The sequence below is a fragment of the Lathyrus oleraceus genome, chromosome 7, assembly GCF_024323335.1.
Source record: "Lathyrus oleraceus cultivar Zhongwan6 chromosome 7, CAAS_Psat_ZW6_1.0, whole genome shotgun sequence".
NCBI lineage: Eukaryota > Viridiplantae > Streptophyta > Magnoliopsida > Fabales > Fabaceae > Lathyrus > Lathyrus oleraceus.
The window spans coordinates 502,223,369-502,295,457 of record NC_066585.1 but is presented as its reverse complement, the minus strand read 5'-3'; the positions used below and the strand labels follow the sequence as shown (position 1 = coordinate 502,295,457).

General features: G+C 39.3%; 1 protein-coding gene across 1 annotated transcript; it reads right to left on the bottom strand.

Moving 5' to 3' along the window:
* Nucleotides 1–23,465: 23,465 nt before the first annotated feature.
* On the bottom strand, nucleotides 23,466–29,084 carry LOC127101365 (homeobox-leucine zipper protein REVOLUTA). Its single transcript, XM_051038749.1, has 18 exons — nucleotides 28,293–29,084; nucleotides 28,038–28,197; nucleotides 27,669–27,754; nucleotides 27,479–27,569; nucleotides 27,011–27,106; nucleotides 26,790–26,903; nucleotides 26,627–26,710; nucleotides 26,387–26,542; nucleotides 26,228–26,302; nucleotides 26,027–26,133; nucleotides 25,700–25,883; nucleotides 25,427–25,615; nucleotides 25,189–25,269; nucleotides 24,949–25,083; nucleotides 24,502–24,833; nucleotides 24,292–24,397; nucleotides 24,047–24,196; nucleotides 23,466–23,952 (listed from the first exon to the last, which is right to left on the bottom strand). Exons 1-18 carry the CDS (start codon nucleotides 28,526–28,528, stop codon nucleotides 23,803–23,805), a joined length of 2,532 nt encoding a protein of 843 aa, XP_050894706.1. The 5' UTR covers nucleotides 28,529–29,084; the 3' UTR covers nucleotides 23,466–23,802.
* Between the last annotated feature and the right edge of the window lie 43,005 nt (nucleotides 29,085–72,089).

The following is a 72,089-nucleotide window of genomic DNA, read 5'->3' as shown; positions in this document are numbered from 1 at the left end:
CAAAGTCAAAATGGCATTAACATAAACAATTAGAATGGTATGAATAATGGCAAATGAATAGAACTTAAAAATTAAATTGCATTAAAATAAAGGACTAGAAATTAAATGTTAGTTATTAATAAGTTAGAAGTTAGTATTGTTTTGTTTTTGCTTTTGTTTTAAGTAATTCTTTGGAGAACACTCAACCCACTTATCATAAGCATGGATCCTTGAGCCAAGATATCTTCCAAAGGAAGGAAAAAAGGCCAAGTTTCCACACAATACCATGAAAGAGGGGAGACTTACAATCTCACTAACTAGAATGCTATGCCCTTTTGTGTCAAAAATTTAGCGTTATGTTAAACAATTGTAATTGGACTTATGTATAAGTCATAACTATTTGAGGTCGGGCAATATAATTTTGGTGTTAATGCATGTTAGAGACATAGTATAATGGACTATGCTCATGAAACATACCACAAACAAAAAGAATATGCAAAAGAGGTGGCCTAATCTCATCCATACTTATGTCAATTTCACAATCAACTAGCCTTAGGATTTGGAGACATCATATACCAAATGAAATGGATGCATAAAGAAGGGGAATTAGATGAAAAGGGAGGGGAATGGATGAACATTCAAATTGATCAAAGGAGGACTTTTACCAAGTTAATATCATTCATTCATTTTTGGAGATGGAACGTACATTCCATCAATCCCCTAAATCCAATGATATTAAACCTAGAAAAGTCAAATCAACATTGACCAAAGCCCAACAACACAAGTCAAACATACACAAACCATCACAAGAGGTCAACACAATTATTTGGCATTTATTCAATTTAAAAATACTAAAATAATGCATTTAAATTAAATATGGTTTGTTAAATTCCTAAAACCTCATAAAAACACCAAAGAAATGGCCATGAGATTTATCATAGGTCAAACAAGGCCAAAGGACCTTGGAGAAAAAAATTCAGAATTTTTAAAGACTTAAAAGTATTTTTAAATAATTAAAAATAAACACAAAATCAATTAAATCATGAAAAATATTAATAATGATCCAAAAAAATAATTTTAATTCAAAATATGTAAGAGGAAATTATTTGAAAATTTTTGGTGAAACTCTCATATTTTTTGGATCAATATTAAAATTAATATGAATTAATGAAAATCAAATGAATTAAAAAAAATAAAAAAAAATGTGAGCCACTTGATCTCCCTCATTAATTGAGGTGGCAGATCAAGTGGATGGAAATATGCGTTCCATGGTGGAACTTAGTCAGCGCGCCACACGCGTGGTAATCAAAACCAACGCCTAAGATTAAAACAATTTGAATGGATCATGTGGCTGGGAGACGTGCCAACGCACCGTCGGAGCCAGAGCTTCGGTCTTCTTCTCCGGTGGACCTCACCAGACTGGTCCATCCTCAACCATCACCAAAATAAAAAAAGGAGGACATGATCTGAAAGAAAAAAATGGCGTAGAACACGAATCTGACCTCAATTTCAACTAACTCCAAATATATAAAAAGATATGAGGAGTTGAATTTTGAGGTGTGACAACTGAGTTGCTTCGATTTGACCTCAAAGTAACTCAATCTTCTTGCCTACATTGATAGGACTTCAGACAACCAAAGATTCAAGAGAATTGAGTGAGAATCGAAGAAAAGAAGTTTTCTGAAATTTACCTTCAATGCTGTGCAGAAATGGATCTTGCTTGCTTCAACCTTGATCTGGTCACACTTGAGAAGCTTGCAGGAGAGGTTTAGCAATGGTACAAAGCTTTGGATCCTAGAGTTTCTGAATCTCCAAACAGTGAGATTCAAACTCAATTTTCAAGTTGAAAATTCTCAGATTTTCCTTTGAACTGTTAGGGTTTCAATTGGGGGGTAAAGCTGACGTGCAAGGTGTGTTTGAATTGAGCTCCAAGGGCCTGTATTTATAGCAATTGGGACTGATATTTGCACACTTGAAAAATTGCTAAATTTGGACATTTCATGCACAAGCTTGCATGGGCGTGTACAGGCCCATGAAGTAATCCAATTTGGTCCATGTACAATCATTATGAAGTTCAAATGAGGCTTAGATGTCAAGGCAATGTGAAATATGAATTTTGGCATTTGATTTCTTCTAATTATGCAGCTTTGTTAAATCCATGCGCATACCTAGCAAACTTTGTCCAAAATGCATGAAATTGGGTTCTTTAGAAAGCTTAGATCAAGGGGAACAAGTTTGATGTTAAACACTTTTTCATTTGGAACTTGGATCATGGTGAATTTTTAGGTGGAAGTTTGGAAATTTCAACATGTTGAAATTTTTTCTAAGTGTCAAGCCATATATCTCAATATTTCACCTTGCTTAACTTTTATGTGAGCTTAAAATGAGAAAAGTGTCTTCATCAAAGTTGTAGCTCTTTAAAAGACCTTAAAATGGTCTCCAATTTCATGTCATTTGGATTTATAATGATAGAGTTATGAATTTTTGAAGTTGAGGAAAATCACTTGTTCAATGGTATAGGTCAAAAACGACCTATAATGTATCCTCATATCACATGCTCATAAAAGTTGAATTATCTCTTACTCCAAACATAAAAGTTGAAGTATACATCTTGAATTTGATTGTTCAACTTGGAAATATTTCATCTTATAAAAATTGAGCAAGTTATGACCTTGGGAAGTTAACTTTCAAATTAGGGTTTAGACAAAATGACATATAACGTTTCAACATAGAAAATTATTTTCCAAGAAAAACTAGCTCTAGGTATCAACATGAAATTTGTTTGGAATGTTATTTAGAGTAACGTTTCTCTTGGGATCATTTTCATATGGTGAAAAGTGTAGGAGATAGGGTCTAGGGAGACCCAGTTTTGATTAGATGAATTCATCTGGCCAACCACCATCAACCAACTTGCTAACCTTCAATTATCTTGACTTTTTTGGCTCATGGTAGATCATATATTCATAATATGATTAATTTTGAAGTGTCCCTTGAGAAATTTGATCAATTGGTGAGATAGCTTGTTGGAGAAGTTACTCAAGATACCCAGTCAAACTAGGGTTTCCAAGACAAATCACCTCCAAACTCTTGAAGAATACTTGATCAATATGACATGTAGAGATTATTGGGACTCATATATGATGCTTTGATACATTGTGAATCAAGCCTTGGTTGTGCTTTTAGCCATGAGGGTCTCAAACCCTAGGTGTGAACTTGATGAACTTTGATGATCATGCCCTACCTACAAAAGAGTTAGGCAAATACAAAGACATATTTTTGGTATTTTGGTTAGTGAAATGATAAAATACAAATATGACATAATCACATAGTGCTTGGTGATCTCTCCTAAAACAAACCCAATGAAAGAGGGGTAAGGAGGATGCCAAGGTATGATCCCAATGCTAATGCATATGATGGAATTGCATGAGGGATCTTAGGGTCAAAATTGGGGTCTTACAACCATCTTTTGCTCCAACTGTTCCTCTTGTTAAGTCACGTGAACTTGAACTTCCAGTAGCATTACAAAAAGGTATTTGATCTCATCATCCTAATCCTAAGTATGCTTCTGCTTTAAATTATGGTTGACTTTCCACTTCCTATGTTTCTTTTATGTCTGCTTTGGATTCTGTGTCTATTCTTAAGTTTACATGTGAAACTATGACTAATACCAATTGGCGTCAGGCGATGGAGGAAGAAATGATTGCATTGCATTCAAATAACACTTGGGACATTGTTATCACTAGAGACGATACAGAAGGTATCCAGCAACTCAAAACTCATCTTTTCAAAAACTTCCAGACAAAAGATTTGGGTCCATTCATATACTTCTTAGGTATTTAAGTTGCTCAGTCCTCATCGGGTATTGCAATTAACCAACGTAAGTATGCGTTAGACATTTTAAGTGAAACTGGTATGGTTGAATGTCGTCTCATTGATACTCTTATGTGTAAGGGCAAACTGTCATACAACATACAATCATAGGTTTCGATGATGACAAATGACCACCATGGATGAATCGGAATTGTCGATTCCACCTCTACAAAACAAATGCAACATATCACTTATCATATCCTTTTCTATGCCCATCTATACTGTTATATTTTATACAGCATGTGTGGATAAAATATGGTCATGACAAAATGCATGAAAACCATAAAAATCTATTTTTTTTGTAGATCTGCAGGGTATGAGTCGACCGTAAGGTCGGCGCATAACATAGTGCATTCCCCACGGGTCAGCGCACAAGATGCTTGCATCGACCGCGGGGGTCAGCGCATGAACCACGGGTCAGCGCACGCCGACCTATGGTCGACGCATACTGATGTACTTTTTAGTCTGACCAAAACTGCAGGCCATGCATCGACGCATAGTCCTGCTATGGTCGACCGTTCGTGCGCAAATTCAGTTTTTTTGATGTTTCCCACTCTGTTTGAAAAGCTGTTAAGTGGGTTGGTTGGTTGGTTACTATAAATAGAAGTTTAGTTACTTGTATCAACTAACATTTGTGAAATTGATTCAAGTGTTCAAAGAAACAAGAAAAAGTGAAATAGGTGTCCAAGATTCATCATCTTCATCTTCAACATCTCACAACACATCAACTACACACAATCATTTTTGAAGTGCTTTGTGATTGGTTAAAGGTGATAAGGTTCGAAGCCGAGATTGGGGAATCTGGTTCGGGTTGAAGCTTGTGACAGGTTTTTTCTTGAATAAAACCGTTAGGGTTTTGTCCTCCAAGACTGGTTTGTGTTTGGGGCTTTTTGGACGAATTTCTTCACCAATTTTCAGCTGAGCGAAGCTGATTGAGAAGAGGAAGTCTTCGTCAATCTAGTAGCGGATTCAGTGATATTGAAGGGAAGATTTTGGGTTCGATTTGTTGTAGTTGAGATCAGTCGGGCCGAGGGTTTGAAGAACTGAGGGTTATTCAACAAAGGGGCTGGAATCGGAGGTCTATCAACAACAATCGAAGGACTTGATTCACCTTGAATCAAGGAACAAGGAGTGGAAGCAACATTCAACGTCTTGAGAGTTCTGTTGTATATTTGCTTTGCAATCCTTGTATAAACGGTTAAATTCAACAGGTGATATCTATTAAATCATCTCAATTCTAGTTTTAGAATTGAGGGCAGACGTACCCCGAAGCGAGGACGACGGGGGAACTGCCTCATCAAATCCTTGCCTTCTCTAATTTTCTGCATAATTGTTTTTAGCTTAAAAATTAAGTGATTTTAGTATAAGCACTTTTGTCAAACCTTGATATTAATTGAGTAAGAGGTTAAAACTCTGTTTTTGAATCCAAAGTACAATAGGATATTGTACTTGATTAATTGGAATCACTTACTCAACATAAATATCACTTGGAGTGTTTTTACACACCAAGTGTTTGATAATTTGCCTAAACCAAAATTATCTTAGTTGTGTATCTAGTTTGGTTTGCTCTTTGAATCATTGGAACTAGGAATCCTAGTAAGTGAAACATATCATTGATAGTGTGACTAGTGTAGTGATTCTTATTCCACATTATCACTAATCCATAGGCTTGACGCATATCCGGTTTTCCAATAACAGTTCGTTTTAGACTATATTTTCCTCGGTCGCTTCCGCACTTAAAACAATTTTTCAAAACCAAATTTTGATTGGTAGCACCGACTTATTTTTAATTGGGATCTATTCAACCCCTCCCCCCCCCCCTTCTAGATCCGTGCCATAGTCTAACAAGTGGTATCAGGAGCTCCGGTTCACTCCTTGCTTCAAAATATAACTTTGATAGAAAATGGCTAACGAACCTAAAGGGGCTTATAATAGATCTCCCGTTTTCAATGGTGAAAATTATAGTTATTGGAAAGACTGTATGCGGGTGCACATAAATTCCATAGATAGAAAAATATGGAACGTTATTCTCAATGGTCCAATTGAAATAACCATGACCAATGAGAATAATGAATTAGTGCCAAAGCCCGAAGCACAATGGACCGATGATGATGAAAAGAAATACAATTATGATTGGAAAGCCAAAAATATCCTAATCTCCTCATTAGGTGTAGATGAATACTATCGTGTATCCCATTGTCCTACTGCTAAGGCCATATGGGATTCACTACAAATCGCCCATGAGGGGACGAACGATGTTAAGTTGGCAAGAATCAACACACTAACACAAGAGTTTGATCTCTTTTTCATGGAGCAAGGGGAAACCATTGCTGACATGCAAAAGAGATTTACTCATCTTATCAATCAATTACATTCATTAGGTAGGCCTATTTCCAATGATGTTGCTACTAATAAGATCTTGAGATGTCTTAACAGGGAATGGCAGCCGAAAGTGACCGCCATCAAAGAAGCGAATGATCTTACCATATTATACTTGACAACATTATTTGGCAAACTATAAGAGCACGAACAAGTACCCTTGAGCCTAGAACAACACGAAAAGAAAGAAAAGAAGGACAAAGCAAAGGTGAGTGAAAAGAAATCCATAGCTCTTAAGACTTCCTCCTCGAAGTCTCAAGCAAAAGATCTAAGTGATTATTCCTCGAGCGACGAAGAAGAAGAGGACAAGAGCAAAGATATGGGGTTGTTCGTTAAACGTTACAATCGTTACGTGAGAAAGAACGGCATCCAACATTCCGAGAAAAACCTGGTAAACTTCCGGAAACAATCTAGGTACTCTAAAGATGATGACTCAAAAGGTAAAATGACTAGAGGGTCGTGCTATACTTGTGGAAAGCCCGGTCATTACAAACCGGATTGTCCGTTGAATAAGAAGACAAAGGAAAAGGAATCATCCAAATTACACAAGACATCATCAAAGCCAAGGAGATCATACATAGCTTGGGAAAGCGAGAACGACTCCTCCGATGATGAAAGTTCTAGTGATGAAGATTAAAATGCAAACCTATGTCTCTCTGCTCATCAAAAGAACAAAAAGAAACAGGTACGACATACTAAATATGAAAAATCCTCTAGTATGACTCATCATGAATTACAAGCTACATTTGATACTTTACACTGTGAAGCTAAAGAGGCCTTTAAAAGGCTTGCCTCAAATAACCAAATTTTTACCCATTTGGAACAAAAAATTCGAGAATCCGAAAGGAAACTGGAGGCACTCAAAGCTTCTATAGTAGAAAGCACAAAAGCAGGTTGTGAGGACCTTAGAAGTAGGATGTTAAACTTTGGGTGTGATACTTGTTATATTTGGCAAGGTGAAGTAAGAAACCTAAAGGCCAAACTTGACAAGGCTCTTGAGCCCAAGATTACCTTTGCTATCGATAAATCAAACTTTCGAAAAAGTATGGTTAATCCATATCAAAAATATAAATATGTTATAAAGGATGAAGATAGCAAAGGCAATCAAAATGTAAATTTCTCTTGTCTTTATTGTTGCAAGAAAGGCCACTCCATTGCTAAATGCAGGTTTAGGAGATTCTTAGTTCCTAAAGGCATTTATTAATGGCTGCCCAAATGCAACCATTTCGTTACTCACCATTCAGGACCCAATAAGCCATTGGGTACCTTCTCGTGTTAATTGCATTTCCATAGGTACAATGCCTCGAGACTACCGAGAGAAGATGGGTTCTCGACAGTGGATGCTCAAGGCACATGTCAGGAGACATATCACTCTTCATTGACTTCGTGGCTAAGAAGAAAGGATATGTAACCTATGGTGACAACAACCGTGGAGAAATACTAGGTAAAGGTAGTGTAGGTAACCCTTCTTCTTCTACTATTTCTGATGTATTGCTTGTCGAAGGTCTTAAACACAATCTACTTAGCATCAGTCAATTATGTGACAAAGGATACAATGTATCGTTTTCAAAAGATTGTTGCAAAATTATATATAATGATGATAAGAAGAGTATGTTTAATGGCCTGCGAGTGAATAATGTCTATATGTTAGACTTGAATGAAGTATCGTTAACAAGTGACAAATGCCTTGTAACAATGAGTGAAGATTCATGGTTATGGCATAGGCGTTTAGCACATGTTAACTTTGACTTACTAAATAAAGTAGTCTCAAAAGATCTAGTCCTAGGTCTCCCCAAAATAAAGTTCACCAAGGATCACCTTTGTGATGCTTGTCAAAAAGGGAAGCAAACGAGGATCTCATTTAAATCCAAAAATATCGTTTCAACAACGAGACCTCTCGAACTTCTTCATATGGACTTATTTGGGCCGTCTATGAGGAAATTATTACGGTTTCGTAATAGTGGACGATTTTTCTAGATTTTGTTGGACTATCTTTTTAGTAAGCAAGAGCGATACGTTCGCCGCCTTTGAAAGGTTTGCTAAGCTTTCCCAAAATAAATTAAATACAAACATTGTTTCAATTAGAACCGACCATGGGGGTGAGTTCGAAAACCATTTATTTGAAGAATATTGCGGTAACCATGGTATCGATCATAACTTCTCCGCTCCACGTACTCCTCAACAAAATGGGGTTGTGGAGTGTAAAAATCGAATTTTGGAAGAATTGGGAAGAACAATGATTAACGAAAGTGGTTTACCGAAATATTTTTGGGCCGACGCCATTAGTACGGCGTGTTATGTTTTGAATAGGGTGCTCATTCGCCCCATTCTAAATAAAATACCGTATGAGCTTTTAAAAGGGCGAAAGCCAAATGTTTCTCACTTACATGTTTTCGGTTGCAAATGTTTTGTATTAAATAATGGAAAGGAAAACTTGGGCAAATTCGATTCCAAGGCCGATGAAGGTATCTTCCTCGGATACTCTCAATCGAGTAAAGCATATAGAATTTATAACAAACGATTACTTGCTGTGGAAGAGTCTGTACATGTCACTTTTGATGAATCCTATCTGAGAAACGTCGGAAAGGGTAGTGTTGTTCATGGTGCAGGTACATCTACGGAAGACATACTCAAGGGTGGCGAGCCGGGGATTGATCAACCCGACAAAGTCAAAGTTGAGGAGGATAAAGATGTACACCATGAGGAAACCGAGGTAGCTCATCCGCCTTCAAACGATGATCTCCCTCAAACTTGGAAGCCTTCCAAAGACCATCCAATTGACAACATTCTCGGAGATATCTCAAAGGGTGTTACAACTCGATCGAAGCTAAGTAATTTCTGTTATCACTTCGCTTTCGTTTCACAAATAGAACCTAAAAACCCTAAAGAAGCCCTACTCGATGAACATTGGTTTTTGTCAATGCAGGAGGAACTAAATCAGTTTACTAGAAATGAGGTTTGGGATCTTGTCCCTCCTCCGCGAGATCATCGAGTAATCGGCACCCGATGGGTGTTTAGGAACAAGTTGGACGAAAACGGGGTAATAACCCGTAACAAGGCGCGTTTAGTCGCGCAAGGGTATAACCAAGAGGAAGGCATCGACTATGAGGAAACTTATGCGCCGGTTTCCCGACTCGAGGCTATACGCCTTCTCCTTGCCTTCGCTTGTGCGAAAGACTTTAAACTATTCCAAATGGATGTTAAGAGTGCGTTCCTTAACGGTCACATAAATGAAGAGGTCTACGTCGCACAACCTCCGGGTTTTGAATCTCATGAGTATCCCGATCATGTTTACAAACTAAAAAGGGCTTTATATGGTCTCAAACAAGCTCCTAGACCTTGGTATGAGCGACTGAGTAAATTTTTGCTTGATCAAGGTTACTCAAGAGGAAAGGTTGACACAACACTCTTCATTAAACGTCAAGGAAAGCACTTGATATTAGTACAAATTTATGTTGACGATATTATATTTGGGTCTACTAACATGAATCTCGTGAGAGAGTTTTCGGATCTTGTGCAGGGTGAATTCGAGATGAGTATGATGGGGGAGCTCACATACTTTCTCGGTTTGCAAATTAAACAACTCAAAGAAGGAACATTCGTGAGTCAAACAAAGTATTGTTTGGACCTTATCAAGAGATTTGACATGGAAAAAGCTAAGGCCATTGACACCCCCATGCCAACATGTGCAAACTTGAACAAAGATGAAAACGGTAAGGACGTAGAGGTAAAAAGGTATAGAGGTATGATTGGATCTCTTCTCTATCTTACTGCTTCTCGTCCCGACATTATGTTTAGCATGTGTATGTGCGCAAGATACCAATCATGTCCCAAGGAATCCCACCTAAAAGCTGTCAAACGGATACTTCGATACCTATCCGGTACTCCGACGAATGGACTATGGTATTCCAAAGGAAATGATTGCTCATTGGTAGGCTTCTCCGATTCCGATTTTGCCGGTTGCAAATCGGATAGGAAAAGCACTAGTGGCACTTATCACTTATTTTCAAATTCCTTGGTCAGTTGGCATAGCAAGAAATAAGTTTCAGTTGCTTTGTCAACCGCCGAAGCGGAATACGTTGCCGCCGGTAGTTGTTGTGCACAAATCCTATGGGTTAAGCCACAACTATTGGATTTTAATCTCAAACTTGAACGTATTCCCATTTTCTGTGACAATACAAGTGCCATTAATCTTACCAAAAATCCTGTGCTGCATTCTCGCACCAAACATATCGAAATTCGACACCATTTTCTTCGGGACCATGTAGAGAAAGGTGATGTTGTATTTCAACATGTTGACACTAAAAACCAACTAGCAGACATTTTCACAAAGCCACTAGCTACTGAGCCTTTCTTTCATATTCGCCGAGAACTTGGTATTCTCGACATTTCGGAACGGGCATTATAAATTGTTGGTTTTATCTTATTTCATTTAAGACTATAATCTTGTACTTCTAACAAGTTGATGTTGTTGCAAGCACAAGTTTATTGTTCATCAAGTTACTCCGGCATCGAGGTGATACTGTTCATTTACCCTTCTCTCTCTCTCTCTCCCAATTTTCATGGTTAAATAGTTGTACTACATGATAATATTGTATATATATATATATATATATATATATATATATATATATATATATATATATATATATATTATATATATATATATATATATCTGTTTGGATGTTTATGGCATTCTATTTATGCATCAAACATGTGAGCGTATGTGCAGAACAGTAAAAAACTGGAATTTTTGCCTGTATGAGTCGACCATAACAGAGCAATGGTCGACGCACACTTAAAAAAAATTCTGTTTTTCAAAATTCAAACAGTATGCGTCGACGCATGCATAGTGTATGGTCGACGCATCGCACGAAAACTCAGTTTTTCTCTGCAGAAAACCTTCAAACTTCCCATGCATTTACAGCTTCAAATTTAAATTCATTGTGCATTCAACCCACTACATTGTAAGTTGCATCTACCTAGTGCCTATTGTCTCTTGGCCTCTCCTCTTCCCAAAACCCTAAATCCTCATCTACAAAAAGGGCAAACTTCCTTCTTGACAATCATTCTCAAAACCTTACACCAACCTTCTCTCTCTCTTTTGCAAAAAGCCTCAGAACCATTACCCATGGCTTCCTCATCCCGCAGACCTACCGGTAAGAGATCAAGGGAATCATCCTCTGCCTCCTTACCCATCACCGTTGTGTCATTAGTTCCACCAGCTCTTGTCGACACCTTCAACAAGGACATTGGTAAAAGAGGAGTTGTGAGGCAACATGCATTCTACAAACTCACAGCAGAACACATGCATCTCGTAGAAATCATGTCTCTGCTACAGTATCACGGCATTTTCAACTTCCTGGAATGCAATGCCAAATATAGCGAGGACCTGGTCCGTGTGTTCTACACCTGCCTTCATGACAAGTTTCGTGGTCAAAAGTTTCACTCCAGGATCGGCACAACAAAGGTATCTTTTAAGTCTGCCGTTTGGACTAAATGTTTTGAGATGACTGTGGCTGCTGATGAAAATCCTCTCGCTGAGGTAACTGATTCTCACACAATCGAAGGGTATGAGTTTAAGAGCGCTCTGAACGCTATGCTGAAACGACCCTACCCGGACCACATTGTAAACAGTGACACGTTCCCACGAACTGTCACTGTCGGGAAGCTGAAAACAGATGAGCGCATTCTCTAGTGGATTGTGTCACGCATCCTGCGACCTAAGAAGGGTGGACTCTCCCGAGTTGAACAGGCTGAAGTTCATCTCATATACATCTTAAAGAATCAGCGGAAAATAAACTGGCCCTACTACATTGCTAGTAGGATATTCAGTTTACGTGACTCCGGACGAGGAACGGCTCTAGCCTATGGATCTTTTATTCAAGAGGTTCTTACGGCAACTGACGTTGATTATCCGTCCTTTCCGTATACCTCCATTTCCTCAGACAAAGAATTCAGCCCAAAAACTTTGTCTATGATGGGATATTTTTGGTGTGATGAACGGAGAATATACAAGTTTGTTCGCAGAGGGTTTGTTCCTGCGAATGTTGAAGAAGATGATGAAAGTGATGAAAGTGAAGAAGAAGATCAAGAGGAAAATGAAGAAGAAGGAGTTGGACAAGCATTTGACCAGCATGATAGTCCTCTACAAGCTGACACACACGACTACAATCACTCCGCTTGGGTTCAGAATTCACACTCAACTGCAGAAAATACACTCAACCATGGCGGATGGGGTGAATGGCAACACATGGGCTGGTCAACCCAACGACAATTCTATCAGCCGCATCAATATGGTGCTGAAGAATCTCCACCGTCTCCTCCGCAACAAGAAAACTCTTTTAAACTCTTAGATATGATGAGAAATATGCAACTAGCTCAACAATAATTTATACAAACTCAGGATGAGCGCTACGCTCATATATGCAGCCAGCTTCAAGCACAGAATGAGAGGATCGATAACCTCTCTACCAACATGAATGATCGGTATGCTGCATTCACCGAGACATTTGAACGATGGGAGCGATCAGTCGATGTGGGCCTCAATTATCTAAGCAGTGTTGTTGACCAAATGACTTCCTTGGCAGACCCTGACAGAAATCCAGATATCCTTCACCGTCGAGGACGAGGCCATTAGGACATAGAACTACATATGCATTTGTATTTTTTTGTTGTTTGACTGTACTCATTTTCCTGTTATGCTTGTTTGTGCAAATCCAGTTTAATGTTATATACTTTTTCATTTTAGTCTGTAATAATATTTGGTGTGGTATTATTATATGATTCGCTATCTCCTGTTGACTATCATGTTATGTTTAATAATAGTTCTTTTTCTCTTTTTGATGTTGTCAAAGGGGGAGAAGACCATGTACCAAAGCCAAGCCAAGATGATATTCACAACAGTAACAGTTTGTTAGACAGCCTTAGATTACAAAAGAAAGGGGGAGTCTGTATAATGTGTGTGAATATTTCATGTTGTTTTTCTTTGGTTTCACACAGGTTGTCATCATCAAAAAGGGGGAGTATGTAAGGGAAAACTGTCATACAACATACGATCATAGGTTTCGATGATGACAAATGACCACCTTGGATGAATCAGCATTGTCGATTCCACCTCTACAAATCAAATGCAACATATCACCTATCATATCCTTTTCTATGCACATCTATACTGTTATATTTTATACAACATATGTGGATAAAATATGGTCATGACAAAATGCATGAAAACCATAAAAATCTGATTTTTTGCAGATCTGCAGGGTATGAGTCGACCGTAGGGTCGGCGCATAACATAGTGCATTCCCCACGGGTCAGCGCACAAGATGCTTGCGTCGACCGCAGGGGTCAGTGCATGAACCACGGGTCAGCGCACGCCGACCTATGGTCGACGCATACTGATGTATTTTTTAGTCTGACCAAAACTGCAGGCCATGCGTCGACGCATAGTCCTGCTATGGTCGACCGTTCGTGCGCAAATTCAGTTTTTTTGATGTTTCCCACTCTGTTTGAAAAGCTGTTAAGTGGGTTGGTTGGTTGGTTACTATAAATAGAAGTTTAGTTACTTGTATCAACTAACATTTGTGAAATTTATTCAAGTGTTCAAAGAAACAAGAAAAAGTGAAATAGGTGTCCAAGATTCATCATCTTCATCTTCAACATCTCACAACACATCAACTACACACAATCATTTTTGAAGTGCTTTGTGATTGGTTAAAGGTGATAAGGTTCGAAGCCGAGATTGGGGAATCCGGTTCGGGTTGAAGCTTGTGGCAGGTTTTTTCTTGAATAAAACCGTTAGGGTTTTGTCCTCCAAGACTGGTTTGTGTTTGGGGGTTTTTGGACGAATTTCTTCACCAATTTTCAGCTGAGCGAAGGTGATTAAGAGGAGGAAGTCTTCGTCAATCTAGTAGCGGATTCAGTGATATTGAAGGGAAGATTTCGGGTTCGATTTGTTGTAGTTGAGATCAGTCGGGCCGAGGGTTTGAAGAACTGAGGGTTATTCAACAAAGGGGCTGGAATCGGAGGTCTATCAACAACAATCGAAGGACTTGATTCACCTTGAATCAAGGAACAAGGAGTGGAAGCAACATTCAACGTCTTGAGAGTTCTGTTGTATATTTGCTTTGCAATCCTTGTATAAACGGTTAAATTCAATAGGTGATATCTATTAAATCATCTCAATTCTAGTTTTAGAATTGAGGGCAGGCGTACCCCGAAGCGAGGACGACGGGGGAACTGCCTCATCAAATCCTTGCCTTCTCTAATTTTCTGCATAATTATTTTTAGCTTAAAAATTAAGTGATTTTAGTATAAGCACTTTTATCAAACCTTGATATTAATTGAGTAAGAGGTTAAAACTCTGTTTTTGAATCCAAAGTACAATAGGATATTGTACTTGATTAATTGGAATCACTTACTCAACATAAATATCACTTGGAGTGTTTTTACACACCAAGTGTTTGATAATTTGCCTAAACCAAAATTATCTTAGTTGTGTATCTAGTTTGGTTTGCTCTTTGAATCATTGGAACTAGGAATCCTAGTAAGTGAAACATATCATTGATAGTGTGACTAGTGTAGTGATTCTTATTCCACATTATCATTAATCCATAGGCTTGACGCATATCCGGTTTTCCAATAACAGTTCGTTTTAGACTATATTTTCCTCGGCCGCTTCCGCACTTAAAACAATTTTTCAAAACCAATTTTTGATTGGTAGCGCCTGTAGCGGTGTATTCGTCACTTTCTGATTTATTGATTAAATCAAAAGCAAAGCATACAATGAATCGAGTCGCCACCGCACTTTTATTTATCCAAAGGATTGGCTAAAAAGCGAACAAAAGCCTAAGAAGTTTTATGTAACACCCTGATAAAAATAAGATAATTATTTAATTTAAGTTAATATTATATTTATTAATTTAATTAAATAATTGGAATTATTGGAATATTATTATTATTATTGGATTTTATTATTGGAATATATATAAGTTGGAAATAAGGAAAAAGAGTTCCATTTTGGTAAAAAGAGTTTTCACGTGAAAACAGAGAAGCGGCTCAAAAAGAGGAAAATGGCAAAGAGACAGAGCAAGAGGAAGAAGGTTGGAGAAGAGAAGAGCTTGAGGCTAAAAGATTGCCGGATTAACTCAGGTAAGGGGGGTTCATCGTCGTTTAATGGGTATTATGGGTTAACATGTAATGGGTAGTGATAAACCGTTGAATTGACCCTAATTGGGATGTTGAATGCTGAGAAATTGTGATGGATAAGTTGTGTTAAAACTGAAATTAAATCTGTATTTGTGTGAGTTGTGATTTCCCGAACGTATAGCTTTTTACGGAATCGGAATCGGAGGTCCGGAAGTCCTCCAACGGCGGAAAATGCGGAGAATTCTGCATTCTGCTTCGTGTTAGCGCAGGAACAGCTTTCTGTCTTGCGTTAACCGGTTAACCCAGGGCGTTAACCGGTTAACACTGTTGTGAGTTGTGAAAATATTGTTGTTCTGTCTGCGTTAACCGGTTAACCCAGGGCGTTAACCGGTTAACACTGTTAAAATTGGCCAGGAAGCGTGTTCTGTCCTGCGTTAACCGGTTAACCCAGGGCGTTAACCGGTTAACACTGTTGGAAATTGGAAAAAATTGATATTTCAATGTTGTGAACATAATTGGTGATTGGACTATATCGGTGTGTGATATAGTAGGGATTATTTCCCGTTGTTTTGAGTAGGATAGGTATTAGTAGAGTGTGCTAATACTGTGATTGAATTATTTAGCATGACATGATATGATTATGTGATAAATATGCTGATGATGTGTGAAAATATGCATAATATTGTGAATGTATATATTATGCATGTGTTGGTGAATGGACTGTTTTATGGCTTAGAGTGTGAGCATATGTCCATTGTGGATTATTGTTGATGATTTTGCATTGCTAGGTGATTTAGCATGCATATTGTGGCCTTTATGGTGGTAGCTAATTCCCATAGTGAGGAATTAGTGAGGTAGTCATTATGGACTGTTGTTGATGTTTGCATGCTAGGTGAATTAGTGTGCATAGCATGGCCCTTGGGGGGTGGTAGCTAATTCCCGTGGTGAGGAATTAGTGAGTGAGTCACTAGGTCTCAAATGAGTGGGACTAGTGGACTTGGTAGCCGTATCTGGATTTGATCGGTGAGGTGAACTATATGTTCACAAATAGTCGGTACCGCATGCATGGAGTCTCATTGCATAATGTATGTATTGTGTATAATATGAATGGATGTATTCCAATATTATACGTGTGTTTTGTGTTGGTAATTGAGTTTGAGTATGATGTCTGAGTTGATGTGCCGTTACTGAATGTGTGATGTGATTAGGGTGATTAATGTGTTAAATTACTTAGCATTACATGATATTTTATAATGCTTGTTATATCGATTGAGGAACTCACCCTTACAACTATTTTTCAGGTAACGAGCAGTGATTGAGTAGAAGCTAATGCTTGGAGTCTAGTGTAGTCTCCTTAGTGGGTCATGCTCTGATAGATGTAACATCGGGACGGGATGTTTTACCTTGTTGAATAGTTTTACATGTAATGTGTTACATGTTTTGCAATGATTGATTTGATTTCTATCCGCTGCGTATTGTGCAAATGCTTTATGTTTTGAATTAATAAAAGAGCATGACAGTTATCATGGTGAATGGTGTGAAATGATTGTGTGACACCCTTAATTGCATATTTACTCTGATTGATATATTGTTATTTTAATTAAATATTTGGGGTATTTTAGAAGGGTGTTACATTTTACACATAGAAAACCAATGAAAAGATCAGAGAGTCTGGGTAAGGGGTAAATTACGCAATGGGAAGGTGTTAGGCACCCAAAACGTCCTAGGTACTCCTAGGGAGCCCTTTTCACACTTGTTGTACAAAATTGTTATTTGTTATGAAATATTTATTGTGCAAACATGAATGGGATGATGAGAAAAGAATATACAATTTTTATTGTTTTTGTGTTTGAACGGATGAACCCGTTGCCTACGTACCTTCCATCAAAGGTAAGGATCAAAACGCCGTAGTTCGGCTAAAAGATTTCCAAAAGTTAGTGGATTCAATTTTAAACACAAGCCCTAAGGTCTTACGTTATCCACAGGAGAAAACTCGACCTTATGAAACAACGAGTCCACCATGTGAGAAAAGCTTCAACTTGCTAGTGAGGGGTTAACCCTATAATAAGCAAGGAAGACTTACAATTCAATCAACTAAGGACAAATAGGCGAGATTAACATCAACCAACTAGGATAAATCAAACCTATGGCTAATGTATGAAAACTTAACAAGAATGGACAAAGCCACAAAACAATTGAATGGGTGAAGTTAATTGATTATGAGTATTTACAAAAGGAGGGTCAAAGTATGATTAAGATTGATTCAAAAGAAGTATTATGAAATGGAGTTTGAAAAGTCAAGGACTTAGGGTCCAGGTTTCTAATTTGAAAGCATGAAGATGTTTGCACAATATTTATCTCAAGTTTTGAAAGCAATGTGTGAAAAGGTTTAGGACAGAGAGGGATGAATGGATGAAGATGGAGTGTAAAACTTCCTAGAAGGTTCACCTCTTGAAATCATATAGAAGATGACTCAAGTATGTCCTTTGGAATAGGCAATGAGAAATAGCAAACAAGCAAAGGAAAAGAAGAAAGTCAACAAAAGCGGATACCGGATGCCAATCACTGGACTTATACCAATCTCCTAAAACAAAACTGGATATCAGAAGCCACTCTATGGACTTATACCAATCTCCTCAACAAAGAAATAAAAAGTGGATACCGGATGCCAATCTATCTGGACTTGTACCAATCTCCAACAATAACAAAGCAAACACTTGGATGTCAGGTGCCAATCTATCTGGGCTTACTCTAACCTCCAACATATGATCATAGGAAAACAAATGCCAAATTACATGGACTTACAATTGCATCCTCACATACAACAAACAAATGCATCAGGCAAAGAGAAGATGAGTGGCCAATGAAATGGTCTTATACTCACTTCCATATCATAGGAACAATGGCCAATGAATGGTCTTACAATTGTCCTCAATGGGCAAACAACAAAGATATGTCACAAAGACAAATGAAATGATCATGCACTAATGAGCAATTAATAATGATAAATGCACAAAGCATGCAAGCAGACATATACAAATGAAATAAGTAATCAGTCAACCAAAGGCATTTAGCGCACTCTATAACCAAACAATTAGGCTCATACAAAGGGTTAGGCATTGAAGCCAACTGGAATAGGGTTAATGGTGCTCTTAACCTTGACATTGAGAGCCAAGGTGAAGCAGATGGAAGGATATGAGGGGTGTGCCTCATCACTCTTATCCCTGGTCAGGGAGAGCATTGAATATCAGAAGGTGTGGGAGTTCAGAAAGATGGAACTCTCTCCACAAGTTAGACTCGATAGATCTTGGGTTTTTACTCACTATGCATCAACACATGTGGTGTGAGCAAGGTGAGTGACTCACAGAATAGTAGGAGATAGGCTACATATCTCTTTTGTCTACCAATTGCCTCACATGAGGTCTTTACCTGCTTGGGGACAAAGTTAAACAATCACAAACATTGCCTCTTAAGGAGGACTTCAGACAGTTGCCTGGCCAAGTAACAGGCCAGGTCTTCCAGACTACATGAAGAAGAAGGTGCTATACCTCAATGCAAATGCTATCAAGCAAAGCAATGCAAGTTCTCAAAGAACTATTAGCAACTAATGGTACCTGAAACCAGTCAAACATAATCAGTATACAACTCAAAGTCAAAACCAATATAAGATAAGGATCAACAGTCAACACAATCCATCTCATGTGCAAAGCACAAAGCTCAAAGCATATGAGCTAAGCATCCTACAAAACAAACAAGTTAGTTCATGACAATCAATCAAACTCAATCAACTTGCATTAATCTCCTTAAAGCATTTGCTTCTTAACCTGAAAAACCAAACTCAAACATTAGCAACAAGACCACTAGGACAAGCCTAGGGTCAAAAGGAGATAAAAAATCCAAAACAGCAAGTGAAAGATATCCAAAATCAAGTTCAAACAATTAAGAAACAAACCCAAGTGGTTTCACATTCATATCATTCATCATTATCATTTCACAAACAAATTAGGTCAAAGCATGTCATATAGAACCTCAAAGAAGTCAACAGAAAGACTTCACTCAAATCCAACCACAAACATTTCAATAAATCCTCAAATAATTCATGATCAAACATCATCCATAACATGATAAGCATACCAAATTTCAGCTCATTTGGATCAAGGGAAGTAGGTCAATGAAAATCGGAAAGTCAAAGCAAGTTCAAGCAAACTCATACAAAGCATCAAAACATGCACCAACTTCAATTAATCATAAAACAGAAACAAAACATGATAAATGAATGGGACCAAAGCCATGATAAACTTCAAGATGTCTACATTACTCATGCCAAATTTCACATCCATCCAATTAATAACCAGAATTTCACAAACCAAATACAAACATGTATCACAAAAAATCAACAAATGACCAAACAGGGGAGAAAATTCCAATCAAATAGGAAATGCCATCAATAATTCCAGAAAAATTCACATGTATTCTCAACATCCGTAAGTATCTTCATGCAAAAATCCGGACCATTTTGAGTTCAATAAGCATGGTAATTAAAATCATGAAGTTGGACATGAATGGTGTGACACAAATTGTCACACCTCTATTCAAAAAATCATATCTCATCAACCAGCAATGATAAAATCACAAACTCTACACCAAAATGACCATGAACATGTCTAGTTTAAGCACAAAACATTTGAGAGGTATTGGATTAAGTATCATCATTTCATAAGCAAAATGGCAAGGCATATGCAAAATGGACACACATGAACAAACCCTAGGCATTTTTAAAATCCACACGTGCAAAAAATCTGGAAAAATCACCATAATAAACTAGAGATCACGAGGAGCATTTCACAAAAAATTGCATCAAATTTGGACAAGTATTGGAAGAGTTATGGATTTTCTAAGATTGGCATACCAATTGAAAAAAATTGAAAAAAAGAAAATGATTTAAATGAAATTAACACGGACAGTGGCATTTTTGTAATTAACTAGCCACTTAAGTGAAACGCCGCGTTTCACTTAAGGGCGTGTCCAGGTTTGATTGGTGCATGGCCATGGGAAACACGAAATGCATGCAGAATTGGTTCAGCAAAGATCAAACACGGGTTTTGGCAAGGAAAATTAGGGTTTAAGCAAGCATTCAAGTGTTCTTCATCGAATTTTCCAGCAAAAACATTTTGCAACCAAAATCAATAAATGATATGCCATTGCATTCATCTCACGGTGTACATCAACAATCCAACACTCATTAACACTAATTCATGCTAAAATGGAAGAATCGAGCAAGATAATATTTGACAACCAAACTTCAAATCAGCATTTCTCTTTTAATACTTAATGAAAATCAAAACTATAACATTCAGTGAACTCAGCATGGCAAGATCTACCCAAAGCCTAACATGATTTCAAGAATAAAGAGAATCGAAAACCAACCTCTTTGAAGATGCAGTTTCGAAACAATGGTTTTCCAGCCTTGCCAAGTAGAAACAGAAGTTCAATGGTGTCCCAGATGATGAATGGAAGAGTGTTGAAGGTTCAGTTGCTTTGATTTCAGCTCAAAAGCTCAACTGCCATGGAAGAGTTTCAATGGAACAGTGCTGGAAACGGCTCAACAGCTGCGAAATGATGCTTGCAGAAGCTTCAAAAATGTTGGTAGATGATGAATCAATGAACCAAGGCACGAGTTCTTTGGCAATTTTCAGAAAAAATCCAAGTGAAGAATTGAGAGTTTTTGAGAGAAAAGGTTTGAATCTGAGTTTTGTAAATTGTGGCTAGGGTTTTCAGTCTGAAATATGCAATATATACTCCTGATTAACAATGCCTAAATTTGGTTGATAAGATGGTAAATGAAATTAGCTCAATGGAGGTGTTTTGGCCAATTAGTGAAATCACTCATGTTGCATGTGCATGGCATGCTACAGTGAGAAAATGGGTCTAAACATATTCCAAATATGGTGTTTGATCATTTGCAATTGGTAGAAAGTGTAAGCAAGGCTTAATTTGAAAGTCAATTCTTCACCTCTCCTTTTTTTAATTCAATGCACTTGAAAAAGGCCATTTTGATTGGATGATTTTTGGTGAAATGTGATGAAGGATTTGGATAGAGCATGTCAAATGTGACTTGTAGCAAAAAACCTCACTCAATTTGGCCAAATGGTTTGGAAGTTATCTCACTTTGAAGTTCAAAAATTCTTGAGAATGATTTGATCATAACTTGCCAACCACACATAGGAAATGAGTGTTCTTGGACTTTTTGGAAATGGGAGAACAAGATCTTCAACTTTCATGTTGGACAAAAATTCATTTGAAGCTTGTATGATGAAGTAAATTTGAGGAGAAGAACTTTCCATTTTTGGCAAATTCCAATTACAGGTCAACTTACTATTTTTGGAAACTTTTTGTCTGACCTCAAATCCTTCACTGTGGATGTTTGACATGTTATATGAGGCTTTTATGGACATGAACGAGACCTCTCAAACCAATTCCCACCATCAAATCACTGATTAAATGCACAGTTGACCACAGTTGACTTTGCTAGGGTTTTGGTTGATTGAACCATGTTCTGATGAATTCCAAGCCCCTACCACTTGAGATCTTGATACCAAATGATATCACAACATATATGACTCTTGATGAATGACCATGGTGCCCAAATTCTTCAAGAATGGTCACCATGCATTGCCCAATGACTGATTTTGACTGTCTTGACCTAGTTTGCTTCATCTGCAAGTAACATGGTTAGATGACAATATTTTTGTACTTTTGGTTAGTAAACAAATGAAAAGCAATGATATACAAATGCAATACATGCTTGGTGATCACGAACCACACTCACAAGATAACCCACCCACTAGGAGGAAAGTAAAGGTGCACAAAGATCCTTGAGGCAATGATATGGTATGATATGATGCCATGAGGGATCTTAGGGACAAAATTGGGGTCTTACAGCGCCGACTTATTTTTAATTGGGATCTATTCAACCCCCCCCCCCCCCCTTCTAGATCCGTGTCATAGTCTAACATTATGGATCTCAACGTCAAGCTTCGTCTGGATCAGAGGGAGCTATTGAAAGATCCGGGAAGATATCGACGTCTAAAATGTAGACTCAATTATCTTATCGTTACTAGACCGGATATTACATATGCAGTGAACATTGTGAGCCAATTTTTAAACGCTCCTTACGATAGTCATTGAAACAAAATTATTCGAATTCTCAGGTATATAATTAATGCACCAAGAAGAGGACTATTATATGAAGATAAGGGTGATACTAAAATCACTTGTTATTTAAATGCAGAATGGGTCGGATCACCGTCAAATAGAAGATTCACTTATGAATATTGTGTTCTTATTAGAAGAAATCTGATATCATGGAGGAGCAAAAAAACAAAACACAGTTGCATTATCTAGTGTTGAAGCTTAATATCGTGCTAAGGCAACAGTCGAACTTGTATGACTTACGAATTTGCTCTCAGAACTTAGGTTGAAAGACCTTCCGGCACAAAACTCATACGCGACAATCAAGCGGCACTCCACATTGCATCCAATTCGATTTTCCATTACCAGACCAAACATATAGAAATAGACTATCACTATATAAGAGACAAGATATTGTTAGAAAAAATAACCACAAAGTTCATCAAGTATGAAGATCGATTGACTCATATTTACCAAATCCCTTAAATATTTTCGAGTGGATTAAATTTATAACAACCTCGGTTCATACAATATATACAATACGACGGTACGACGGTTTGAAGGGGAATATTATGAATCCGTTAAAAATCAATTAGTAATAATTGATATTCAATTAGTTGTATAACCATATTTACATATAAACATACATCATCATATTCGCCCCACCCACATAAGCACAATCACAATAGTTCATTTTAGCTTTTACATTTTTAAGATAAGGTGTACTTTTAGTATGTACAATGTTCGGTATGGCTGGTTAAGCAGTTCATATACAAGAGACAACTTTGAGATATGTCTCATATTTGCTTGTTTTATTTCTTTCTCATTGTAAGTGTAATTGGAAGCACATTTGAAAGCAATGATGGACAAAGCCATGCTAAATTAGTGACACAGAATTGCTTAAATCATAAGTAGTAACTGTTCTATACTCTATAGAACTTCTAGCTCAACTCCAGCTAAAGAAATATTAACACTAAATACAAAACCAAGTTCTTGATACAAGTCTCATCTTCACTCTAGCACTAGCAACAATTTACAAGATTAATTCAACTTAGTCAATGCAAATAAACAAGAAACAAATAAATTAAATCTAATTAAATGCATAAACCTGAACCTGTATTTTAAGTACATGAACAAAATTTCCTGATTTTTTCCCTCCAAATTTGATCATTGATTCCTAGTATTTTATATTCATGTAGGGAAAATGCAGGGACATTATCAGAAACTCGATTTTCATACAAATGACCAATTTATGAAAGAGAAAGCTAAGCAATGAACAGAGTTATCTTCTGGTGTTAACACTTTCCATGCAATGGCTTGCTCGTATGAAACATGCCGTCCCATCGTAGACATGCAGATCCCGGCTGGCAGATAAGCAAAACCCTGATCAAAAGTAAACACACAAGTTAGCCATGTTTGGATAAATAGCTTAACTAAGTGCATGCATGTGTATAAACTTGTGGAAATCAGTGCTTACCTGTTGCATTAACTTGGCGAAATCTGAACACAATGCCTTGCGCCCGGACTCGTCGAATATTTTATCCAATGTGATGTCTTGTAAAGACACTAGAGTTGTCTCCAACATGTCAAGGCCGGATTGATTAGCAAAGACGAACACCGGCTGCGACTGCAATACCAAATGGAAAATCGAATCAATCTTGCGATATATAAAGGGCTGTTAAAATCACAATTCCTTTCTAAGCAAAAGAATCGCGCCCATACCTTCAATGAACAGCATAGAATGGCGTCCGGGTGGTGCCACAGCTGTTTTAGCATCAAGTCACCAACTAGAGAATCTGATCTAAGTAATTCTGTCCCCAAATAGCAACTGATAAAAGGAAAGATACACACACAAGCGCATGTTAATCTTTTTTCCGAAAAGAAATGTCAACTAGAATGCTATAGATATTCGAGATTGATCCGTAGACTTGCCTATAACTCTGGCAGATCCAGTGAGCTAGTGTAACTGCTTCTGGAGAACCGGGAGAAAGTTTTGTTCCAACAGCTGAGTTTATTCCAGACGGAGAAATAGCCATGGCAACCCTCTGCACGGAGGAAATCACACTACGAACGTATTGACGTGCCATTATGACAACATTATCTTGCATGGCACTGTCGAAAGGGAACTGAAAGGCAATAGTCAACACTGATCGTGTGTTTTGACTCAATGAATCTGCACCACCGTGCGATGTTGTTGGGCCCACATCAAGACCTGATGTCAAATCCAGTGTTCGGTTTGAGTTCAGTGCATCCTTTTTATCGCCCTATAACATGAAATTAAATTATTTGAACACCGAAGTAATGAGATATATCCACTATAGGAAGCGCTATAACTTAAGTAAATTGGAAAGAAGAAGATAATAAAAAATTAAACTCAACTGGTTTCGAGTCCAACGGAATGATGCGAAAACCAGAAGGTACCAATGGAGCATCATCTGGGAACATTTCATCAATTGGAGCAAATATGAGCTCCGAACAAGTCCCAACAGCATTCTCATCAGTTCCACTGCATATCTACAAAATGAATTCACATTAAACACCTTAGTACATACCTACATTGATCATATTTAACCAAAGATGGATTACGCAAGAGATGATATATCAAGAATCGGGCATTACCTGTAAGAGATGAATGTCTCTAGAAACAAAAGCATCTTCTGGAGCAAGAGAGTGGCCTTCAAGCCTTATAACCTCAAGCATCTGCAATGAAAATTTTGATCCATCGTGAACATTGATTTGACGAACAAATGTAGGAAAACAATTGTTGCCTTGTTGGCGTCACTCTGCAGAACATGCTAATGGACTTGATGATACTTAAGATGTTTTAGTTTGCATGTGAATGCAAACCCGAACATACCTCTTCATGTTCAATTGTCTGGCCAAGTGGCATGATTATTTGATTGCCGGTGAATCTTGTAGGCCTCATCCCGGGATAGGCATAGTTTCCAGCTTTCAGTGACGCGGCAGAATAAGCATCGACATTGAAATCAGCCCATTCTGAGCGGTGCTCCCTTAAGAAACGAACCAAAACTGCAGGAGGAACGTTCTGCAAGAAAAAGAGTATAAAAAACTAGCATCCCAAAAACAGACACTGCTCAAAATACCATGACATAGAGTTCTCAAGACTCACTTGGAGCAACATAGAAGCTTTTGCACAGAGAATTCCTCCGAGGAATGCAAGCGAACTTGCTGGAATAGAAGTGCTACTCAAATTCTTGGTCGAATTAACAGCAATAATTACATCCTCGGCGCCATCACAGTTCAGTATAGACCACCCATTATCGTTGAATCCATTTACAGCATCATTGAAGCCTCTGCAAGTGTAATATATCAGGTTTTCGGTTTTAAAAAAAATATATGAATCGAAGATGATATCGTAAAAATCAATGTTCCAGAACTGTAGACAGCTATGACATAAATTGACCTTCGAGGAGAAAAGACTATTTCATGTGGCTACCTGCTCAATCTTTGACTGAATGTTCGCAAAACAGCAGGCTGTCTACCCAATCCATATACTACTTCGCCACTCGTTTCCTGAGCTATTTGCCTAATATATCGAAGTGCCTATCACCAAGCAAAAAAAAGAAAACAATAACATTAGTCGTCAACAAACTTTTGCAATAGATCCTACTTTGTGAATTAACAATAGTGAACTTACCGCAATGGTCATTTTTTGAGCCACAACTTTTGGTGATTCATAAAGTGGTCGTAGCACTTCCGGCACACTCCAAGGCTAGAGTAGAAGACAAGAATAAACAAATTAGTGTAAGTAAAGAATGAAAAATATACATTAACTAATACTGTTAAGATGTCTAACCTCGAGATTTAGATGGTCTACAATATGGATAATTGAACCTCCACCGTCACATGGTCGAATCAGGTAGCCACTAGGGAGTATTTCACCCCTTACAAACTGAGCAGTAGCAGCTGGATTAGGACCGGTGCCAGAACCGGACAGGGACCTCTCACAAACCTTCAAAAATGGAATCAAAATGCACGCTAAATCATCTCCCTTTATAGAGTATAAAATAATCAAGACGGCGTAAAATATACGCACCACAAGACTGCCATTGTCCATACTTGTAGTGTATCTCAGAGTCCAGAAATCCCGGGCAGGAGCCAGCGTCGTTGGAGCATATGTCTGTAGCAAATCCGAAATTTATTCACAGGCATGAACAAATCGACACAAGTTGTTATTAAATTTCATATTTGAAGTTCACCTGTGTGTAAATAAGCTCAATGGTTCCTCCATTTCCGGCAGGAAACATAGTGAAAACTTCAAGGTTCCGACACTCTCGAAACCAAGATAAACGATCTTTAAGGATCTCTGCAATCTGTTGAAAATTTAAGATTCAGAAATGAAAACTTCAAACAGTTTGTAGAACTCAACTTGCATCGCAACAAACGACACTTTCACATCTTATTAAGATGCATAATTTACCTTTGTAGGTTCTAAACTAACAAGACCGCAAGCTCGAGCTGCCACTCCACTACAACTTTGTGAAATCGCAAAGATCCCAACCGAATCCGGACCAGGCTGGCAAAGAAAAAAATTAAAATTAATTTAGTAGAAGAAACTTAGTCGTCATATTCAAATCAGCATAGTATCATAATGAAATCCACAATGATTATCTTCTAAAAAACCACAAACAATGTTCAAAAAACATGACCAAACTCGCTGACTCAACCAGTTGAACAAGGAATCTTCTACTTCATCAGTTGGTTTGCTTTTGATAATACATTAGTTTTTGCTTGTTAAATATTTATATTTATTTGTCATCTTGGTTGAACCATTGAACCGTGTGACCCAAATTTCTCATTGATTCGATCTCCAATTAGGTTTCGAAAACATTGGCCATGACCACTAATTTCACTACCAAATTTATAGCAAGGAATACTAATAAGAGACCTTCATCCCAGGCATCTGGACCCAATCAACAGCAGTTCCTGTAGCCTTTGAAAGGAACTCTGTCAAAGTCTCCTCCGCAATCGATAGGAGTCTACAATGAATTATTGAATAGAAAAAATATAATTAGAGAAGCCTTCAAGATTAAAGTAAAAGAAACATAGAAAGTTAATTTCTTAAGCCTCCAAATTACCCAGCAGGGTTATTAGCATCTCTCTTGGAATTCTGAGGAGTAGTAACAACCGAATCACAGCTCGCATCAGTTGTTGCTGCTGATGGCTGCAGAGATCAAAAGAATCAAATCAATTTTACTTATTTTCATTGCATGATGATGTCATAGAACAAAATATAACATCCATTAATATCAACACCAAGGCCTTAAATTATGTAACATGAATTAAGTTAAAAATCAATTCTAGCTTCAAATTTTCAATTCTGGAGTCGAGATCAATTCCACTAGAACACAGCCAAACATGTCAAAATCAATTATCCTGGTCTAGAATTAATTTTGCCTCTTCCAAAAGTGGAATTGTGACATGAGAAATGTTCCTCACACACTTACAGTATGCAACTGCTGCCTCATAAATCCATTCTCACACACAAGCTGTGAAACTTGTTTCTGCAACCTATCATTTTCTTCCATCAACAACTTGTTCATTGCAGAAAGCTTTCTATTCACAGTCTGAAGTCGTGAAGCCTCTTTTCTCTGCTTCTCTCTACACCTGCACAACATTCAACACCAAAAAAAAAAACATCTAAGTGCTGATTTCACACAGTTTTGAATAGTGGTAAATGGTAACTAGTAACTAGTAACTACCTTCTATTTTGGAACCAAACCTTGATTTGTTTTGGTTCAATGTTGGAAAGAATATGACACTCTCTAATCAATTGTTGTCTTCTCATGGAACTAGGCTTAGGACACTCAGCATAAACCCTTTCCAAAGCTTCAACTTGTTCAGAAGTGTACCTAACATATTTTCCTGAATCAAGATGCTTATCAATGCTTCCACCACTGCTACTACTTTCTCTATGATGAGCCACAGCCATAGCCATATTTTTCTCACCCAAAAAAAACACAGACTTCAAGGAAGAAGAAAATGGTTGGTACTAGTAAAACATGTAAGTTTATATGAGAAATGAAAATGGGTTTGTGTAAAGTTTAGTTTTTTTTAGATGGGTAGGAAGGAAAAAAAGAAACAACCTTCACCTTCTACTGTTCCTTCTTTTTTCACTCTAACTTTGACTACTAACAACACCATTACCTTGTGAACCAAGGAGGGTTTTTTATTGTTGTTATAAAGTGAAAGAGAAAGAGAAAGAGAAGGGGTGGTTTGAAAATATTAAGGTTATATTTTAGAGCTTTCACTTTTTGAACAAGATAAGTTTGAAATGGAGCTTGAGGTAGAAGGAAGGAATATGAAGATGTCTTTGTCTTGTCTTAGTTTCTGTGTTGTTTTCAAGTATCTGAATCGGTGTGAAAGAGAGGGAAAGGGTTAATAAGCATGTTGGTGATGGAGGAAAGGAAGATAGAGAAGAGAATAAAGGGAGAGAATAGAAGAGAATAGAAGTGAGAAGAGCAAGCTCGGATATCGAGAACATGGCATGAGATGATGTTTTTTTGTTTATTAAATATGATAAATATGTTTGGTGCATTTACGTTCTTGTCCTTCTTCTTGTCTTGTTTCTTCCAATTTACATTTTCTATCTCCACATTTTCACCAACTCTTGTCACTCACTTCACTCTAGTAGTTTTCATCTATTCTCTAATGTATATTATTCTTTTTTTCTAACTTATTATCTATGCATAACATAACATATTAAATTAAAAAGTATATGCGTTAACACCTCAATTTTATTTACGTGATGTTATTCATTTTTTTAAGTGTTATTTTCCTCTTTTTTATATCAGAACCTGAATGAGATGGTGACGATGAGAAAATGTATTTGGATAAGTTATTTCAATGGAGCTCTAATTTCATTTCAATTTCACGTACGTGACTAACTTGTAAGGTTAGTACTCTGATGCTTAAGTTAGTTATTAGAAAATTGAAAATCGAAGAGGATATTCGGGAACATGCGTACCTTTTATTGGTCCAAGAAAGTAGTATTTATAATGGATGGAAGAATGGGCCTGATCGACATTGACCATTGGGCCTTGGCCCAGTCTGAAATAATTGTCCACTGGTTTGTTGCATTGAAAAGTGTGGGAAGTCTTCATGTCGGTCTGGGCAAAGCAAAACTTTGGTACCCCGTGTTGAGCAATGGAAAGTCAGGAGACATCTTCAATAAATGTTTATCTAATTATTAGGACGTTTCGCTAATTGTCTCTTATGCAACTATGATTAGTCTAGGGGTGGTGCGTAGGCTAGACCCTTCGAGTGTACTTGAGTGCATTTGTAATCCTAAGAAGGTGTCTAAGTTGTTGGATCATTATCTTAACATCACCCATAATTATGTAACATTTCTCACTCTTTATATAAACTTCTCTATAAATTTCTTTTAGAACTTTTTGATTTCCCATTTTCCCATTTTTGTTATCACTTTTGTGTTTCTCCTAGGATTGCCTTGGGTGGCTCTCTTTCGTTTTTAGCAATGTCCTTTCCTGCTTAAGTTTTAGTGTTTATCACTACTTTATATTCAAACATCTTACTTTGTTCAACCTATCACTTAAGTTACCATTTCTTCATTGCCCTCCTTTATTGTCTTTTTGTTTTCATGGATGGCCTAGAGGTATTCCTTTGAATATGAACGAAGATGGTGGGGGTGACTCTCTCATATCGGTCATTTATAGAATCCCGACATTCCTGATAATGAGCTTTTGTAAGTCAATGGCTTCATTCCTAATTTGATTGTTATTAGTGATAGTTTTGAGACTGAATGAGGTTCGGTTGAGATTGGATATCGTTCTTCTAGCCCTTTTATCAAGAATGAGGAAGAAACTTCCCATCCTCCAATTTACCTATAGGTTATTGCATCCTTGACCTCCCCCATTTGTAATCACGAAGAAATGAAGGCAGCCATTGTTTCTCAAAATGAAGCAAGGGCTCATTGCTTTTCTAAAACCTTTGCCCCGCTAGCGACAGGGAACTTACAGAGGAAGAGGTTAAAGAACATCTTCTATTTAGGAATAATAATCCTACCTCTGATCGTCTCTCTCTCTATTGGGTGACAGTTGGGACGAAATGCTTAAACGGGGACGACCGACTCTAGTTCCACCCCCGAAATTTGAACTATATCCTTGGGTCGACCCTGAGATCGTATAGACTGTTTATGTGTATAGTCATTCAAAGAAGTGACTCACACTCGCATATATGTAGGTTCGCATTCTGATTGGTCCTCTTCTCATGATTCAAAGAAGGTGACTCACATTCGTCATTATGTGATTTTTACGAGAAAATTCAGATGAAATCGGAAGATTAACTAGCAAAAGTCATGCCAAAGTATGAAGAATTGAGAAAAAATCTATCACATGGAAAAAATAAAGATTTAGTGAAAATATTGAAGAAAAAGTGAAGAAAATAAAACTTTGGCTACTAAATTTGTCGCGTGTGATGCATTTTATTGTGGCACGATAAGGCTCGCATAGCGGCGCGATGACGCGTTTTTTGCCAACACGCAAAATTGCTATTTAAAGGTCTTTTTTGCTAACTTTTTGGGGGTTCTGAAACCTGGAGATAAAGTGACAACTAGGAATATTCAAGAAGTGAATTTTGAGAGTGTTGGAGTCATTAGAGAGCTTTTTTGCTAACTTGATGATGAAGACTTCTCAACTCGCGATATTTATTAATTCATTCATGAGTAGCTAAGTTTCTCTAATATTAGGTTTTTATGAGATGAACCTTATTTTTACTTTGTTGAATCATATGTATGTTTGAGATTTACGGAATACTTTTATTATTATTATCTTATTTAATTGTTTTTGTTTAATTTTTTGTTTGGCTTACAAGTGCACAAATCGATATGGATACATAAGGATTTCTGATCGTTAGTCTACACATCTAACTTATGACAAATTATTCGACTTAGTAATTAACTAGGAATATGTAATTATAAGTTATTGATTTTGAATTAATGCTCGTATATTGCCTAATTTAACTCTAAATTAGCCTAAGGAAGTAGGGGATTATTGTTTAGGTTAGTGAGTTGTACACCAAGAAATTGGATGCAGTGGTCTTGTTAGTTCGCAGTAAGATAATAATTTAATTGCAATTCAATTAGTACACAGTTTTTCAACAAGTAAAATAAGAGGACTCGATATAATAGACTTAATTTTCTTTCTCATCTTGAATTTTGTTCTCTTAGTTTTCTCGTTCTTGTTTTAGAACCAGATAAAATCAAACACCCCCCCCCCCCTCATTGCTGCTACTTTAATTCACACATAGATATCTTATTAAATCACAATCCTCATGGAGACGATATTTTTAATTATTACTTCGACACTATCAATACACTTGTCGAGAGGTCATCAAGTTTTTGGCACCGTTGTTAGGGATTGTTAATTTCAACAAGGCAATTTGGTGCGACGCTTTTAGTTTTAAAATTTTTGCCTTTTAGTTTCAGTTTTTGATTTTGCAATTTAAATTTAAATTTTAGTTTTTATTTTATTTCTACTTGTATTTATTTCTTTTTGGTGTGGTGCTACTAAGGTATTTCTTGTTTGTTTATGCGAGGTACTGATTCGACGCTGATACCTATGGGCCCTGAAATCAAAAGAATAACACGCGTAATTCGCAAAGCAAAACGAGAAGCACTACAAGTTAGTGAGGAAGTAGAGATGGTCATTCCACCACGTCAAACATTGGGGTACTATTGTATGAGGACTAATGTAAGACATATATCTTTAGGATTCTAACCAACCAATATGGTAACCTTTGATATTGAGAATTTTGTACTTACAAGTATGAAGGAGAACCCGTTCGACGAGCGATCAATCAGAGATCCTTGGGAGCATCTCGCTAAATTCTATAAGACATGCTTGATATGTAAGCCATATGGCAACATTAGTGACGATCAGGTAAAATTACATTTGTTTGGTTTTTCTTTGATAGGTCGCGCGAAGGATTGGTTGCAATGCATTCTGAATTGTACTATTTAGACTTAGAATCCCTAGAACAAATGTTTGTATATACTAAGTTCGTGAAAAAGCTCTTATCGGGAAAGTGGAAGTTGAGTCATGATGAAAACATCACTTTAGCGGAAGAGTGCAACGCAATCATTCAGAGGAAGATTTTATCAAAACTCACAAATCTAGGTAGGTTTACTATTCCTTGTTCCATTGGTTCACTATTCATTAATCATTCATTATGTGATTTAGGAGCTAGCATCAATCTGATGTTGTTATCCATGATGAGAAAGTTAAAGTGTTGTGAACCAAAGCCAACATAGATGACCTTGGCACTATATGATCATTTGATTACATATTGTCACATTACGCGAAAAACCGGCGGGAAAAGACACAGAGCCGCCACCGTGCGTTATTTATCCCAAAGGCGGGAAAGGAAACGCTCGAAGTAAACCTGGAAAGGAAATGGTCTTACGACCAGAGATTGCAAGGATCGGGAGTCGGTTATGCGAAGGAAAGGTATTAGCACCCCTACGCATCCGTTGTACTCGACGGGATCCACGCTCAGAAGAATAGAAGAAAAGTTGCTAAAAAGACTGCTCAAAAAACTGCACAAAACTGGAGAGAAACACAGGAAAGACGGAAGAAGATGAATCGGCAGGATATCGCATCCTGGGCCTACGTAGTTTATCAGACACAAACATCAGAGTCGACGTAGTTCGGGGATATGGGAAACGTGCTCGCTAGGATATCGCATCCTATGCATACGTATCTTCTCTAACCAGAGTAAGAATCAGAGCACTCGTAGCTCGGCTAACGCACGCCAAACAAAATGTAAAAGGAGACGCTGAGACGTCTAACGAAACACACAACAGGAAACGGAATGCCAATCGCTGGTCTTACATCCAACTCCATAAAAGAAACAGGAGACCGAAGGCCAATCGCTGGACTTACATCAGACTCCAAACAAACAACCACTAACAGGAAACCGAATGCCAATCGCTGGACTTACATCAGACTCCAAACACACACACAAGAGGAAGGGTCTCGATTGCAACTAGGGCAAGAGAAAGGGAAGGTCTCAATCGCAACGGGGGCGAGAGAAAAGGATTAAAGTTAGTCGTCAGTCAAACTCGACAAGACATCGCATCTCGTGCCTACGTATCTCACCTGAACGTGAGAATCAGAGTTGCCGTAGTTCGGCTAAACTATTTCTGTTTGTTTTGTGTTTTTTAGGCGAACAACGTCACTACGCAATCTACCGAATGCTCGACCTTGGTAGACTTACTCACCTGTAGTAGAAGGAGTTGACGTGTCCTTAAGAGGGGATAAAGTTTGTTTGTGTTTTAGGAAAGCTCACGCAAGAAAGGAAGTCCTAGACGAAGGAACCGTGCTACCTTAATTGACATGCAAACGAGACTATGCGAAGTCTAGCAATCCTATGGGGATACAATCATACCACACAAACACATACAGCATGAAGTAAACACACCAACAAGGGGCTCAAACATCAAGGTTGGGCTTTAGTCAAGGGGTCATATCAACCTCGACAAACAAGCCAACTGGAAAGGGTGTCTAAGGCTCTTAACCACTGACATTGACCGTCAGGGTGAGCAGATGAAATGGGTAATGAGGATAAGACCTCATAGCTCTTAACCCGGGCCTGGGTGAGCTTGAATCAATGAAGACGTGGGAGTCCAGAATGTGGGACTCTACTCCACTTGACTGACTCTATATATAAAGGATCTTGGGTGTTTATTCAAAATGCATCAGCACGTAGTGCGAGCAAGATGAAAGACTCAACTGAATAGCAGGGGATGGATTGCACATCCCTTCTATCTGCCAATTGCCTCTTCACTTAGGAGGACTTGAAGTACATGGCACAAAAGTAAACAAACACAGTCATTGCCTCTTAAGGAGGACTTCAGCCAAATGCCTGCCAAACATAAACGACGGGGCTTCCAGACTACATGGAGTTAGAGGGATTACCTAAGTGGTATGCTAACCACAAGCAAAGCAAAGCAACTCAAGCAATGAGTTAAAGCGGCTAAAGTACCTGTAAGAAAATCAAACAAGTCAATATTCACATTCAGACAAACAACCAACAGTCAACAGTGTTACAACCCAATATGCACACAAGTCAAGCTTTATGACTCAAGAATTCAAGTGATTCACCCACACTCCATGAACCTACAACACAAGGGATTAGTGCACAAAGTAGTTTGCATCTCATGAAGTGAGATTACATCAATCATTAGGATTAGAAGCTTGAACCTGAAATACAAAGCTTAAAAAGTGAGTACAAACCACTAGCACCAAGGCTAGGGTCAAAGGTAGGGCAAAAAGTCAAAACAGCAACCAATATTTAACATATAGCACATTTAATCTATCATGAACATGTCCTAAAAAGGACCAAGTCAAAAGCATTGAGCAAAGTCACCACATGAGCAAGCTATGGCAAAGGCAATTTCAAAGCACACAATTGGTCATCAAGAATCAAATTCCATATTAAAACAGAAATGAATCAAACAATTCTGGAAATTTTTATGAGCATACAACATGTCTAACACAATCATCATGCCAAAAATTGTAAACAGAGAAGCTCAATTAATATGGCAATGAAAATGAATAAGATCAACATCAAATTGTGTGACACACATTGTCACACCTAAAGTCCATGTGTCCCAAACAGAGAAGGAAAATGCTAAAAATGCCAAATAAAATCTCAAGCATCAATCAGCATGTTGGGAATCATCACACCAAATTTCAAATCAATTAGAGCATTATTGAGCATTTCACACTAGAAAGAATGAAACATGTCACATTTTGCATCATGATCAAATAACAATTCACCAGTCAAAATCCATAAATGATAAAATCAGGAAAATCACATGATAAAATACTAGACATCTCAAGGAGTATGTGAGAAAAAATTGCATTTAATTTGGACTTGTTTTCAATTAGTTATGATTTTTGCAAGTTGGAAAAAAAAAATATGAAATAAAATGAATCATGTACATGGAAATAAATGGAGGGAAAGAAGAAATGTGAAGTAATTTGAAAAAGTGTGCTCAGCTGGAATCGAACGGTGTATGGATAAAATAGGAGCGCTGAATCAAAAATAAACACAAAACGCGACTGCTGGGAATCGAAGGGGGGGTTGCGCATGGACCAAAACGACGTCGTTTTGACGCCTTGCCCTAACACAAAACCAGACGGTGGCGCTGCACTTCCAAGCGGTGGTTTCCACCGTCTCCTACCTTGGGACGGTGGTTCTACTGTTCATGTCCAGAATTTTTTTTGCAGAATTTTATAAAATCTATATCATTGGAATCGTCTCGACGAGTAGATCACAAATATCACAAAACCTAAACCTAATTCTCAATATATCTCACGAATCGAAGGAAAACATTTATGAACATCAAACTTTAATCTCACATAACTCCACGAATACTCAACCAAATTTCAAGATTTTTATATCAGGATGATCAGGAAGCAAAGATCTACAATTCTATGGCAATAAAATGGAGAATTAAGAGGTTCGAAATACCTACCTCTTGAAGATCCAACAATGACAGCAGTGGATTCAGGTGCTTAGCAAGGTCCAAGTCTCTTCTTTCAACCTTGTTATGACTTCTGAAGCACGAATCAACTCTTGGAAGGGCTTGGATCTAGCTCAAAGTTCAATTTCCATTGCCATGTTCTTGAGCTTCATATGCTTAATTCTTCACCAAATTCTGCAAATCAAAGCTTGATCTATACTAAATGATGATCAGAGAACACAAATATGCAAGAAAATCAAAGTGTTATGTGGAAAAATTTTGAACTATGGTGGAGAGAAATTTTGGAGGGAAAGTTTGAATCTAGATCTAGAATGATGAATTCTGAAAATTCTGTTAGGATTATCCTTTTATATGCTGTGTTAATCCATTTGCTAATTAGAATTAAGCATGGTTAATGAAATTTTAGTGAGAAATAAGGTGTAGTGCAAAAATTGATTTTTCACCCCATGCATGCAACATGCACGTGAACAGTACCACATGGCCATGCAATTTCACTTAAAATCATCTTATGAACATGTTGGAATGGTTAAAAAGCTCATATGATGCACCAAATTCAAATTCATGATTTTCCCTCCAAAATGAGCATGAATGAGCAAATGGTCATGTGATGAAATTTCATGCAATGCCTTGATGGATTTGGAAAATATGAGTCATGACAAGCATTATGCAAAAAGAGGCACTCAATTTGGAGTTCTAGATCAAAAGTTATGGCTTGTTGAAGTTCCATGCACACTTGGCAATGATTTGATCATATCTCCTCAACCATTCATCAGATGCTCATGATCTTGGACTTTTTCGAAATGGGAGAGAAAGATATTCAACTTTCATGTTGGACAAAATTTCATTTGAAGCTTATTTGATGTTGGAAAGTCAAGTTGAAAATGGTCCAAAAACTTACCATTTTTGGAAACTTGAAATTACAGGTCACTTTCCATTTTGGGAAACTTTTGATTTGGCTTCAAAATCTTCAAGGTAGATGTTTGACATGTTGAATAAACCTCTTTTGGACATGAATGAAGTGTCTCAAACCACTTCTCCACCTCCTAGCCCTCAGTTGACTTTCAGTTGACTTTTATGGGGCCCAGATGACCTGACAGTGCACTGATGACTTTGAGCCTCTAACACTTGGTCAAGTTGCTTCAAAATGAACTCTCGGATCATATAAACTCTCTAGAACAACCATAGGGCTTTCATCTTAAGGAAATGCTTGGTCTCTTTGCACAGATGAATTCTCCTGATGTCAGTCTTGACTGATAAGATGCAATGTACTATGCCATGTTAATGTAATGTCAATGTAATGTCAATGACCTAAAAATGAAATGAATGCATGAATGGGGGGTGAAAATTTGAGGTGCTACAGCTGCCCCTATTCAATCAACTGGGAACATGAATGGGTGAGAGAACGGCTGTCAGACCTTCAAGGTGCACATGGATTGAATACCAAAAGAACCTGGAATTTGCACTCTGCGAGAGACGAAGTGAAGGAACGAGGCTCATTTACTGATGGCGGCTTCCACTGGGGATTCGATATCTTCCGAGGTCAAGGAAAGCGAGGCTCATTTACTGATGGCGGCTTCCACTAGAGAGGCTTGATATACGCGGATATCAAGGAAAGCGAGGCACATTTACCAGATGGCGGCTTTCACTGGAGAGGCTTGATATACGCGGATATCAAGGAAAGCTAGGCACATTTACCAGATGGCGGCTTTCACTAGAGAGGCTTGATATACGCGGATATCAAGGAAAGCGAGGCACATTTACTAGATGGCGGCTTTCACTGGAGAGGCTTGATATACGCGGATATCAAGGAAAGCGAGGCACATTTACCAGATGACGGCTTTCACTGGAGAGGCTTGATATACGCGGATATCAAGGAAAGCGAGGCACATTTACCAGATGGCGACTTTCACTGGAGAGGCTTGATATACGCGGATATCAAGGAAAGCGAGGCACATTTACCAGATGGCGGATTTCACTAGAGAGGCTTGATATACGCGGATATCAAGGAAAGCGAGGCACATTTACCAGATGGCGGCTTTCACTGGAGAGGCTTGATATACGCGGATATCAAGGAAAGCGAGGCACATTTACCAGATGGCGGCTTTCACTGCGGAGGCTTGATATACGCGGATATCAAGGAAAACGAGGCACATTTACCAGATGGCGGCTTTCACTGCGGAGGCTGGGGAGGAAAAAGATGTTTACGACTGGAACAAGACCAGACGCTCACTGACGACTCTACTAGGGATTTTGATATTTATCAAAGAAATGATACATGACCAGACATTAACGATGACTGGAGAAAGATACACAACCAGACGTCAGCGGACGAATGGTAAAAAACTCGACGTTTACCGACATCGAAAGATGATGTTTACCGACACCAAAAAAGGACGACCAGACATCAACGGATGAATGGGAAGAAAGATACACCATCAGACGTCAACGGACGAATGGGAAAAAACTCAACCAGACATCAACGGATGAATGGGAAGAAAACTCAACCAGACATCAACGGATGAATGGGAGAAAGAGAAACCACGACTAGACATCAACAGACAAATGGGAAGAGACTCGATGTTACGGACATCGAAAGATGATGTCTGCTGACACCAAAAGAAAAGAGACCCACACGGGGATCAACACGCCATTCGACGATATCGTAAGGATGACACCTATATATGTCAAAACAAAGCAGACACTTGCCGAGGATTACACTGGGGATTGTCGATTCTGAATGCTGCCAGGAGCAACCGCTGCAAATGTGCCATACAGATGTTGAACAGATGATCCACCTCTACTGGGGATTACTGATTCAAGCTGCAAGGTGCGAGGGGAGGAAAATTCCTGCTAGGAAGAAAACGATCACTTTGCTAAGCACACGCTTCCTGATTCGATCTCTCTCACTCTATGGGGAATAACACTGCTGGGGGATGCTTGCTGATCTGACATTCTCGGACCGGCAGAAAAACCCACTCAGCTAAGGAGTCACTTGTTGGGGGACACACCAACCTCTCAACCATGCTGGGGAAACCAATTATGAACTCGACCCATATGACTCAATGTCGCGATGCTAAACTCTTCAGAGTATCATCCTCACCGACCGGCAGAACCCATTCTTGGATGGTAACCACGGCTTGAGACCAACTTATGCTTGCAATGCTGATGCATGAGAATTTTTTTTAGCGTAATGCTCCATACTCATGGAAATGCTACGCAAATAATGATGCAATATGCTATGCTTTTCTAAATGATGAATGAATAAACAATATCCTCCTCCGGGGACTCTACTGGGGAGCTCGAGGAACTCTGCTGAGGAACTTGATGTCACTCCCATCTCCACCCTGCTGGGGAATAGCGTTGCTGCTGGGGAAAGGATAATCCTCACTGGAGATGACCTTTACCGAACTCGATCCGCTTGGGGATTTCGCTGGGGAAAACAACCAACGCCAACCCTGCTGGGGATTACAGCACTTCAGACCTGGCTGCTGAGAGACGACCTACCCACAGACACCTCCGCTGGGGAAATAGTAATCTTCCGGCTTGCTGGGGAATTAACAGCCCTCAGACTTGCTGGGGAAAAGGCCACCTGCAGACCTGGTTGGAAAAAACATCCTCAACCCTACTGGGGATTGCAATCACCTTCAGGCCTGGCTGCCGAGGAAACACTGGCCTCGGACTCGCTGGGGAGACAAGCTCTGAACTTGCTTTACAACCCAACTTCTCACACTACTGGACAGTGTTGAAACACCTTCGAACAAACTGTGGCTCATCTGCTTTAGCCAGTAATCAAAGATAGTGATCTGCAAAACAGCAAGACACACATGCCCCAGGAGATTGTAGGGACAAGATACACCCAAGTGTACTCAACATTCAAAATGATTTTCAAATGCTTTATCTTTCTGCACGTTATTGTCTAGCCTTCATGTTTTTTATATGCAATGTTTATCAAAAATTCGGACATTTTTGCAAACAAAATAGTAAAATAAAAACAAGAGAGCAATTTAACTGAATAACGACTTTTATTGATTGTAAATGGGCCTGAAAAGGCAAATACATCAGGAAGCAATTCCTAGGAAGAGGTAATTGCGCCAAACAAGGAAATAAACTATCCTATTGGCAATGTGAATACGACATCCACTATTTTCCAATTCTGTTATGACTCGTATATCCTCAATTTCCCCCAAATTCCTTGCTTTCTGAGAAGAACGATTGGACCGATCACATCCTTTGAGATGGTAGACACTGAAGCGCGATGAAGTACAGATAACTCAGACTGTAGTCTTCGCTTTAATCCCTCTTTTGCCTGGATCGCCTTTTCAGGTTTTCAATCCACCGGGATACCCATTTTTGCCTAAGTCGCCTTTGCAGGTTTTCGACTTACCAAGTGTACATATTCTTTTTATTCTTTATCCCTAACTTTTGCCCGAACCTTTTTCTCTTTTTTTCTTGGTTCGCCGGGATGCCCTTTTTTGCCTGGACTCTTTTATTCTTTTCGTCCAGCGGGTCAGTTTATGCGAAGTATTTTTTGACTACGTCTGAGTTCACAGGGGACGGGAAATCTTCACCATCCATAGTTGTAAGCATCAAGGCTCCACCGGAGAAAACCTTCTTAACAACATATGGACCTTCGTAATTCGGAGTCCATTTGCCCCTGTTATCTGTACTGGGAGGAAGGATCCTCTTCAAAACTAAATCACCTGTCTGATAGCTTCGAGGACGCACTTTCTGATCAAAGGCCTTCTTCATCCTTCTCTGATACAGTTGTCCATGGCACACGGCTGCCAACCGCTTTTCTTCGATGAGGCTCAACTCATTAAACCTTGTCCGAATCCACTCAGCTTCGTCTAGCTTGACATCCAGCAAGACTCTCAGAGAAGGAATCTCCACTTCAACAGGTAGGACTGCTTCCATACCATACACAAGGGAGTAAGGGGTTGCCCCGGTCGACGTACGTACCGAGGTACGGTACCCATGCAAAGCGAAAGGCAACATCTCATGCCAGTCCTTGTACGTCACGACCATCTTCTGCAGAATCTTCTTAATGTTCTTGTTTGCCGCCTCTACAGCACCATTCATCTTTGGTCTATAAGGAGAAGAATTGTGATGTTCGATCCTAAAATATCTGCAGAGCTCTTTCATCATCTTGTTATTAAGATTCGAACCATTGTCAGTAATGATTCTCTCAGGAACCCCATAACGACAGATAATCTCCTTCTTAATGAATCGGGCAACCACTTGCTTGGTAACATTAGCATAGGAAGCTGCTTCCACCCACTTGGTGAAGTAATCAATCGCGACCAGGATGAAGCGATGTCCATTAGAAGCAGTAGGTTCAATCTTCCCAATCATATCGATGCCCCACATCGCGAATGGCCAAGGAGAATTCATGACATTCAGAGGGCTTGGTGGTATATGCACCTTATCTGCATAGATCTGACATTTATGGCACTTCCGAGCATATTTGAAACAATCGGATTCCATGGTCATCCAGTAATAACCGGCTCTCAACAACTTCTTGGACATTGCATGACCACCAGCATGGGTACCGAAAGACCCCTCGTGTACTTCTTGCATCAACATGTCTGCTTCGTGTCTATCCACGCATCTGAGCAGGACCATGTCAAAGTTCCTCTTGTACAACACATCATCCTGATTCAAATAAAAGCTTCCAGCTAGTCTTCTCAAGGTCTTCTTGTCATTCTTTGACGCTCCTTCAGGATACTCCTGGCTTTTTAGGAAATTCTAAATATCATAGTACCACGGCTTCTCATCAGCAACAGACTCGGCTGCAAACACATACGCAGGCCTCTCGAGTCGATTCACAGAAACGTGTGGCACATGATTATGCCAATGGACTTTGATCATAGAAGACAAAGTAGCCAAGGCATCAGCCATCTGATTTTCGTCTCGGGGGACATGATACAATTTCACTGTCTTGAAGAAAGTCAGGATCCTTCTGGTGTAGTCTCGATAAGGAATCAAATGCGGCTGATGAGTATTCCAATCCCCATTAACTTGTGTAGGTGTTTAATTGGCTGCATTATATGGTAAAACACTAGCTGGATTCTAATGTCTTGACTGATGTCATGACATGGTGTGGATGTGTGACTGCATTGTAGGTGAGAATATCTAACTGTACTCTGATGTCTTGACTGATGTCATGACACACTTGAGTAGTTACTACAGGATTAGCTAACACAGGATTTATTGAATGTCAAACTGGATGCTGTGACATTCATCCCTGTCAGCAGCTACTGAGGAATAGAACAGTTGGTGTTCTGTTAGAGCTCAGTATTCATTTGCAGTCTGGTTATCAAGGAAGAACCAGATCTGGCATAAGGCCTACTGTATGAATATCAAACTGGATGATATGACATTCATCATGGACAGTATATACTGAACATTAGACAGAGTGGTGTTCTGCTATACTTCAGCATGTTACTTAGTCTGTTCTTCAAGAGAATAACAGAACTAACTTAAGGCCAAATGTGTAAATGTTAAATTGGACACTTTGACATTTATTAATGTAAGCTGTTACTGTAGTATGGTCATTTTGATCATGTACAAGTCAGCAAAATTGTACAGTCTGTTTTCTGGAAAAACAGACTCAGCATATGGACCTTGTTGTCAAGCTGAATGTCGTGACATTCATTCCTGACAGCATATGCTAGATTGTAGGTTGTTCAGTTTTCTGTTTCAGCTTTTCTTGGGCTATTCTTCAGGAAGTCAACAGCTTAGAGAAAAACCAGGAAATCAACAACCAAGTTACATTTAATGAACCTAACAAATAGCCTATTTGTTAGTAACCTAAATGTTGAATTTATGGGAACTCGTGTGACCTTAAATTCAGGAGAATACAGGTGCAAAAGCCCAGGTGCTGCAATATAAAAAGGAAGGCGTTCCTTCATTCAGCTTCGGGGATTTTGAGGCGTGAAGATTAAGTGTGTCCATCATACTTCACTGCTGTATTTTTGTGAGTCTTGTATTAGACATATCTTGTAAGCCAAGCCATTATCACGTTGATGATTGTTTTGGTATAGGGTGTTCATTGAGTTGTAAGTGTTGTGTCACTCAAAGCTTTTAAGCGTGAGTGCTGTGTATCTTGATTAAAGCTGTGAAGCACAATCAAGAGTTGTTTGAAGTGTGACTTCAAAGTATCTTTAATATTGATTAAAGGTAGTAATCACTGAGGTGATTGAGGGGGAGTGAGTAGGAACTCTGATCTTAGTGTAAGATTAAAATTGCATTGGGTAGGGATTAAGTGATAAGTTGTAAACGGGTGAGTTTAGCTTTGAATTGATACTACTAATAGTGGATTTCCTCCCTGGCTTGGTAGCCCCCAGATGTAGGTCATGTTGGACTGAACTGGGTAAACAATCACTTGTGTTATTTACTGCACTTACGTTTAAGTTCTGTATAATTCCTGTCTGTGCAGAATTGGATGTCATAACAACCCGTGTGACATCTAAAGTCTGATAACTAGAATTTCAACTTGGTATCAGAGCTGGCACCCTGCCTGTGAATTTCTGGGTGAGATCTAGGGAAGTTACTTTCTAGTACCATGGACAAGGATATAGGACACTCAAACAGACCACCCATGTTGGATGGCTCTAATTAAGATGACTGGAAGCCTCGTATGATAGCCTTCTTAAGGTCTCTAGACAGCAAAGTCTGGAGAGCTATCAACAAAGGATGGGAACATCCAATGAGGACAGGTGAAGATGGAGTCAGTGTGCAGATTCCTGAAGAAGAGTGGGACAAGGAGCAAAAGGCATTAGCTCTTGGAAATTCCAAGGCCTTGAATGCATTGTTCAATGGAATCAGTAAGAACATCTTCAGGCTGGTACACCACTGTGAACTAGCTAAGGAAGTTTGGGATACCCTCAAGGTAACTCATGAAGGTACTTCCAAGGTGAAGATGTCCAAACTTCAGATGCTGACCACCAAGTTTGAAAATCTGAGGATGAAAGAGGATGAGACTATTCATGACTTTCACATGAATATTCTTGAAATTGCAAACACCTCTGGTGGACTAGGTGAGAAAATGGCTGAAGAGAAACTTGTAAGAAAGATTCTCAGGTCCTTGCCTAAGAGATTTGCTATGAAGGTCACAGCCATAGAGGAGGCGCAGGACATCTGCAATATGAAGGTAGATGAGTTCATTGGTTCTCTCCAAACCTTTGAAATGGGCTTGTGTGAGAATGCTGAAAAGAAGAACAAAAGCATAGCTTTTGTATCTAATGCTGAAGAGGAGTCAGAAGCAGGATATACTGAAGGTGATGAAAGTATATCAGAAGCCTTAGCCATGCTTGGGAGACAGTTCAACAAGTTCGTGAAGAAGATTGATCAAAGAGGGAGACCTAATGTCAAGAACATCCCGTCTGACATCAGGAAAAGATCAACTTCTGAAGAAAAGTTCAACCAAGGCAAGGGAATCCAGTGTCATGGTTGTGAAGGGTATGGACACGTCAGAGCTGAATGTCCTACTTATCTCAAGATGAAACAGAAGGGGCTAACTATCACATGGTCTGAAGGAGATTCTGAAAGTGAATCTGAAGGAGAATCTGCCAAACATGTCACTGCACTAACCAGTGTTTGTGCCTCTGATGATGACTCAAGTGCAGATGAATTGACCTTTGATGAACTTGCTGCAGCCTATAAGAAGTTGTGTACCACCAGTGCAGAAGTGCGTGCACAAGGAGAAAAGCAGAAGAACCTCATCAAGGAAATGGAAGATGAGAGACAGAAGCAACTGTTTGTCATAGAGGGTCTAAATGGTGAGATAGCCCTACTGACCTCCAAGCTGAATCAGATGACCAAATCCATCAGAATGATGAATAAGGGAACTGACATCTTGGAAGAGATACTAAAGGTGGGACAACAATCTGGAACCAAATCTGGCCTAGGATTTGGGAAAAGATCCTCAGCTGAACACAAACGCCCAAAGGCAAAAGTTCAGAAGTTCAAGCGGAAGTCAAAGCCAATGTCTCAACATCGAGGAACTAGGATGAATGATCATCAGAAGAGGAAATACCAGGAGTGGAGGTGTCACCACTGTGGTAGGCTTGGTCATATAAAAGCCTTCTGCTACTGGATTCATGGTTTCCCTAACCAAGCCACGCATGTCAGGCCTAAGCATAAACCATATAAGCGCTATGTTCCCATCAAGAAGCAACAATGGTATGCTAGGATAGCACACACTGCTCTAAGGGCCTCTACTAGAGAAGACTGGTACTTTGACAGTGGATGCTCAAGACATATGACTGGTATGGAAAATCTACTGGTGGATATTCAACCTCACACTACCAGCTATGTGACCTTTGGTGATGGTGCCAAAGGTAAAATAAAAGGTGTGGGTAAGCTGGACTGCTCTGGAGTTCCAAAACTGAATAATGTGCTGTTAGTAAGAGGACTAACTGCAAACCTCATCAGCATAAGTCAGCTGTGTGATCAAGGGTTTCATGTTCAGTTTACTAAGGAGCTTTGCATTGTGGCTAATGGTGACAATCAGGAAGTTATGAGAGGAACCAGGTCCAAAGATAACTGTTATCTGTGGGAACCTAAAGTCTCTAACTTTTCTACAATATGCTCCTCAACCAAGGAAGAATAGGAGGTGAAGATGTGGCATAGACGCCTTGGACATCTCCACTCAAGGGGAATGAAGAAGATTATATCCAAGGAAGCAGTCAGAGGGATCCCAAAGCTGCGTATTGATGAAGGAAGAGTCTGTGGTGAATGTCAGGTGGGCAAGCAAACCAAGATGTCACATCCGAAGCTGGGACATCCTACAACTTCCAGAGTTCTGGAACTGTTGCATATGGATTTAATGGGACCTATGCAGGTTGAAAGTCTTGGTGGGAAGAGATATGCCTACGTGGTGGTTGATGACCATTCCAGATACACGTGGATAAGCTTCATTAGAGAGAAGTCAGATACATTTGATGTCTTCAAAGACCTGTGCATCAGACTTCAAAGGGAAAAGGACAGTTGTGTGGTCCGAATTAGGAGTGATCATGGTACGGAGTTCAAGAATTCCAAGTTTGATGAGTTTTGCTCGTCTGAAGGAATAAGTCATGAGTTCTCCTCCCCTATAACTCCCCAGCAGAATGGGATAGTTGAAAGAAAAAATAGAACTATTCAAGAATCTGCCAGAGCAATGATTCATGCAAAGAAGCTCCCCATGCACTTTTGGGCTGAAGCAATGAATACCGCGTGCTATGTTCACAACAGAGTCACCTTGAGAAAAGGAACCTCCTCCACTCTGTATGAAATATGGAAAGGCAGAAAACCTACTGTGAAGTACTTTCATATCTTTGGAAGTAAATGCTACATTCTCACAGATCGTGAACAGAGAAGAAAGCTAGATCCGAAAAGTGATGAGGGTATATTTCTGGGATACTCCACTAACAGCAGAGCCTACAGAGTGTTCAACTACAGGACCAATGTCCTGATGGAATCCATAAATGTTATTGTGGACGATAAAGAGGAAGGAACCGATGTCATGGAGGATGTTGAAACATTCCTTGACAGTTCAACTGACATTCCAGTCAAGTCTGAAGAAGTAGAGGAACCTCCTCCTGAATGTGAAGTAGATGCAACCACCAACGTGCCATCTATCAGAATTCAGAAAGACCACCCTAAGGATCTTATCATAGGGGATCCCAATAGTGGTGTGACTACCAGGTCACGGGGAATAAGCTCAAATTTCTGCTTTGTATCCAAGGTTGAACCAAAAAATGTGAAAGAAGCCCTGACTGACGAATACTGGATCATTGCCATGCAAGAGGAACTTGAGCAGTTCAAAAGGAATGAAGTATGGGAGCTAGTTCCAAGACCTGAAGGGACCGACATCATTGGTACCAAGTGGATCTACAAAAACAAATCTGATGAGAAAGGAGTAATTACTAGGAATAAGGCAAGACTAGTGGCTCAAGGATACACTCAAGTTGAAGGGGTAGATTTTGATGAGACATTTGCTCCTGTGGCTAGGCTTGAGTCCATCAGATTGCTGTTAGGGGTAGCATGCATCCTGAAGTTTAAACTATTCCAAATGGATGTGAAGAGTGCATTCTTGAATGGCTACTTGAATGAAGAAGTCTTTGTGGAACAACCTAAAGGGTTCTGTGATCCTAACCAACCTAAGCATGTATACAAGTTGAGGAAAGCCTTGTATGGGTTGAAACAAGCACCTAGAGCATGGTATGAAAGGTTGACCGAATTTCTGACCTCAAATGGATACAAAAAAGGTGGAATAGATAAAACCTTGTTTGTGAAGGATGAAGACGGCAAAATCATGATTGCTCAAATCTATGTGGATGATATAGTCTTTGGTGGAATGTCAGAACAAATGGTTCAACAATTTGTTCACCAGATGCAATCTGAGTTTGAAATGAGTCTAGTTGGAGAACTGACCTATTTCCTTGGAATGCAAGTAAACCAAATGGAGGACTCTATGTTTCTCTCCCAAAGCAAGTATGCCAAGAACATAGTTAAGAAGTTTGGTATGGATAATGCTAGGCACAAGAGGACTCCTGCGCCTACTCATCTGAAGTTAACCAAAGATGATGGAGGGCCTGGTGTTGATCAATGCTTGTATAGAAGCATGATAGGAAGCCTACTTTACCTAACTGCAAGTAGACCTGACATTTCTTATGCAGTTGGAGTATGTGCTAGATACCAAGCAGAGCCTAAAGTGAGCCACTTGAATCAAGTCAAAAGGATTCTCAAGTACATCAATGGGACTTGTGACTATGGGATGTTGTATTCACATGGGTCTGAACCTGTCCTATCTGGGTACTGTGTTGCTGACTGGGCTGGGAGTGCTGATGACAGAAAAAGCATACCAGGTGGATGTTTCTTCTTAGGAGACAATCTCATATCTTGGTTCAGCAAGAAGCAAAATTGTGTTTCTCTGTCCACTGTAGAGGCTGAATACATAGCTGCTGGAAGCAGTTGTTCCCAACTGGTTTGGATGAAACAGATGCTCACTGAGTACAATGTCACTCAAAATGTCATGACATTGTTCTGTGATAATCTCAGTGTCATCAATATCTCCAAGAATCCCATCCAACACAGCAGGACCAAACATATTGACATTAGGCACCACTTCATCGGAGATCTGGTGGAAGACAAGGTGATCACTTTGGTACATGTAGCCACGGACCTTCAACTGGCTGACATATTTACAAAGGCTCTGGATGCTACTCAGTTTGAAAACTTAAGGAGCAAACTGGGAATATGTCTCTCTGAGACCTTATAGCAACCACTGATGTTTGGGATGTATTGTTTAATATCTCTGCCTATTAAACAATTGGTACTATGCTCTGATTGTTCAACAGATCACAGCTATGCTACTTGCAACAAGTGTGGCTACAAGAGGGTAAGGAGACACCCTACCGTGAGAAGGCCAATATACCTACAGGAGTTCAAGGATGCTGTTCATGCAGGAGTGGTTCTGGATGTCAGAAACAAAATCATGGCATCTGATATGGTGGTACCTACTGTAAAGCAAAAGTGGGTGATTACTTGATCAAAGCTGTGAAGCAAGATCAAGTGGATGCTAACTTGGTTGAAACTGAGGAGTAAAACCAAGTCTGTAACTCTGTCATTATTCTCTGGTTTTGTTGTTGGCTTTGGCAACATTTTTGACAAAAAGGGGGAGTAATAACCACCACACCACCACCCCTGACAAACAGAGTGGGTCTCTACAACAGACTCTCGTGACAGATTCCCTCCCCTGCAGCTGCTGTGTGTTGAAGTTTAGATTTAACTTCTGTATGTGTGTGTTGCTGTGTGAAGTTTTTCTTTAACTTCCATGTGTGTGAGTGTGCTGCCACTCTGAGTGTATTAGCTAGGTTTATTTCCTGCTAGATGTGTGATTCCGCTGCTATGAACTCTGTTATGGGGATCAAAGTGTTTTAGCCAAAAATTTGCCAAAGGGGGAGTTTGTAGGTGTTTAATTGGCTGCATTATATGGTAAAACACTAGTTGGATTCTAATGTCTTGACTGATGTCATGACATGGTGTGGATGTGTGACTGCATTGTAGGTGAGAATATCTAACTGTACTCTGATGTCTTGACTGATGTCATGACACACTTGAGTAGTTACTGCAGGATTAGCTAACACAGGATTTATTGAATGTCAAACTGGATGCTGTGACATTCATCCCTGTCAGCAGCTACTGAGGAATAGAACAGTTGGTGTTCTGTTAGAGCTCAGTATTCATTTGCAGTCTGGTTATCAAGGAAGAACCAGATCTGGCATAAGGCCTACTGTATGAATATCAAACTGGATGATATGACATTCATCATGGACAGTATATACTGAACATTAGACAGAGTGGTGTTCTGCTATACTTCAGCATGTTACTTAGTCTGTTCTTCAAGAGAATAACAGAACTAACTTAAGGCCAAATGTGTAAATGTTAAATTGGACACTTTGACATTTATTAATGTAAGCTGTTACTGTAGTATGGTCATTTTGATCATGTACAAGTCAGCAAAATTGTACAGTCTGTTTTCTGGAAAAACAGACTCAGCATATGGACCTTGTTGTCAAGCTGAATGTCGTGACATTCATTCCTGACAGCATATGCTAGATTGTAGGTTGTTCAGTTTTCTGTTTCAGCTTTTCTTGGGCTATTCTTCAGAAAGTCAACAGCTTAGAGAAAAACCAGGAAATCAACAACCAAGTTACATTTAATGAACCTAACAAATAGCCTATTTGTTAGTAACCTAAATGTTGAATTTATGGGAACTCGTGTGACCTTAAATTCAGGAGAATACAGGTGCAAAAGCCCAGGTGCTGCAATATAAAAAGGAAGGCGTTCCTTCATTCAGCTTCGGGGATTTTGAGGCGTGAAGATTAAGTGTGTCCATCATACTTCACTGCTGTATTTTTGTGAGTCTTGTATTAGACATATCTTGTAAGCCAAGCCATTATCACGTTGATGATTGTTTTGGTATAGGGTGTTCATTGAGTTGTAAGTGTTGTGTCACTCAAAGCTTTTAAGCGTGAGTGCTGTGTATCTTGATTAAAGCTGTGAAGCACAATCAAGAGTTGTTTGAAGTATGACTTCAAAGTATCTTTAATATTGATTAAAGGTAGTAATCACTGAGGTGATTGAGGGGGAGTGAGTAGGAACTCTGATCTTAGTGTAAGATTAAAATTGCATTGGGTAGGGATTAAGTGATAAGTTGTAAATGGGTGAGTTTAGCTTTGAATTGATACTACTAATAGTGGATTTCCTCCCTGGCTTGGTAGCCCCCAGATGTAGGTCATGTTGGACTGAACTGGGTAAACAATCACTTGTGTTATTTACTGCACTTACGTTTAAGTTCTGTATAATTCCTGTCTGTGCAGAATTGGATGTCATAACAACCCGTGTGACATCTAAAGTCTGATAACTAGAATTTCAACTTGGTTAATCACTAGAGCGGAATCTCCATAGATGTCTAGAGTTTTGATCCTTAGATCGATGGCTTCCTCAATCCCCATGATACAAGCCTCGTACTCAGCTTCATTGTTGGTTACCTCGAAGGTCAATCTGGCAGAAAAAGGCAAATGTGCACCTTTAGGATTGATTAGTACTGCCCCAACACCGTTTCCATTCACATTAACCGCCCCATCAAACATCAGGGTCCACTTGTCATCAGGATCCGGTCCTTCCTCGACAAGAGGCTCTTCACAATCTTTCATCTTTAGATACATGATGTCTTCATCAGGGAATTCAAACATCATCGGCTGATAATCATCAATCGGTTGCTCGGCAAGGTAATCAGACAGAATACTACCTTTGATGGCCTTTTGCGACGTATACTGGATATCATACTCAATTAAAATCATCTGCCAACGAGCAACACGTCCGGTGAGAGCCGGCTTCTCAAAGATGTACTTCACTGGATCCATCTTAGAAATCAACAAGGTAGTATGGTTCAGCATATACTGTCTCAGTCGGCGAGCAGCCCATGCCAAAGCGCGGCAAGTTTTCTCGAGCTGCGAATATCTTATTTCACAGTTGGTAAACTTTTTGCTAAGGTAGTATATTGCATGCTCTTTTCGACCAGACGCGCATGCTGTCCCAATACACACCCCATCGAATTCTCAGTCACTGAAAGGTACATTATCAGAGGCCTCCCAGGAACTGGAGGTATAAGGATTGGAGGTTTCTGCAAATACTCTTTTATCTTATCAAAAGCTTTTTGACAGTCATTGTTCCACTTGATTGCTTGATCTTTTCTCAACAACTTGAAAATCGGTTCACACGTGGCAGTTAGGTGAGATACGAACCGCGCAATGTAGTTCAACCTCCCTAAAAACCCACGAACCTGCTTCTCAGTTCTTGGTTCAGGCATTTCTTGAATAGCTTTGACTTTCGCTGGATCAACCTCAATCCCTTTCTCACTGACAATGAAACCCAACAGCTTTCCGGATCTCACCCCAAACGTACACTTGTTTGGATTCAGCCTCAGTTTGAACTTTCTCAGTCTTTCAAACAACTTCTACAAATTTACCAAGTGCTTCTCTTCTGTCTGAGACTTCGCAATCATATCATCCACGTACACTTCGATTTCTTTGTGCATCATGTCATGCAAGAGAGTCGTCATAGCCCTCTGATAGGTAGCACCGACATTCTTCAACCCGAATGGCATAACCTTATAGCAGAACGTGCCCCAAGGTGTAATGAATGTCGTCTTTTCCATGTCTTCTGGCGCCATCTTGATCTGATTATAGCCAGAAAATCCATCCATGAAAGAGAAAACCGAGGATTGAGCAGTGTTATCAACCAATACATCAATGTGAGGTAATGGGAAGTCATCTTTCGGACTGGCTCTGTTTAAATCTCGGTAGTCGATACACATCCTGACTTTACAATCCTTCTTTGGCACAGGTACGATGTTGGCCACCCAAGGGGGATAACTAGTAACTGCCAGAAAACCCGCATCCAACTGTTTCTGAACCTCCTCTTTGATCTTGACGGCTATATCAGAACTAGTTCTGCGAAGCTTCTGCTTTATCGAAGGACAATCTTCTCTGAGAGGTAGCCTGTGCACAACAATATCTGTATCCAACCCAGGCATATCTTGATACGACCATGCGAATATCTCCACATACTCTCGCAACATTTCAATCAGCCCTCTCTTGACATTTTCCTTCAAAGCAGCCCCGATCTTGATCTCTCTCTTGGCGTCCTCAGTACCAAGGTTAATAATCTCCAACTCTTCCTGATGAGGTTGGATGACCCTTTCCTCCTGCTTCAATAATCTGACCAATTCTTTGGGGAGTTCACAGTCTTCTTCACTCTCCTCTTCGGCTTGGTAAATGGGATTATCGAAATCATACTGAGCCATAACAGAACTGTTTTTAGTGGAGTCCGCGAGATCGATTATGCATGTTTAATGCTTTATTTTAGAAAAGAGTTCAAGAAAGTCACAAAAACAAAAAACATTGCCATTTTTATTGTTTTGAAAATGAAAATAAAAACAGAAAGACAGTGAGCACCAATTTGTTTGCAAAACGTCCTTTATTAATGATAATCATTTCAAAACATGATGTGGCCCTACAATGAACCACCACGCCTCGGGCAAAGCGCAGGGTTTTCGTGCAAAATGAAAAACAAAAGAAAATTACTTTGTCTCAAGAGTAACTTGGACTATTTCTTCGGCTGTCCAATTATTCACCATCTCCCCTGGAGCACACGGGAGCACCCAGTTGTCCAAATCGCAATCACTGTCGCCATCTTCACTACCGACTGCAAAGACGTCACCATGATTCATCAACCCAGCGCTGGTGAAGGTACTCGGCCCTTTCTGAACACCCTGCTCTGACTGAAGCGGCTGATAACCAATGCCAAATTTGTCTTCTTTGACGGGCAGGTCAACCATCTTGCCCCAGCCTTCAGCATTACCAGAGTTGACAACCTCCAAAGCCTGTTTGTATGACGCAATTGAGACACCTGGTTTCTTCTGCTCCACAAAAGCCACTTTCTCAATAGCAACGGTCTCGAAGGCTTGGCACAGAGTTTCGTGAATCTCGCCATCCATCTCCACATACTTGAAAGAGGATAGATGACTCACAAGAATGTCCTCCTCGCCACACACAGTCACAACCTGACCGTTCCACACATACTTCAGCTTCTGATGGAGAGTTGACGAAACTGCCCCAGCCCCATGTATCCAGGGACACCCCAATAAACAACTATACGCTGATTGAATATCCATCACATAGAAGATAATGTCAAATACCTCCGGGCCTATCTTCACGGGCAATGTGACTTCACCGAAGACTGACCGCTTGGATCCATCAAAAGCACGGACGATGAGATCACTCGGAGTGAGAACAACCCCTTCAACATCAATCTTGCTCAAAATCTTCTTGGGAAACACATTCAAAGACGAGCCAGTATCAACCAACACATGCGACAACACGGAACCTTTACACTCCATGGTGATATGTAGGGCTCTATTATGATTGCGACCCTCGGGCGTCAAATCCAGATCTGTGAACCCCAAACCATGTCGTGTGCTCACATTCGCAATAACACCCTCAAGTTGATTGACAGAAATCTCTTGAGGCACGTAAGCCAGATTCAACATTTTCAGCAAGGCGTTACGGTGTGCCTCAAAGCACAATAATAATGAGAGGATAGAAATTTTCGACGGAGTTTGATTCAACTGGTCCACAATCTTATAATCACTTTTCTTAATGATCTTCATGAACTCCTCCACGTCTTTTTCAAAGGAACCTGTAAGACCCCAATTTTGACCCTAAGATCCCTCATGACATCATATCATAACATTGCATTGCCTCAAGGATCATTGGACACCTTGCTTCCTTCCCTGTGGGTGGGATCTTTCTTGAGAGTGGTTCTTGATCACCAAGCATTGCCTGCATTTGTATATCATTGCTTTCTTTTAATCACTAACCAAAAATGTACAAAAATATGTCATTAACCTTTGTTACTTGCAGCTTAAGCAGTCAACAGGTCAAGGCAATCAAGTGAATCCTATGAGCAAGAGATGAGGTTTTCATTGAGATATGGATCATGTGATCATTATTTTGAGATTATATGAGCTAGAGGTTCATTTTGGAGCAAATTCCCCAGGTGGTTGAAGCTCAAATTCATCAGGCATTTTTCAGGTCATCTGAAGGCCTATGCCAGTCAACTGAAAAGTCAACTATGGGTTTTGAATTGAGAAATTGAGTTTCTTCATCCCATTCATGTTCAAACAATGCTTATTCATCATGACAAACATTTGCATTGAAGAATTTGAGGTCAAGTCAAAAGTTTCCAAAAATGGAAAGTGACCTGTAATTTCAACTTTCCAAAAATGGAAAGTTTTTGGACCAACTTCAACTCAACTTTCCAACATCAAAGAAGCTTCAAATGAATTTTTGTCCAACATGAAAGTTGAAGATCTCTCTCTCCCATTTCCAAAAAGTCCAAGATCATGAGCATCTGATGAATGGTTGAGGAGATATGATCCCATCATTGCCAAGTGTGCTTAAAACTTCAAAAGGCCATAACTTTTGATTCATAATTCCAAATTTAGTGCTCCTTTTTGCAAAATTCTTCTCATGACATGAACTTTCCAAATCATTCATCATATTTCATGAAAATTCATCACATGATCATTTGTGCTTTCATGACCATTTTGGAGGGAAAATGATAAATTTAAAATTGGTGCATTACATGAACTAATTTCCATTGCCATTGTGTCAAGAAAATGATTTTGAGTGAATTTAATCATGCATGTGGTACTGTTCACGTCCACATTTGCCATGCACCTCCAATTTTCAAATTTTTGCCATACACCTTATCTTGCTTAATCTCAACTAAACCATGTTTAATTTTAATTAGGATGAGATTAGTACAGAGTATATATACATAATCCTAACAGAATTTCAGAAGATTCACCATTTTTAGATCTAGTTTTCATCTCACACAAAATTTTTCTCTCAATTGAAATTTCATTTTCTTCCACATAGCAATTTGATTTTATTGAAGAATCATGATCAGTGAGCTTGATTGAGTGTGAATCCAGCTTTTGTTTGAAGAATTCGAGCCATAATCAAGCACTTGAATCTCAAAAACATGAAGATGGAAGTGGAGATTTGAGCTAGATCCAAGCATCTTCAAGATTCAATTATTGCACAAAGCTTCAAGACATCACTTCAGGAGTAGATCTGCAGCTTGCAAGGCCTTGGATCGTGCGTTTTCAGGAACTGCTCTTCAAGAGGTTCAGTTTTCGAATCTCATAATTCTTCAATTCATTAACATATTTAAGTAGATCTTCTCTTGCTGATAATTCTGATCTAAGTTTCATGAAAAATGGATGAGAAATGAATGAGTTATGCTTGATTAAAGTTTGACATGTCTAAATGTTTTGCCTCGTTTCTCTTAATCCATGGCTTGTTTGGCTTAGATATTACTCGATCTATAATGTATGATGCATGAGCTTTAATTTGATATAAAAAATTTATGATTCTGCAAAAAATTTTGAAGACGTGCACTGTTCACTCACCGTCTTCGCGAAGAAGACGGTGTTTTCCTCCCTATACCGCCGTGAGGACCGCCGCCTGCAACTTGCAGAGCTGGCTAGGGCTTGGTCCCATTCTTGTCCACGCGTGCGCCTTGCTAGCATAATGATTGGATATGCCTTCCTTGACTTCGCCACGCATACGCTTGACCGCTGACTGGATATGCCAGCACATAAATGATACGCCTGCATTTTGCATGAACACGCATCGATTCCTGGCTTGTGCATTTTGATTTTTATTGTGTTCAGCGTGCCTTCTTTAAATGTGAACCAGCTTCGATTCCGCCTGGCAACATCATTTTCAAATTTATTTCCATTTAACCTTTCCCTCCAAATATCATATGCCTTGATCCATTTTAATTCAAATTTTTATGCCAACTTTGAAAATTCATATCAAATTGAAAAATCATCCAAATAAATCCATTCTTTTTGCCAAATGATCCTTGGAATGTCCTTTATTTTTTGGTGTAGATTTCATGATTTTACCATTTCTGGATTTTAAATTGTGGCTGATTATGTGAACATGTATGCTTTTATGACATTGCCTCATTCATGCTAGTGTGAAATGCTCAATATTGATCCAATTGCCATGAAATTTTGCATGATGATTCTTAACATGTCGATGGATTTATGTGATTTTATTTGGCATTTTTTGCTATTTCCTTCTCTGTTTGGGACACATGTACTTTAGGTGTGACAATTTGTGTCACACAATTGGATGTCTAGCTTGTGCATTTTTGTATCCATGTCATTTGAACTCTGATGATTTTGATTTTTGGTATGATGATTGTGTTCGATGTGTTGAATGCTCATAAAAATTTCCATAATTGTTTGAGTCATTTCTGTTTTAATATGGAATTTTGATTCATGATGATCATTTGTGAGCTTTGAACTTGCCTTTGCCTCCTCTTGCACATGAAATGACTTTGCTTGATGATTTAGATTTGGTCCTTTTTAGGACATGTTCATATGTGTTTAAAGTTGCTATAGGTTGAATATTGGCTTCTGTTTTGAATTTTTTCTCCACCTTTGACCCTAGGCTTTGACCTAGGGGTTGGAACTCACATTTGAGCTTTGAATTTCAGGTCCAAGCATCCAATTTCCATGGTTGAGGTTGCCTCATCATTTGAGTGTTGATATTTGCTATTGATTTTTAACATTTGGTTGTTTTGTAGGCTTTGATGATAGCTCACTTGAGTTGTCTGGCTTACATATTGTACATTGGGATTGTCTGTTTGTTGTTAAATGTTGTTGGTTGTCTGAATACTATATTGATTGTTTGGTTGTTTACACAGGTACTTTAGTAGCTATAACTCATTGTTTGAATTGCTTTGCTTTGCTTGTGGTTGGCATACCACTTAGGTAAATTCCTATTCTCCATGTAGTCTGGAAGACCTGCTGTTTTTGGCAGGCACCTGTCTGAAGCCCTCCTTAAGAGGCCATGTTTTTGTTTGTTTAATTTTGTGCCAAGCAGCTCAAGTCCTCCTAAGTAAAGAGGCATTGGCAGATAGAAGGGATGTGCAATCCATCCCCTGCTATTCAGTTGAGTCTTTCATCTTGCTCACACCATGTGTTGACGCACTTTGAATAAAAACCCAAAATTTTGTATATAGAGTCAGTCATTATGGAATAGAGTTCCTCATTCTGGACTCCCACACCTTCTTTGAGTCAAGCTCACCCTGGCCCGGGTTAAGAGCTGTGAGGCATAACCCTCATCTCCCATTTCATCTGCTCACCCTAACTCTCAATGTTAGAGGTTAAGAGCCTGACCACCCATTCCAGTATTTGGCTTGTTTGTCAAGGTCGATATGACCCCTTGACTAAAGCCCAACCTTGCTTGAGCCCATTGCTTGTGTATAGTGTGTGCTTATTTGTCCATCTGTGCATAATTGTTTGTGTGTGCCTCTGTGCATTGTTTTCATCTTTGGGCATTAATTGTATATCATTTCATGATCATTGTTCATTACTTTGTGACACTTTGTTTTGTCCATTGAGGAGTCAATTGTAAGTCCAGCTATTGGCATTTGTTTCCTGTGATCTGGTAGGAGTTGGAACTAAGACCATTGATTGGCATTCCATTTCCTTGGAGTCGAGTGTAAGACCATTTATTGGCAACTTGTTTCCTCTTGCTTATTGCATTTGTTTTCTTTGCTTTGTGAGGCTAGTGTAAGTCCATTGATTGGCATCTGGTTTCCATCTTCATTTTGTGGAGTTGGAACTAAGACCATTAATTGGCATTCCATTTCCTTGGAGGCTAGTGTAAGTCCATTGATTGGCACCTGGTTTCCATGTTTTCTTTTCTTTGTGAGGCTAGTGTAAGTCCATTGATTGACACCTGGTTTCCATGGTTTCTTTTCTTTGTGAGGCTAGTGTAAGTCCATAGATTGGCATCTGGTATCCATCTTTGTTTTGTGAGTCTGGTATAAGTCCATTGATTGGCATATGGTTTCCTTTTATTTTGGCTATCTCTGATATATGTTTTACTTGCTTACTGCTTTGTGTTGCCTTATTCCAAAGGAACTTCCTTGGATCATTTCTATGATCTTGAGAAAGCAACTCCTATATTGTATCCCTTAACCCTCACCCTTTTGTGCTTGACTTTGAACCTTGTTTTCATCCTTAACCCAAAACCAGAAAACTTTTGTGCAAACATTTTCACTTGTTTTCAAAACTAGAAACCTAGGCCTTAAGCCTTTGATTTTCAAATTTCATTTTCACAATACTTCTTCTGAATTGAATCTAATGTCAACTTTGACTTCATTTTGTGAATACTCTAATTGGTTAATTTCACTCATTCAATTGCTTTTGTGGCTCTAGTCCACTTCTCAATCAAGTTTTCATACATTAGCCATAGATCTCAATTATCTTAGTGGTTGATGTGAATCTCACCATTTGTCCTTAGTGATTGAATTGTAAGACTTCCTTGCTTATTATAGGGCATAATCCCTCACTACCAAGTTGAAGCTGTTCTCACATGGTGGACTTGTGGTTGTATAGGTTGAGTTTTCTCCCGTGGATAATGAAAGACCTTAGGGCTTTTGTTTAAAATCAATCCACTTACTTTTTTTGGAAATCTTTTAGCCGAACTACGGGGTTTTGATCCATATCTTTCATGAAAAGGTACGTAGGCAATGGGTTCATCCATTCAAACACAAAAATAATAAAATTTGTATATTATTCTCTCATCCTCCCAATCAATGTTTGTACAATAAATATTTTCATAAATAATCATCTGATACAACAAGTTGTGAAAAGAGGTTCCCTAGGAGTACCTAGGATGTTGTGGGTGCCTAACACCTTCCCACAACATAATTACCCCCTTACCCAGATCTCTGTACCTTTTATTAGTTTTCTTCGTGTAAAACTTCTTAGGCTTTTGTTCGCTTTCTAGCCATTCCTTTGGATAAATAGAAGTGCGGTGGCGACTCTATCTTTGTAGGCTTTGCTTTTGATTTAGTCAATAAATCATAAAGTGAAGAATACACCGCTACAGAAAAGTGGCGACTCTGCTGGGGATAAATTTTCCTAGTGGGTTTGCCTACTTTTCACAATTGTTGTAATATATTGTTTATGACATATTTTTGTACAATTTGGGATTACTGTATTGTTTGTAATGATTGATTTGCTTGATATATCAATTGCTGCTTGCTTGGTGATCTTTGTGAGATGAGTTCTATACCCGAACTCGAGTGCACCTTATGATAGGAGAATCGCATAGTCTCGTCGACTTGTGTGGAGTTATTCCTTAGCAAGTTGACTTGCGAGTCCATTCACTTGGTGGAGGTCATGTTGGATTAATGATGTCACACAAGTTATTTGTGGTTAGGCATTATTCTTCCGATATGTGTCGTAGAAGCCAAGGACTTTAGTTTACCAAGCCCATCTTGGCCTATTTTTAGGATGTAATGCGGAGGTCGTTCAAATGTCAAATTTGATGCGATTGTTACGTGATACTACACTCATAAGAGTCTCTCTTGAGAATATTTTTGGAATACGAGTATTCGTTCCTCCCATAATATTCGAAAGATGGGATGTTGACTATGGGAACCTCTGATAGAACATGTTCGACAGGTTTAAACCATAGTACACTCCCTTTGGGTGGTTCTTAACCGAGACTCCATGCTCGTGACTCACAACAAACCCGTGATTCATGGTTGATCCATTCACACCTCCTTAATATCAATGGAACTTGGGTGTTGATAAGGTGTAAACCATAATCCACCAAAATGGATGATTGATATTAAGGATGGTTGAGCCGTTCGTATATCGTTAATATCAATGGAACTTGGGTGTCGATAAGGTGTAAACCATAATCCACCAAAATGGATGATTGATATTAAGGATAATATGAGCTATCCCATGACCTTTGTCTGGTGTGCTTTGCTTGATCCTTGAGTGTGATTGTTGCATTCATCTGCATCCATATCATCAAAAAATGAGAATTTTTTTAGGAACTTAAGGGGTTTCTTTGCAAAAAATTTCAGATATGGAAAGACAAAGGATTATCCAATGAGATATTTCCATATGCAATAAAATGATTAATATTTCAAAGTTTGCAAATAAAACCCTTGAGTTCTTTCGAAATAAAAACAAATCATATGCACCAGCATTTCATGCATCATTTGCATAAGCAGGTGTCGTTCTCAGCCTCTGGTTCTGTGGTCTCTCTGTTGCTCTTCATTTATTTTGAAGACAAACTGCCTCGCCGGTACTACACCAGAGCCAACTCTTCCAGATTGATGGATCATCTTGAGCAAGAGAACTGTGAACTCAAGGAGGAATTTGCCAGACTAAGTGATTTTGATGGAATCATTCCTGGTTAGCCACTTGTCTTCCTTCTCATACATTGATGCTGAGGATGAAGTTGGAACGCCTTTCCAAGCTTTATCTATAGCTGAGCCGATTGAGAAGAGGTCTCCTTCATTTGCTTCCTATCGAGATGCGAAACTGGCCATTGAATGTGGTGCAGTTGCTGGTTTAGGAAAAATGATCGAGCTTGAAGATAACAAGTCCCGGGCTGGCATTGGCTATTCTTCTAGGGTCTTCAACGACAAAGGGCTGTTCAAGAGTGGAGGTTTCATCCACGCCGATCAGAGCGAGGAAGCTGCTGCTATTCTGGAAGAGGATGCAGAGGATACTGACAATTTTGTTATCCCTGGCGGGATCTGCCACAATTGGGTCGCTGTGGATGTTCCTACAGTCATTCATAGATCAAAGTAATGATTCACTTTGTTTAAAAACCCTTCTCCCATGCCAAAAGGAGAAGTGATGACATTGTTGGCAAGCATTTAATGCAATGATATTTCATTCAATAAATTCATGTTAAACATTTGTTTTTCCATTGGTTTTCACTTTTTGCTTTTTTACATGAAATTGGTGATCACAAAAAACCATGAAAAACAATAAGTCCATTGATTGGCACCTGGTTTCCATGTTTTCTTTTCTTTGTGAGGCTAGTGTAAGTCCATTGATTGGCACCTGGTTTCCATGTTTTCTTTTCTTTGTGAGGCTAGTGTAAGTCCATAGATTGGCATCTGGTATCCATCTTTGTTTTGTGAGTCTGGTATAAGTCCATTGATTGGCATCTGGTTTCCTTTTATTTTGGCTATCTCTGATATATGTTTTACTTGCTTACTGCTTTGTGTTGCCTTATTCCAAAGGAACTTCCTTGGATCATTTCTATGATCTTGAGAAAGCAACTCCTATATTGTGTCCCTTAACCCTCACCCTTTTGTGCTTGACTTTGAACCTTGTTTTCATCCTTAACCCAAAACCAGAAAACTTTTGTGCAAACATTTTCCCTTGTTTTCAAAACTAGAAACCTAGGCCTTAAGCCTCTGATTTTCAAATTTCATTTTCACAATACTTCTTCTGAATTGAATCTAATGTCAACTTTGACTTCATTTTGTGAATACTCTAATTGGTTAATTTCACTCATTCAATTGCTTTTGTGGCTCTAGTCCACTTCTCAATCAAGTTTTCATACATTAGCCATAGATCTCAATTATCTTAGTGGTTGATGTGAATCTCACCTTTTGTCCTTAGTGATTGAATTGTAAGACTTCCTTGCTTATTATAGGGCATAATCCCTCACTAGCAAGTTGAAGCTGTTCTCACATGGTGGACTTGTGGTTGTATAGGTTGAGTTTTCTCCCGTGGATAATGAAAGACCTTAGGGCTTTTGTTTAAAATCAATCCACTTACTTTTTTTGGAAATCTTTTAGCCGAACTACGGCGGTTTGATCCTTATCTTTCATGAAAAGGTACGTAGGCAATGAGTTCATCCATTCAAACACAAGATTAATAAAATTTGTATATTCTTCTCTCATCCTCCCAATCAATGTTTGTACAATAAATATTTTCATAAATAATCATTTGATACAACAAGTTGTGAAAAGAGGTTCCCTAGGAGTACCTAGGATGTTGTGGGTGCCTAACACCTTCCCACAACATAATTACCCCTTACCCAGATCTCTGTACCTTTTATTAGTTTTCTTCGTGTAAAACTTCTTAGGCTTTTGTTCGCTTTCTAGCCATTCCTTTGGATAAATAGAAGTGCGGTGACGACTCTATCTTTGTATGCTTTGCTTTTGATTTAGTCAATAAATCATAAAGTGACGAATACACCGCTACAGAACCCTCAGGCACTTCCTTCTGCACAGGTCCTTCTTCCACCACAGCTTGCTTCCCTTTTGCTTTGGCAAAAGCCTCAGCATTGCTATCTCTCAAAGTTTGTGGCGCAAACAGACGACCACTTCTTGTAAAACCCCCAGGTCCTCCTACATTGTCCACAGCCGGACCAACAGTTACAGGAGCTTTAACCGGCACACCAATGGTCACTGGAGCCTGATTCACTGGTCTGGTTTGATTCTCTGGCTTTCTGTTGTTGCGATAAGCATTATCATATTTCCACGGAACCGCCCTACTATTCTCAACACGTCTTCTATTAGAAGCAAAAATAGTAGTGGGAGCACCAACAGTTACTGGTGCATATATAGTTACCGGAGTACCAATAGTTGTGGGCGCACTAACGGTTCTCGGGGCACGTCCAGGACCCTCGGACGGTTTGAAGTAAATAGTGACAGTTGATACTTATCCACGATCTTTCACAGCCCGACTAAACTGTAGGCAACCATCATCCATCAAACCCTGGATACCTCTTCTCAACCCTTCACAACCGTTCTCTCGATCACCATAATCTGAACAACTTTCACCACAGCCCGGGAATACTCCCCCTTTCAGCAGACGTTCTTTTACCACAAGCAGCGAAGTTTGAACATCATCAACATCAATTACCAAATCCATAGCTTCCCCATCTTCCATATTATTCACCCTGGGCCCACCATGTTGAGGCATAGGGTTGTTCACAACATTTGGAACAGGAGCAAAGTTGATTGTCTTAGCATCAATCAGATCCTGGACTTTATGATGGAAAGCCCGACAGTTTTCAATATGATGCCCAGGTGCACCGAAATGGAAGTCGCAACGGACATTGGCATCGTACCCAGCAGGTATCTTCGTTAAAGGAGCCATGGTACGAAGCTCAACAAACCCCAACCTGAGCAGTTCAGGAAGCAATTCAGCATATGTCATCGGCAACGGGTCGAAACGATGATCCGACATTCTCTGTCTTGGCTGAAACTGGCGTTGCTATTGTGGTTGTTGTGGCGGTCCTCTAGGTTGTTGTTGAGGTTGAGTTGTTGGGATGGTCACAGCGGCAACCTGACGATAGTGTCCTCTGTTCGTATTTCTCCGACTGTGCACAACATTAGTCTCACCCTCCCTCCTTCGGGGTGCCCCAGAAAATGTCTTCTTCGAACTTGAAGATGAAGAACCAGAATCTTGAATCTTACCTGCTTTGATGAGACTCTCAGTCCTCTCTCCACAGATAACCACATCAGAAAAGCTACCGAACGGGCAACTTCCCATACGGTCCATGAACACACCCTGTAGCGTCCCGATAAACATATCCGTCAGCTCTCTCTCCAACATAGGAGGTTGCACTCTTGCAGCTAACTCACGCCACCTCTGGGCGTACTCCTTGAAACTTTCACCAGACTTCTGGAATAAGCTCTGCAGTTGGGTTCTGCTCGGAGCCATATCCATATTATGCTTATACTGCCTCAAGAAGGCTTCACCCAAATCTCTCCAGCTTCTAACAGACTCCCTCTTCAGGTCCATGTACCAGTCCAAGGACGCTCCAGACAAGCTGTCCTGGAAGAAGTATATCCACATCTTCTTGTCATTAGTGTATGCGGAGATCTTTCTATAATAAGCATGCACATGGGTGCGAGGACAAGAAGTGCCATTATATTTGTCAAAAGATGGCGCCTTGAATTTGTAAGGGATCCTTAGCCCATCAACCAAGCCCATATTCGTAACATCAAAGCCCAAAGAGTTCTGACACTCCATGGCACGGGTTTTCTCAGGAAGGGCATCAACTTTTCTGTCCCTCTCTTCAGTCCTACCCACCTCATCATCATCACTGAGGAGAGTAAACATATCCTCCTGCCTATCAACCAACGGAGCCGGATGGCGAACCGGAGCACGGGCCACTCTAGCATTAACAGTCTCTGGAGCGATAGGTTGTCCGTTGATTCTGATACCCCTCAATTCATCACCCACAGCATAGTTGTTGACGGGAATAGTAGCGGCAACGGTGTCATTAACAGGGACTCCCTCTGGCGAAGCACGGTTAACAGGTGGAATCACAGCTTCCTGTCTCTGGGCTAAGGCTCGCAGCTCCTCTTGCCCTTGTACAACCCCTTGCATCATGCTCATAAATTGGGCCATGTTAGCTCTCATCTCTGCCAACTCAGCCTGAACTTGATCCATGTTTCTCTGTTGATTCAGTCTTGTCGCGTAGCGGTGTGGACGACGATCAACAATCCTGCCTAGAACAGGAACCAGAGTGAGAAGTATTGTTCAAGAACACCTGTAATGCAAGAATGATATGTATATGATGCGTATGATGTGTATGTTGTTTATCATGAATGATCCTGAAAAGGATATACATATGCGGGTTAACTGTTCTTTTTTTTTCTTTGCATTATTATTTTTTTGAAAATAAACATGTTATGATGCAAAATGTTGGAGCCATGGCAGGTTGGCTGAGTATCACACGACACAAGATCAGAACTTCGACATCAGAACCAACAGTCATCACCAGAGCAAATCATCATCTGAGCAATGTCATCATCTGAGCAAGTACCCTCAAATTCGGCCCAAGGATCCGAAATAAACGGAACCCTCTGATAAATACCAAGGTCAAACCTCCGGCGTCCAGAAATAGAGACCCATAAATCCAACTGAACCATAGTCACCATCACAGAATCACTGACGGAACCTGTACTTGTAGGAATCAGACCCTCCCCTCACAGGTGAATTCTAATAAGGTCATCCTAAGGCGGATAATGGTCTCGACAATCGGACAAGATACTCAACGGGTTTGCCCTTTCGGGTGTGCCGTTGTAGCTCTCATAAGATCATCTAAACCAAAGATCCGGGAAAGAACGGTCACCGAAGTCAATAGCTCAGATGAGATAACCCAACCTGAGTGGAATACTCCAAACGGAAGGACTCTCTCAAATGAACCTCGTCCGGCTGTGGTATGTCACGTCGCAACAACATACTGATACAGCAAGTGAGGAGACGTGAGACCACGCTAATCCTAGGTGTATACTCGGGCCTGGGTTTTAGCCCCACTCAGAACACCCACCCCAAATCAGAGGAACCAACCTGTACAGAATCCAACACAATGATAATATGATGCATGCAAACATCTATGCAGGTATATACAATCACAACATGATAATCATAACTGCAATAAATAAAACAGCAAAAGCAACCAAAACTAATCTAAAGAGCGCTAGGATTGACTCGCTTAGGGAAGATGGACCAGCAAGAGGTCAACTTCCGTTAGTTCCCCAGCAGAGTCGCCAGCTGTCGCATCACGCGAAAAACCAGCGGGAAAAGACACAGAGCCGCCACCGTGCGTTATTTATCCCAAAGGCGGGAAAGGAAACCCTCGAAGTAAACCTGGAAAGGAAATGGTCTTACGACCAGAGATTGCAAGGATCGGGAGTCGGTTATGCGAAGGGAAGGTATTAGCACCCCTACGCATCCGTCGTACTCGACGGGATCCACACTCAGAAGAATAGAAGAAAGGTTGCTAAAAAGACTGCTCAAAAAACTGCACAAAACTGGAGAGAAACACAAGAAAGACGGAAGAAGATGACTCGGCAGGATATCGCATCCTGGGCCTACGTAGTTTATCAGACACAAACATCAGAGTCGACGTAGTTCGGGGATATGGGAAACGTGCTCACTAGGATATCGCATCCTATGCATACGTATCTTCTCTAACTAGAGTAAGAATCATAGCACTCGTAGCTCGGCTAACGCACGCCAAACAAAACGCTAAAAGGAGACGCTGAGACGTCTAACTAAACACACAACAGGAAACGGAATGCCAATCGCTGGTCTTACATCCAACTCCACAAAAGAAACAGGAGACCGAAGGCCAATCGCTGGACTTACATCAGACTCCAAATAAACAACCACTAACAGGAAACCGAATGCCAATCGCTGGACTTACATCAGACTCCAAACACACACACAAGAGGAAGGGTCTCGATTGCAACTAGGGCAAGAGAAAGGGAAGGTCTCAATCACAACGGGGGCGAGAGAAAAGGATTAAAGTTAGTCTTCAGTCAAACTCGATAAGACATCGCATCTCGTGCCTACGTATCTCACCTGAACGTGAGTATCAGAGTTGCCGTAGTTCGGCTAAACTATTTCTGTTTGTTTTGTGTTTTTTAGGCGAACAACGTCACTACGCAATCTACCGGATGCTCGACCTTGGTAGACTTACTCACCTGTAGTAGAAGGAGTTGACGTGTCCTTAAGAGGGGATAAAGTTTGTTTGTGTTTTAGGAAAGCTCACGCAAGAAAGGAAGTCCTAAACGAATGAACCGTGCTACCTTAATTGACATGCAAACGAGACTATGCGAAGTCTAGCAATCCTATGGGGATACAATCACACCACACAAACACATACAACATGAAGTAAACACACCAACAAGGGGCTCAAACATCAAGGTTTGGCTTTAGTCAAGGGGTCATATCAACCTCGACAAACAAGCCAACTAGAAAGGGTGTCTGAGGCTCTTAACCACTGACATTGACCGTCAGGGTGAGCAGATGAAATGGGTAATGAAGATAAGACCTCATAGCTCTTAACCCGGGCCTGGGTGAGCTTGAATTAATGAAGACGTGGGAGTCCAGAATGTGGGACTCTACTCCACTTGACTGACTCTATATACAAAGGATCTTGGGTGTTTATTCAAAATGCATCAGCACGTAGTGCGAGCAAGATGAAAGACTCAACTGAATAGCAGGGGATGGATTGCACATCCCTTCTATCTGCCAATTGCCTCTTCACTTAGGAGGACTTGAAGTACATCGCACAAAAGTAAACAAACACAGTCATTGCCTCTTAAGGAGGACTTCAGCCAAATGCCTGCCAAACATAAACGACAGGGCTTCCAGACTACATGGTGTTAGAGGGATTACCTAAGTGGTATGCTAACCACAAGCAAAGCAAAGCAACTCAAGCAATGAGTTAAAGCGGCTAAAGTACCTCTAAGAAAATCAAACAAGTCAATATTCACATTCAGACAAACAACCAACAGTCAACAGTGTTACAACCCAATATGCACACAAGTCAAGCTTTATGACTCAAGAATTCAAGTGATTCACCCACACTCCATGAACCTACAACACAAGGGATTAGTGCACAAAGTAGTTTGCATCTCATGAAGTGAGATTACATCAATCATTAGGATTAGAAGCTTGAACCTGAAATACAAAGCTTAAAAAGTGAGTACAAACCACTAGCACCAAGGCTAGGGTCAAAGGTAGGGCAAAAAGTCAAAACAGCAACCAATATTTAACATATAGCACATTTAATCTATCATGAACATGTCCTAAAAAGGACCAAGTCAAAAGCATTGAGCAAAGTCACCACATGAGCAAGCTATGGCAAAGGCAATTTTAAAGCACACAATTGGTCATCAAGAATCAAAATTCCCTATTAAAACATAAATGAATCAAACAATTCTGGAAATTTTTATGAGCATACAACATGTCCAACACAATCATCATGCCAAAAATTGTAAACAGAGAAGCTCAATTGATATGGCAATGAAAATGAATAAGATCAGCATCAAATTTTGTGACACACATTGTCACACCTAAAGTCCATGTGTCCCAAACAAAGAAGGAAAATGCTAAAAATGCCAAATAAAATCTCAAGCATCAATCAGCATGCTGGGAATTATCACACCAAATTTCAAATCAATTAGAGCATTATTGAGCATTTCACACTAGAAAGAATGAAACATGTCACATTTTGCATCATGATCAAATAACAATTCACCAGTCAAAATCCATAAATGATAAAATCAGGAAAATCACATGATAAAATACTAGACATCTCAAGGAGTATGTGAGAAAAAATTGCATTCAATTTGGACTTGTTTTCAATTAGTTATGATTTTTGCAAGTTGGAAAAAAATATGAAATAAAATGAATCATGTACATGGAAATAAATGGAGGGAAAGAAGAAATGTGAAGTAATTTGAAAAAGTGCGCTCAGCTGGAATCGAACGGTGTATGGACAAAATAGGAGCGCTGAATCAAAAATAAACACAAAACGTGAATGCTGGGAATCGAAGGGGGGGTTGCGCATGGACCAAAACGGCGTCGTTTTGACGCCTTTCCCTAACACAAAACCAGGCGGTGGCGCTGCACTTCCAGGCGGTGGTTTCCACCGTCTCCTACCTTGGGATGGTGGTTCTACTGTTCATGTCCAGAATTTTTTTTGCAGAATTTTATAAAATGTATATCATTGGAATCGTCTCGACGAGTAGATCACAAATATCACAAAACCTAAACCTAATTCTCAATATATCTCTCGAATCGAAGGAAAACATTTATGAACATCAAACTTTAATCTCACATAACTCCACGAATACTCAACCAAATTTCAAGATTTTTATATCAGGATGATCAGGAAGCAAAGATTTACAAGTCTATGGCAATAAAATGGAGAATTAAGAGGTTCGAAAAACCTACCTCTTGAAGATCCAACAATGGCAGCAGTGGATTCAGGTGCTTAGCAAGGTCCAAATCTCTTCTATCAACCTTGTTATGACTTCTGAAGCACGAATCAACTCTTGGAAGGGCTTGGATCTAGCTCAAAGTTCAATTTCCATTGCCATGTTCTTGAGCTTCATATGCTTAATTCTTCACCAAATTCTGCAAATCAAAGCTTGATCTATACTAAATGATGATCAGAGAACACAAATATGCAAGAATTATGCAAAAAGAGGCACTCAATTTGAAGTTCTAGATCAAAAGTTATGGCTTGTTGAAGTTCCATGCACACATGGCAATGATTTGATCATATCTCCTCAACCATTCATTAGATGCTCATGATCTTGGACTTTTTGGAAATGGGAGAGAAAGATCTTCAACTTTCATGTTGGACAAAATTTCATTTGAAGCTTCTTTGATGTTGGAAAGTCAAGTTGAAAGTGGTCTAAAAACATGCCATTTTTGGAAACTTGAAATTACAGGTCACTTTCCATTTTGGGAAACTTTTGATTTGGCTTCAAAATCTTCAAGGTAGATGTTTGACATGTTGAATAAACCTCTTTTGGACATGAATGAAGTGTCTCAAACCACTTCTCCACCTCCTAGCCCTCAGTTGACTTTCAGTTGACTTTTATGGGCCCTAGATGACCTGACAGTGCACTGATGACTTTGAGCCTCTAACACTTGGTCAAGTTGCTTCAAAATGAACTCTCGGATCATATAAACTCTCTAAACAACCATAGGGCTTTCATCTTAAGGAAATGCTTGGTCTCTTTGCACAGATGAATTCCCCTGATGCCAGTCTTGACTGATAAGATGCAATGTACTATGCCATGTTAATGTAATGTCAATGTAATGTAAATGACCTAAAAATGAAATGAATGCATGAATGAGGGGTGCAAATTTGAGGTGCTACACATATCATATGGAATGCTTGAAGATGTCCTTGATTAACTCAAAATAGAGCATTAGACACAAGATCAAAATAACAATTAGCACCAAGACAAGGTAGCAGATGAATTCAAATAGAGTTTAATGCTTGCACCAGATGAAGGCTCAATTCATAATAACTTGGTCTCAGAATATTGGCATTGGTCAAGTCCTTTTGCATAGGGAATGTTGCCTAATCCTAAGTCCAAAGTTCATATCAAACTCAAGAGTCCACACAAACATTTTTAAGGGTTTTTTTGTTGTTTATTAAGTATTTTAAGGTCCTAAGACCACAAGCACAAACAAAATTCACAAACAAATATATACAATCACAATATATGGCTCAAATGAGCAAAGTGAAAATGATATAAACATAAACAAGTTAAATGATATGTAAATGGAAAATGAATGGTAAAAGACTAGAAATTAAATTGCATAAAGTAAATGGCTTGAAAGTAAAGCAAAGTTAATAATAGTTAGTGTTAGTCAAAGTTAATTAGATGTTAGTAGGTTTTGCTTTTTAATTGATTAAGTCATTCTTTGGAGAACACTCAGCCCTCTATTCACAAGCATGGATCCTTGAACCAAGACATCTTCCATATGAAGGAAAAAAGGCCAAGTTTCCATACAATACCATGAAAGAGGGGAGACTTACAATTCCACTTACTAGAATGTTATGCCTTTAGGGTCAAAATTTAGCTCTATGTTAAGCAATCATAATTGGACTTATGTATAAGTCACAACTATCTGAGGTCGGGCAATGAAAATTTAGGTGTTAATGCATGTTAGAGATTTGGTATAATGGACCAAACTCCTAAAACATACCATACGCTAAAAAAAAAGGATCAAAAGCGGTGGACCTATCTCATCCATACTTGTATTGGTTCATCTGACACAAAGTCATTGATGAACCAATTAACCTTAGGATATTGAGACTTCCTTGGTAAATGAAAGGAATGGGGAAGAATAGGGATGAGGATGAAATAGGAGGGGAGATGAGAGAAACACAAATTGGTCATGGGAGGAATTTTATCAAATTAAAATCATCCATTCATTTTGGGAGATGAAATGTACATTTCATCAATCCCCTAAATCTAATGATTTTAATCCAACAAAAGTCAAATCAACCTTGACCAAGGCCCAAACAAATAGTCAAACATCACAAGACCATGGAAATAGCTCAACATGATTTTTACACAATTAATTAATTAAAAATGAATTTAAATTCAATTTAAATTGGCCAAAACCTAAAACCTCTTCAAAATACCAAATAAATGGTCAAGAGATTTATCCTGGGTCAATAAAGGTCAAAGGACCTTAGGCAAAAAATTTCATGATTTTTGAAAAGTCAGAAGTATTTTTAAACAATTAAAAATATGCACAAAAACAATTAATTCATGAAAAATATCAAATTTAATCCAAAAAATAATTTTAATTCAAAAAATGAAAGAGGAAACTATTTAAAGATTTTTGGTGAAAGTCCCATATTTTTTGGATTAAAAATGAATTTAATATGAATAAAATAAAATAAATGGATTTAACATAAAATCAGAAATAAAAAAGAAATTCAAAAAAACAAGGGTCATCAGATCTCCCTCATTAATTGAAGTGGCAGATTTGATGGCCAAGCGTGCGCTTCCATCAAACACTGCAGTCAATGCGTGTACACGCATGGTATTCAAAAGCAAGGGCCCTGATTAAAAAGTGGAACCAAGATCAGATGGTATGGACAATGCCATCACACCACCGGAGCCCTAGCTCCGGTGAGGACCACCGGACTGGTCCAACCAAAACGTCATAAAAATAGAAAATGAATACACTAATTTGAAGAAAAAATGCTCAGGAGCACGAATATGACCTCCATTTTTTCCAATTCCAAGTATATTGAAAGATACATGGATTTGAAATGTGAGGTTCATGATCTGAGTTGCTTCAATTTAACCTCAAAGCAACTCAATCTTGTTGCCTACATTGGTAGGACTTCAGCCTACCAAAAATCACAAAGAATTGTGAAGAATTAAGAGAGAATCGAAGAGATGAAGTTTCGAAAAAATCACCTTCGAGTTGCTTTAAATTCACTTGATCTTGATCTGGATTTGCTTGCTTTCTCTTCCTCTTGCTTGCAGAAACCAATTGAGATGAAGAGGGCAATACCTTCTTGGAGTTTGACTTCCAAACCGAAGATGAAGTTCAAGCTCAATTTCAAATGAAATATTCAAGAATTCTATGGAATGAAGGGTTTGGATTCCTATGGCAAAGCTTGGGCAAGGTGTTGTTGATGTTCTGATCACATTGCACTTGTATTTATAGCCAATGCATATGCTTTTCACACACTTCCATTTGAATATCCAAAATTAG

Excerpts from the sequence above, each read along its gene's own strand:
- LOC127101365 (XM_051038749.1), bottom strand. The coding sequence starts at position 28,528 with ATGGCTATGGCTGTGGCTCATCATAGAGAAAGTAGTAGCAGTGGTGGA. Across the intron at positions 25,084-25,188 it reads GAGACATTCATCTCTTACAG|ATATGCAGTGGAACTGATGA; the intron begins GTAATGCCCGAT and ends TTCATTTTGTAG. Across the intron at positions 24,398-24,501 it reads TGGATCTGCCAGAGTTATAG|TTGCTATTTGGGGACAGAAT; the intron begins GCAAGTCTACGG and ends TCCTTTTATCAG.